The 71894-nt window shown below is 42.8% G+C and overlaps 5 protein-coding genes across 6 annotated transcripts in view; all 5 read right to left on the bottom strand.

Moving 5' to 3' along the window:
- Positions 1 to 7898, bottom strand: part of LOC139418911 (uncharacterized) — a 12648-nt gene extending 4750 nt beyond the window's left edge. Inside the window, exons 1-4 of one of the 2 annotated variants that reach the window (XM_071168696.1) lie at positions 7400 to 7898; positions 6779 to 6909; positions 6422 to 6583; positions 2932 to 3096 (exon numbers count right to left, since the gene is read on the bottom strand). In XM_071168696.1, the coding sequence (XP_071024797.1) occupies positions 2932 to 3096; positions 6422 to 6583; positions 6779 to 6909; positions 7400 to 7655 (714 nt within the window). In that variant the 5' untranslated portion in view covers positions 7656 to 7898. Of the gene's footprint in view, positions 1 to 2931; positions 3097 to 3478; positions 6584 to 6778; positions 6910 to 7399 lie in introns of those variants that run through there. The other variant, XM_071168695.1, reaches the window with a different exon arrangement.
- Positions 7899 to 17874: 9976 nt separating this feature from the next.
- On the bottom strand, positions 17875 to 31383 carry LOC139418906 (uncharacterized). Its single transcript, XM_071168687.1, has 3 exons — positions 30901 to 31383; positions 30378 to 30508; positions 17875 to 21283 (listed from the first exon to the last, which is right to left on the bottom strand). Exons 1-3 carry the CDS (start codon positions 31175 to 31177, stop codon positions 20000 to 20002), a joined length of 1692 nt encoding a protein of 563 aa, XP_071024788.1. The 5' UTR covers positions 31178 to 31383; the 3' UTR covers positions 17875 to 19999.
- Positions 31384 to 33711: 2328 nt separating this feature from the next.
- Positions 33712 to 46813, bottom strand: LOC139418900 (transcriptional repressor RHIT-like). Its single transcript, XM_071168682.1, has 7 exons — positions 46278 to 46813; positions 42322 to 42452; positions 41953 to 42120; positions 38126 to 38290; positions 36462 to 36573; positions 36110 to 36237; positions 33712 to 35036 (listed from the first exon to the last, which is right to left on the bottom strand). The coding sequence occupies exons 1-7, from the start codon at positions 46552 to 46554 to the stop codon at positions 34107 to 34109; spliced, it is 1911 nt and encodes a 636-aa protein (XP_071024783.1). The 5' UTR covers positions 46555 to 46813; the 3' UTR covers positions 33712 to 34106.
- Positions 46814 to 56549: 9736 nt separating this feature from the next.
- Positions 56550 to 57218, bottom strand: LOC139419307 (gastrula zinc finger protein XlCGF49.1-like). The gene has a single exon (XM_071169252.1). The coding sequence runs from the start codon at positions 57216 to 57218 to the stop codon at positions 56550 to 56552; it is 669 nt and encodes a 222-aa protein (XP_071025353.1).
- Positions 57219 to 70566: 13348 nt separating this feature from the next.
- LOC139418901 (uncharacterized) overlaps positions 70567 to 71894 on the bottom strand; it is a 21856-nt gene continuing 20528 nt past the window's right edge. The window contains exon 6 of the mRNA XM_071168683.1: positions 70567 to 71809. Within this exon, the coding sequence (XP_071024784.1) occupies positions 70857 to 71809 (953 nt within the window). The 3' untranslated portion in view covers positions 70567 to 70856. The remainder of the gene's footprint in view (positions 71810 to 71894) is intronic.

Below are 71894 nucleotides of genomic sequence, written 5' to 3'. Positions count from 1 at the left end.
TGATAGATGGGTATAAATTTAAAAAAAGCAAACATTGAATATCCCTTTGAGCATGGGGAAGTTATTAATTACACTTTAGACGGTGTATCAATACACCCAGTCACTACAAGATACATATGTTCTTCCTAACTCAGTTGCCGGAGAAGAAGGAAACGACTCAGGTATGTAACCACGAGGCCAATGGTGACTTTAAAACAACATTGTAGTTACTCCACAATACTAACTTAAATGACAGAGTGAAAAGAAAGAAGCATGTACAGAATAAAAAATATTCCAAAACATGCATCCTGTTTGAAACAAAGCACTAAATAAATACTCTTAGAGACTTATCCAGAAAGACGCACAGCTATAATCTCTGCCAAAAGTGCTTCTACAAAGTATTGACTCAGGGGTGTGAATAGTTCTGTAAATGAGTTATTTCCGTATTTCATCTTCAATACATTTGCAAAAAATGTCTAAAAACATGTTTTCTTTTTGTCATTATGGGAGAGTGTGTGTACATGGGTGAGAAAAAAAAATATTTAATCCATTTTGAATTCAGGGTGTAACAACAAAATGTGGAATAGGTCAATAGGTATTAATACTGTCTGGAGGCACTGTAATTAATATGGGCTATCCTTAGCCCTTTCCTGGGTAGCTTAGCTGAGATGGACATAATATGGAGAGAAAAATAATAACATTGTTTAACTAAGAGTCAGTCAATCAGGCACTTGTGAGTGACAGTTGGTGTGGGCGTGTGTGTGTGATGTGGGGCTGAAGCTACTGACCCGGAAGCTTGGCTCTCACTGTGGACAATGAGCTTCTCGTAGCAGATGTAAGCAATGTCCCCACGCTATCTTGCAGCTTTCATAGCTGGGATAAGTTATTTCTGCCTCTGGCGCACAGTCCTCATTGAGGAAGATGTTGGTTCCTCTCAAGTTCCTGGCTCTCTCCAGAACAGCCATCTTGTCCTTGAACCTTAGGAACTTGACCACTATCAACCTGGGTCTGTCACCTAGGCTGGTTACAGGTTTTCCAGAACTGTGGGCGTGGCTCCACATCAATCTTCTTTTGATCCATCTGCAGATTTTCAGTGATCATTTTCTCACTTTGTGTACACTCTGGTATGCCAGCCACAACAATGTTATTCCTCCTGGATTGTCCCTCTAGATAGTCGGTTTCCCAGTCATCTGTAATAGTGATTCACAAACACTTTTGATGTCATCTCGAGTGGACTTACAGTCTGTTATTATCTTGCTGAGAATCTCTTCCATAACATTCACCTCTCCCTGGTCAGATCGCTCATTCTTCTGTTAGTGGAGTCCACCAGTATTAGGACAAATCTCTTGAAGCCATTTTTCTGTTGCTGTAACAATTGCTTGTAGACATTTTTGTTGATTTACACTGTTTACAACCGTCTTTGACTTTGGGCGACATAATAGTAGCAACGTAGGCTAACGCTGTTAACTTACTCCACACAATTCCAGCCAGCACAGCTCGCATGGCCGATGGAAACAGCAGAGATTTAAACAGCCACAAGTCCAGGACTATCCGAGGTCCCAGCCACAGGGGCTAACTGCGTTGCAGGCTGTGTTCCTGTCAAAGAAACCTGGCTAGCTTGGTAGCTAGCAGCTAGGTTAGCTGCGTCGCCAAGCAGCAGCTCTTCAGACTTGAGGGTTTGGCAGTGTCCCGGGACAGATAGTAGCGGCCCCCAGCACGTCGCAAGATCCAAATTAAAGAGGTAGGCTAGTAAAAAAAAGTCAAAAGTTAAACTTTAGCACAAACTTTAAAAAATAAAAATTAGCGCTCTCTCGTTCCGCATGCGTTGCACACTGATGACGTCACTCTGCAAGCACTCAGGGGTGTGCCATTGCCACAACTGTTGAGCAGGCTGTTAGAGCTGCAATCTGACCTTGATGCTTACAGAGAGACCTGGTTGATTTAAAATGTGTAATTAATTGTGGGCAAGACTAAATACATGTTCTCTAATTCTCACAATTTTTCAGATGGACTACATTTCATTGGGTTCCCGCCTATAAATATCTGGGCATTTTGATTGACAGAGATTGAACGTTTAAAGAAAGTTATAGATGAGCTAGTTAAAAAGATAAGATTGAAAGTGGGATTCTTTTTTAGAAATAGATCTTTCCTTTCCCTAAATAGCAGAAAGCAGATTGCACAGTCAACTTTCCTGACAGTTCTTGACTTTGGTGCCACCATTTAAAAGATTGCAGCAGCCACTAGTTTTAAACCTTCAGATGCTGTCTACGTTGCGTTATGGTAATGAGCTTGAGGCTATGATTACGCTCCCGGATACGGGTTTGGAGTGACAAGAAGTTAAAAAGATAAGATTGAAAGTGGGATTCTTTTTTAGAAATAGATATTTCCTTTCCCTAAATAGCAGAAACCAGATTGCACAGTCAACTTTCCTGACAGTTCTTGACTTTGGTGCCACCATTTACAAGATTGCAGCAGCCACTAGTTTTAAACCTTCAGATGCTGTCTACTATAGCTCCATTCGTTTTATCACAGGTGACAGTTTTAATATACACCTCTGCATCCTGTATCAAATTGGCTGGTCCTCATTAAAGTCTCATGGATCACTTCATGACTCATTTTTGTTTACAAAGCTCAACTACACAAACTCCCACCTTAACTAACTTTGTTGTTAAAGTATAAAAACATGAGATAACCAACCCTGTGAATGGGTTTGAGTAACTCTTGAGGTTCCTTTGGTCTCCCTCGAACTAGGTAAATCCACTTTTTGTTTTAAGGAAACTTGAACCAACTACAAAATATATTACAATTGGATGTTCTGGTGCCGCTCTGTCTACATAGCTTTATTCATTATAATCTAAAAGGCTAAACTGATCCTAGCTATCCTGCTCTGAGGGGCTTTGTGGATACGAGCCATGACATAAACATGCAGACAGTAGTTTACAGAGGGCTCACCTCAGTGAGACTGTGTGTGGTCCTGTGCTGCTCAGCTGGTTCCTCTGTGGGTTCAGGAAGAGGTGTAGTCTGGTTGTCCTCCATGACCATGGTCCCCTCAGGGTTCCCCAGACTCTCCTCACACCCCTCCTCCGTCACCAGCAGCACCTCTGGACCCTCCTCCTCCTGGAAGAGACAGGTGATACAGATTACTACACAGACATACACTCCCTCAGTTATGCACACACAGATAAAACACACTTTCAACATGAAGTGTTCACCCATCCCCTCTACGTTTGAGTCCTATACTGTAGTTACAGAATTACTTAATTATTGTTAAAACCATCATGGTGGACATAAATATGTTGTGGGTAAAAATAAGTCAGCTATAAGTCAAAAGTAGCCAACAGACAAACCTGACTAAACTATTTTGACGTGTACAGTAGATGTTAGTGTGTAGGTATATTTAGTAAGTGTATAAGGGTTATAAAGAGCTGTCAGTGTATGCAGAATAGAGTGAGATCAGATGTGATTTATACTAAAGAGAGTCTCAATGAAAGTCTGCATGAAAAGTCCCATTTTGTGTTTATTAAAACACACAAGTTTTAAATACACCATATGAAAACCACACATACAAACGTCTCAACTAGAAATCTGCATGATAAACTCCATTCATTTCCTAATTAAAAGTGTCTTGGGAAAGAAATTAAGTAGTTGAATGGAAGTAATGAAATAGGCATTTGTGAACACACAGTACAAACACAATTACATTACATACTTTTTAGGCTTATATATGCCTAGGGCTGGGCAATATGGCTTAAAAATCCGCTCGAATCTTTCAAACTTTTGGTTCATTGATCTCAATTTTCTAAAGTTCTCTTTAAATAAGCTTTGTTGCACAATTCAAGTTAAATACAATTCATTTCAAACAGTCAAATAAATCCGGGCTTGTAAAATTATACCTACTGTAGGCTAAATACATGCCTTCCACAACTATAAGACCCACTAATAATGTAATTATTTTATCAAAATAGTTTAAACTGCTTTTTTTGTTGTTGCAATAATCACTGATCTAGCTTTCAAGTCCATGAAAATGCAATTTCAATAATGACTAGCCTCTTGTACCAGGCATTATAGAAAATGAACACAGGTCTCATAAACAATCTCTCAAGCACAAGCCCACGTGCTAGTGAGTAGCCAGCTAATATTTAGATTTAAAGTCTAGCCAACTTCAAATCCAAGTTTATTGGTTAACTTGGATCTATTTGCTTGCTACCAAGGTTGAACTGTTGTGATGGCACCCTCCTGTCCATCTCCAACTGTTTGAACAACAGCCTGTTCACTTTGATTAGATGTTGAAATCAAGTGGGTTACCTGCATAAGAAGATGCTTATTTCTCAGAATGAGAACAAATTGCCAATTCCTTTTTTAATGCTCATTGCACATTTATAAAACACACTGTGGCTAAAATACTGCTAGCGGTAGGAACACAATGCCGAGCACACGACAGAACTGAATTTTCCACAATCATGTTCATTGATACTCTCATTTTAGTAGGATCTGCTCTGTCTACAATTTTGAGAGAAAAAAATGGGTAGTCAGAAAGGTTAAGTTATCTATCATCGTTGTTGTGAGTGGCATCGGAGGGGCTTGGTGTCTGTGTAGGAGTGGGAAGGTGCACAGTGCACACAGCCAGAAGGAGCGAAGGACACGAGACTAAAAAGACAGTGCCTTCACACCGCTTGACTTTTTCCACATTTTGTTGTGTTACAGCCTGAACGTTAAGACTGTGTGTCACTGGCCTACACACAATACCCCATAATGTCAAAGTGAAATTGTTTTTAGAAATGTTTACAAATGTATTAAAAATGAATAGCTGAAATGTCTTGAGTCAATAAGCATTCAACCTCTTTGTTATGGCAAGCCTAAATAAGCTCAGGAGTAAAAATGTGCTTAACAAGTAATGTTGTAAATTTGATATCTGTATTTGCAAAAATTTCTAAAAACATGTTTTCACTTTTTCATTATGGGGTGTTGTGTAGATGGTCGAGATTTATTATTTTAATTCAGGCTGTAACAAAATATGGAATAAGTTAATGGGATTGAATACTTTCTGAAGGCACTGTAGAACGCACAAAATATCTAAAAATAAAAAATAAATTTTTGCGATACATGCATTTGAAACATTGCATTAAAACATGAATTTGAATCTCCCAGCCCTATATATGCCTTATATATCACACAATGTCTGGATGCAATATTCTACACTGAAATCTGTAACTCTCGTAATACCAAATGCGTCTGTGGATATTTTTCGTGATGACAACAATGACAGTTCATCTTTGTCTTTAATGCAGGGTTTGATACAACCGTCAGAAGCTATTGAGTGGAATGGTTGCTTTCTATGTTATAGAGTGGAATGTTTTTTCTGCTGGTGTATCCTGAGGTAGCTCCTCCTGGAGAACCTCTCCCCGCAGTGAGTACAGGCGAATGGCCTTTCTCCCATGTGGACCTTCAGGTGCATCTTCAGCTGGCGTAAGAATCTCTTCTGACAACGGGGTCAGCTGTATTATTTCTCCCCTGTGTGGACCCTCTGGTGTCTCTTCAGGTGACCAGCCTGAGCAAAGGCCATGTGACACTGGGTACAGCTGAAGGGTTTCTCCCCCGTGTGGACCCTCTGGTGCCTCTTCAGGTCACCAGCTTGAGCGAAGGCCATGGGGCACTGGGTACAGCTGAAGGGTTTCACCCCTGTGTGGACCCGCTGGTGAATCTCCACCTTCTGGGGGCAGCTGAAGCCTTTGTTACAGAACATGCAGAGGAAACGTTTCTCTTTACTTTTGCCTGATGCTGCTCCCCCACCCCGAGCCTGGTCTCTAGCTCTGTAATTTGAGTTCAATCCCTTATCGAAAAGGACGAGGCGGTGTGGATCAGTAGGCCCCATCGATCTGGACACTGGGTTGCAATCCCTGAACGTATGTAAAGGGGAGTGGGTAGCGACATTTGGACTTGTCTCTAAGCTTTCCCTGTAATCTAAGAAATCTCTCTCCTGTGTGAGTCCATCTCCTAGGTGACTATCTGCATTCCATGTGGGAGGAACGTCGCCCTCCACTTTCACAGTCACTTCATCTACCACTATAACCTCCCCTTTCTCATCTAGGCAACCTTCAGAGTATACACTACTACTGTACCGGTTCCAGTCCCCTCTAGACAGATTAGTCTGTCTCTCTAAATCCAAGGGCATGTTGCTAGGGTCCATCTCTGTAGCGTAAGAACAAGACGGACCATCACCTCCAGTGTCTAACGAGTCACCATCACCATGGGAATGAACAGTCCTCTGGCTCTGGTGAAATACAGGTAAATACTCTGAGTCAGGAGGACAGCCCAGTCTCCCCAGGCCCAGTCTCTCTGGGTCTGATCTGTGGTCAGATCCTCTGTGTAATTGCATTTGTGTTACAGTTAAAGTCTCGGTTTCTGTCTCTGACTTGAGGACGTCGCTCGGCATTCCACTGACCTCCGTGATGCTGTGTTGGGTCCTGGGCTGCGTAGTGGTGGGGTTTTCTGTGGCTACAGGGGGCGCTCCAGCCACTCCATTCTGGATGTCTCTACTGTGCCATGGGTCCTGCTTTCCTTCAGACCTCTCCTGCTTGACCCCAGGACCTGCAGCCTCTGTAGACTGACACCAGAAGATTGGAGGTTAAAAACGGTACATGAGTTAAGTTGGATAACAATGTCGTAAGTCTCACAAGCTCCCCTATGGCAGATAAATGAGGATGTACATGTAAGCAAGTGAATAGATGAGGGGAGCCTTTCTGGAATAAACTGGTCACATATGATGCACTGTAATTTAATGTAACACTATTACACTAACCTCTATCACGATAACATGCTGGGTTGAGGTTCCACTCCCCTCATCAACAGTGATTGGTTGGTCATCTCTGCATGTATTGTGTCCCGCTGGCTTCATTAAGCTCTTGTGGCCTCCAGTGAGATGTCTTTCACCTGAGAGAATGATTGGGGGAAAAGAGGTGGTTAGGTTAGCAGTATATCGTACACTATTGAAGCTGTCTACAATTGGCAAGGATGTAAGGTATCCCTTATTGATATAATATTTATTGATCGGTGTATTATATTCCATGCATAACATTGTTTTCATTGAGTAAATAGAAAACGCAGTAAATCAAGAATCTGTTTAGAATATGATATTATGTCTTTGCACAAGATAGTTTACTAATCAGGGGAATTATTTCACACCATCCAACAACTGACCAAGACCCAATTCTGGATAATACATCTGAACACAGAGCGGAATGGGGCGACAGTCACTGAGCTATTTATGAACTGCAACAGTCAATGAGCTATATATGAACAGCGACAGTCAATGAGCTATTTATGAACTGCGACAGTCAATGAGCTATATATTAACAGCGACAGTCACTGAGCTATATGAACCGCGACAGGCTGCTCAGCTTCGGCCTTCTGCAAAATGTACCTCTTGCCATTCTTCTGTGTCGGTCAAGGATCTTGACACTACTGGGACTAGCAACGGCGCGCTCCCGTGCCACCTTCAGTTCCAGTAGTTGTAGTTTCCTTTGCAATGACCTGTTTTCTTTCTGGCTTTGAGTCATTTCCAAACGAAACACTGCATAGTCGTCATCTACGAGTTTGCAGATCTCTACCACAGCAGCGTTCGCTAGCACCTCCATGATGGATGCTATTTGTGTGTGAAAAACCATACAGTTAGCCATTGTTAGCTAGCGTAACGTTACTTAGCAACTAGTTAGCGTTACATAGATAGCATCCATCAACCAAGTCCTGTCTTCAACGCAAATTAAACACTAGATGGGGTACGTATGTGATGCTGTGTAGTTAAATTAGTGATATTTTGGGTTCCATGATGTTAATAAACGTATTCATAACAACAATAAAACCTCTAACGTGTAAATTGTTCATGGTCACTGTTCACTTCCGTTTACTTCTTCTTCTCTGGTATAGTGCCAGTCGGTTTTAAATGGAACGTTGTGGGCACCGCCCGCCTATGGTGAAAACAACCTGTGGTTACCTTGGTTACCTAAATGTCTCACAGCAAAAACTTAACATTTTTCATACGGAATTTTGTTGTCTGCTTGTTTTAGTCCATTACAAAACTAAATTTAAGAAAACTACAACATGTCTAAAGATTACATTGCCAGCTCCCAAGCATTCTCACTATTTAAAAAAACGTAATATTGTTCTTCACTCAAGCCCCTTTTCATGAAGGCGCTAACGTTAGCCACGGGAGTGCTAGCTAGTTACCAACCTTAACATTAAACTAGCCAAGACCAACAACACACTATAAAGCTACAAGTAATGTGTGGAGTTACAAACGGACTATCCAAAAACGAGTTAAATGTCTTACCCGTGATTACATTTTTTCCACACACATAGCTAAGTTCCTATTCTAATTTCCTTAATTTTGTCACTAGAGTAAAATACTTTCCGTGGCACACATCAGAGTCATATACTTTCTATAGAACAAACTCCACACCAGGATAGGCAGCGGAAATTAATAATTGATGTATGTGTGTTATATTCAACATAGAGGAAGGAGTAAAATGTAGGCAAGCAATAAACATTTCAGAACAACTACTAGTCGAATAAAACATGGGAGAGATGACGAATTTTGGCAGAGATTTATTCATAGAAGAATACACTTGAAACAAATAGCCAAACTGAAAACTGCAGACATTACTAGTGCCTCCCCCGCGAGTAAACCGCCATAAAAATAAAATAAATTAATTAAACGCAGCCTGACATGATCATTGATAGCTGCCTTGAAGGACACAAGTAAAAATTGCTTTCTGCTACTAAGATCAGTGAAATGTAGGCTAAACTGACAACGGAGTGAATAGCAGAAATTTCAACTAGCAAGCAAGTCGCAGCAATGAATTATTGAGTGTGGGGTGGGGGGGATTCTGTCATTGGGAGATTTTCGGCACAACACCGGCCCGCTCATTAGGCAGCTGCCTAGAGCGGCAGTTTAAAGGCCGCATTTTCAGTGCTAAACTGACCAAGACGCAACTCCAACAACACATAACACCTCACATTATTCCGCCCCAAAACAGTGATAACTTCTCTCAACCAGTGGCATGCGAACTATTTAGGTGAGCGCTGATGCCGCCCCATGATAAGCAGTGCCCACTTTGCCAAAGGCAGGGGTGCAAAATATTATTTAGCTTGTCAATGCCCAGCACGCCTCTCCACCAACGCCCCATCAAATGAATTGAACATAAATGATGTAGCCTACGGTTGAAAGAGTAGTAGCCTATGTGGTTTTTCTGTAGCCTATACAATAGCATGGATATCAAATGTATTACAATGTCATGAGAAAGACACTTTTAAATCATTAACTTATTAACCAGGAGAGAGTGCAGGAGAAAGTCAACTAAAATGGCACAGGGGCAGACAGACAGCTTTGGAATGGCTAAGGCATCATGAAAAAGAAGTGGACAACCATTGGTGCTGAAAGTAATTCATTTCAACAATTATCTTCATTTTGATTCGATTTCACCAACTACAAGAAGGCTTTGTTGGTGCCCATTTCTTAGGTGGGCCTACCTGTATGAAAGATGCAATTATGATATCCATAGATTTGTCAGTATAGCCAAATCCTCCAATACTCCTTAATAAATACCTCCGTGTTTATTATTATTTTTATTTAACCTTTATTTAACTAGGCAAGTCAGTTAAGAACAAATTCTTATTTACAATGACACCTATCAAAAGGCCTCCTGCGGTGATGGGAATGGGATTAAAAATAAATATAGTACACAACACACATCACGACAAGAGAGACTCCACACACTACATAAAGAGAGACATAAGACAACAACACAGCATGGTAGCAACAGAACATGGCAGCAGCACAACATAATAGCAGCACAAAACATGGTACAAACATTAATGGGCACAGACAAAAGCACAAAGGGCAATAAGTTAGAGACAACAACACACAAAAAGCAGCCACAACTGTCAGTAAGAGTGTCCATGATTGAGTCTTTGAATGAAGAGATGGAGATAAAACGGTCCAGTTTGAGTGTTTGTTGCAGCTCATTCCAGTCGCTAGCTGCAGCAAACTGAAAAGAGAAGCGACCCAGGGATGTGTGTGCTTTGGGGACCTTTAATAGAATGTGACTGGCAGAACGGGTGTTGTATGTGGAGGATGAGGGCTGCTGTAGGTATCTCAGATAGGGGGGAGTGAGGCCTAAGAGGGTTTTATAAAAAAGCATCAACCAGTAGGTCTTGCAATGGGTATACAGAGATGAACAGTTTACAGAGTAGTATAGAGTACAGTGATGTGTCCAATAAGGAGCATTGGTGGCAAATCTGATGGCAAAATGTACCTGCCAATCTATAAATTACGTCTCCGAAGTCTAGCATGGATAGGATGGTCATCTGAATCAGGGTTAGTTTGGCAGCTGGGGTGAAAGAGGAGCAATTACGATAGAGGAAACTAAGTCTAGATTTAACCTTAGCCTGCAGCTTTGATATATGCTGAGAGAAGGACAGTGTACCATCTAGCCATACTTCCAAGTACTTGTATGAGGTGACTACCTCAAGCTCTAAACCCTCAGAGGTAGTAATCACACCGGTGGGGAGAGGGGCATTGTTCTTACCAAACCACATGACCTTTGTTTTGGAGGTGTTCAGAACAAGGTTAAGGGTAGAGAGTATAAGACTGTATCATCTGCATATAAACGGATGAGAGAGCTTCCTACTGCTTGAGCAATGTTGTTAATGTAAATTGAGAAGGGCGTGGCACCTACGATCGAGCCTTAGGGTACTCCCTTGGTGACAGGCAGTGGCTGAGACAGCAGATGTTATGACTTTATACACTGCACTCTTTGAGAGAGGTAGTGTTGTGGAATATTGACTCAGAAATATACCACTTTTCCTAGAACCTGTGAATTCAAAATAGACTTTAATTTCAATGAAACAAAGCCGAGCCCTTCCATGGAAAGACTCCATTACATAACTAACCAAGCCGAGCCCCTCCATGGAAAGACTCCATTACATACGTAACCAAGCCGAGCCCCTCCATGAAAAGACTCCATTACATAACTAACCAAGCCGAGCCCCTCCATGGAAAGACTCCATTACATACGTAACCAAGCCGAGCCCCTCCATGAAAAGACTCCATTACATACGTAACCAAGCCGAGCCCCTCCATGAAAAGACTCCATTACATACGTAACCAAGCCGAGCCCCTCCATGAAAAGACTCCATTACATACGTAACCAAGCCGAGCCCCTCCATGAAAAGACTCCATTACATATGTAACCAAGCCGAGCCCCTCCATGAAAATACTACATTCTCATATTATAGAGTCCTGCCTTTATAGGATTCTGTCTTTGCATAACATATAGAGTCCCCTCCCTCTATATGAAAATAGCTTTCCTTGATCTTTCTTCATTATTATCTTCTCATCTCAGTTCTTGCTTGTTAACGCCCACATCTGACAGCTGTATATATGTTCCATTCCTTATATAGCCTTTCTGTCTTAGCTCTTCAAACTGGACAGTCTAAATATTGCCTAAGTTCTGCCTGCTAATATTGGAGTCCTGCACTAGATGACATAATTTCTACATGCCAATGTAATTATTGGCTTGATGTTCTCTCAGCATAGCAACTGCACCAAGTTACATAGTTTGTAATTGACAAAAATAAGCAGACACAACAAGAAAATTGCATTTGACAAAGGGTAATGTTTTTTTTTTAATTATTAAATTGATTTAGTTTCTCACTCATCTACACACAATATCCCATAATGACTGTATCTTATTTACATAAGTATTCACACCTCTTTGCTATGACATTCCAGAGACAGAGACAGTAAACAAGATTTTTTTGTAGTAGATTCCATCAATGTAATTGTCTGCATCATTTCCAATCACCCATATATTTGTGTGTGTGTATATATATATATATATATGTAGACAAAAAATATATTTATACACAGTACCCATCAAAAGTTTGGACACGCCTACACATTCTAGGGTTTTTCTTTATTTTTTTAAACTATTTTCTACATTGTAGAATAATAGTGAAGACATAAAAACTATTAAATAACACATATGGAATCCTGTAGTAACCAGAAAGGTGTTACACAAATCAAAATCTATTTTATATTTGAGATTCTTCAAAGTAGCCACCCTTTGCCTTGATGACAGCTTTGCTTTGCATTAAAAATAATAATAAAAGACAAATAAAAAACCTAGAACGCTAGCTAGCTAGTAACAGGCAGCATATTGCTTTACAAGCATCATTTAACATTGACTAGCTTTGGTAATTAAATCATATCTAACTCATGACATATAAACTCAGAACTTTAAAATCGACAACAATTCTTACCTTTGTCAGTCACAGTGCACATTGTGGTAGCAAGGTAAAGTAGGAGCTGGCTCGCCAGGTGAAAAATATTTTAAATCAATGTTATGAATATAAAATCAAATGAAATGCCATTATCCATGAGGAAAATTATTGGAGTCAGCCATATGGACATCACCTGAAGAAAATTCAAAATTGCAATGGCTCTGTCAGTTGAAGGCTTGACAGTGTTTCTTTTCAAAATAAACATAACTCATTTGACCATGTTTCATAAGTGGCAGGTAGGCTATACATCAATAGCTGCATCATTTATTTTCAACAACTCAATGATCTAACTTTTGCATGCAAACCCCACTTTGGGAACCTAATGCTAAGGTACCAGAGGTCAATAGACAACATTATCATCAGGATGAATGATTACATTTGTATGTTAACAAGGAATTTGTGTAGTGTGGTTGAAAAATTAGTTTTAACGACTCCAATCTAAGTGTATGTAAACTTCCGACTTCAACTGTACCTTAAATGAAATAAACATCCCATTTTCAGTCTCTCGGTCCCAGCTTTGATGCACCTGTACTGACCTCGCCTTCTGGATGATAGCGGGGTGAACAGGCAGTGGCTCGGGTGGTTGTTGTCCTTGATGATCTTTATGGCCTTCCCGTGACATCAGGTGGTGTAGGTGTCCTGGAGGGCAGGTAGTTTGCCCCCGGTGATGCGTTGTGCAGACCTCACTACCCTCTGGAGAGCCTTACGGTTGTGGGCGGAGCAGTTGCCGTACCAGGCGGTGATACAGCCCGACAGGATGCTCTCGATTGTGCATCTGTAGAAGTTTGTGAGTGCTTTTGGTGACAAGCCGAATTTCTTCAGCCTCCTGAGGTTGAAGAGGCGCTGCTGCGCCTTCTTCACGATGCTGTCTGTGTGGGTGGACCAATTCAGTTTGTCTGTGATGTGTACGCCGAGGAACTTAAAACTTACTACCCTCTCCACTACTGTTCCTTCGATGTGGATAGGGGGGTGTTCCCTCTGCTGTTTCCTGAAGTCCACAATCATCTCCTTAGTTTTGTTGACGTTGAGTGTGAGGTTATTTTCCTGACACCACACTCTGAGGGCCCTCACCTCCTCCCTGTAGGCCGTCTCGTCGTTGTTGGTAATCAAGCCTACCACTGTTGTGTCGTCCGCAAACTTGATGATTGAGTTGGAGGCGTGCGTGGCCACGCAGTCGTGGGTGAACAGGGAGTACAGGAGAGGGCTCAGAACGCACCCTTGTGGGGCCCCAGTGTTGAGGATCAGCGGGGTGGAAATGTTGTTGCTTATCCTCACCACCTGGGGGCGGCCCGTCAGGAAGTCCAGTACCCAGTTGCACAGGGCGGGGTCGAGACCCAGGGTCTCGAGCTTGATGACGAGCTTGGAGGGCACTATGGTGTTAAATGCCGAGCTGTAGTCGATGAACAGCATTCTCACATAGGTATTCCTCTTGTCCAGATGGGTTAGGGCAGTGTGCAGTGTGGTTGAGATTGCATCGTCTGTGGACCTATTTGGGCGGTAAGCAAATTGGAGTGGGTCTAGGGTGTCAGGTAGGGTGGAGGTGATATGGTCCTTGACTAGTCTCTCAAAGCACTTCATGATGACAGAAGTGAGTGCTACGGGGCGGTAATCGTTTAGCTCAGTTACCTTAGCTTTCTTGGGAACAGGAACAATGGTGGCCCTCTTGAAGCATGTGGGAACAACAGACTGGGATAGGGATTGATTGAATATGTCCGTAAACACACCAGCCAGCTGGTCTGCGCATGCTCTGAGGGCGCGGCTGGGGATGCCGTCTGGGCCTGCAGCCTTGCGAGGGTTGACACGTTTAAATGTTTTCCTCACGTCGGCTGCAGTGAAGGAGAGTCCGCATGTTTTAGTTGCGGGCCGTGTCAGTGGCACTGTATTGTCCTCAAAGCGGGCAAAAAAGTTATTTAGTCTGCCTGGGAGCAAGACATCCTGGTCCGTGACTGGGCTGGTTTTCTTTTTGTAATCCGTGATTGACTGTAGACCCTGCCACATACCTCTTGTGTCTGAGCCGTTGAATTGAGATTCTACTTTGTCTCTATACTGACGCTTAGCTTGTTTGATTGCCTTGCGGAGGGAATAGTTACACTGTTTGTATTCGGTCATGTTTCCGGTCCCCTTGCCCTGATTAAAAGCAGTGGTTGTTCGCTAGCCCAGTGGTCTCAAATTTTTTAAACCACGACCCCCCCAAAAAATTCTGGCAATGTCCCTGCTTACCCTACCTGTATGCAGCAGAGGTTGCAGGAGACTGATGGAAAGCATGGTCTGTCTGCACCGCGAGCTATCACTTTGGTGGGCTTCCTGCAGGAGTGCATGTTGACTACTGGGTAGCCCCTTTCTTCCTCACAAATATCTTAATAAATTCAAGAGAATGTTACATTTTCATCACACAATATTTAAGGCAGTGCAAAGTTACAGCTATCTTCAGACATATAACCAGTAGCCACCCAAACTAGGACTATCTGAACACCATGCGGCTTTACCCTATTGTTCTGACAAAGATGCGTCCGTAGCATGTTAATAGATTGCTAAACTGTATATATATGCATAACTTTTATATGGATAATATAAACATAGGTCTGGCCTACTCTGTTTTTGCCATGCAAAACCGGAGAAAATTAAACAAGTGCTCTCTTGAGACTAATCTGGATATGCTGCCTGCCTTTGAGCGCTAATGCTGATGACTGGTCATTGGACAACAATCAAGCCATGCAACATTTTGGTTCTGAAGCATTGATTAGCATTGAGGCTCTGCATCTGTCCTCGTACTCGTAGACCTTAGTGCTGCTTTTGATACCATCGATCACCACATTCTTTTGGAAACCCAAATTGGTCTACACAGACAAGTTCTGGCCTGGTTTAGATCTGTCGGAAAGATATCAGTTTGTCTCTGTGGATGGTTTGTCCTCTGACAAATCAACTGTAAATTTCGGTGTTCTCCAAGGTTCCGTTTTAGGACCACTATTGTTTTCACTATATATTTTACCTCTTGGTGGTGTCATTCGGAAACATAATGTTAACATTCACTGCTATGCGGATGACACACAGCTGTACATTTCAATGAAACATGGTGAAGCCCCAAAATTGCCCTCGCTGGAAGCCTGTGTTTCAGACACAAGGAAGTGGAGGGCTGCAAATTTTCAACTTTTAAACTCAGACAAAACATAGATGCTTGTTCTAGGTCCCAAGAAACAAAGAGATCTTCTGTTGAATCTGATAATTAACCTTGGAGGTTGTACAGTCGTCTCAAATAAAACTGTGAAGGACCTCGGCGTTACACTGGACCCTGATCTCTCTTTTGGCGAACATATCAAGACTGTTTCAAGGACAGCTTTTTTCCATCTACGTACCATTGCAAAAATCTGAAACTTTCTGTCCAAAAATGATGCAGAATAAGTAATCCATGCTTTTGTCACTTATAGGTTAGACTACTGCAATGCTCTACTTTCCGGTTACCCGTATAAAGCACAAAATAAACTTCAGGTAGTGCTAAACATGGCTGCTAGAATCTTGACTAGAACCAAAAAATTTGATCATATTACTCCAGTGCTAGCCTCTCTACACTGGCTTCCTGTTAAGGCAAGGGCTGATTTCAAGGTTTTACTGCTAACCTACAAAGCATTACATGGGCTTGCTCCTACCTATCTCTCTGATTTGGTCCTGCCGTACATGCCTACACGTATGCTATGGTCACAAGACGCAGGCCTCCTAATTGTCCCTAGAATTTCTAAGCAAACAGCTAGAGGCAGGGCTTTCTCCTATAGAGCTCCATTTTTTATGGAATGGTCTGCCTACCCATGTGAGAGACGCAGACTCGGTCTCAACCTTAGTCTTTATTGAAGACTCATCTCTTCAGTAAGTCCTATGATTGAGTGTAGTCTGGCCCAGGAGTGTGAAGGTAAACGGAAAGGCACTGGAGCAACGATCCACCCTTGCTGTCTCTGCCTGGCCGGTTCCCCTCTCTTCACTGGGATTCTCTGTCTGTAACCCTATTACAGGGGCTGAGTCACTGGCTTACTGGTGCTCTTCCATGCCATCCCTAGGAGGGGTGTGTCACTTGAGTGGGTTGAGTCACTGACGTGATCTTCCTGTCTGGGTTGGCGCCCCCACTTGGGTTGTGCCGTGGCGAAGATCTTTGTGGGCTATACTCGGCCTTGTCTCTGGATGGTAAGTTGGTGGTTGAAGCTTTCCCTCAAGTGGTGTGGGGGCCTGTCCAAGGGTATGGGGTATTGTCGGATGGGGCCACAGTGTCTCCCAACCCCTCCTGTCTCAGCCTCCATTATTTATGCTGCAGTAGTTTGTGTCGGGGGTCTAGGGTCAGTCTGTTATATCTGGAGTATTTCTCCTGTCTTATCCAGGGTCCTGTGTGAATTTAAGTATGCTCTCGCTAATTCTCTCCCTTTCTTTCTTTCTCTCTCTCTCACTCAGGGGACCTGAGCCCTAGGACCATGCCTCAGGACTACCTGGCCTAATGACTCCTTGCTGTCCCCAGTCCACTTGGCCGTGCTGCTGCTCCAGTTTCAACTGTTCTGCCTCCGGCTATGGAACCCTGACCTGTTTACCGGACGTGCTACATGTCCCAGACCTGCTGTTTTCAACTCTCTAGAGACAGCAGGAGTGGTAGAGATGCTATGAAAAGCCAACTGACATTTACTTCTGAGGTGCTGACCTGTTGCACTCTCGACAACCACTGTGATTATTATTATTTGACCCTGCTGGTCATCTATGAACATTTGAACATCTTGGCCATGTTCTGTTATAATCTCCACCCGGCACAGCCAGAAGAGGAATGGCCACCCCTCATAGCCTGGTTCCTCTCTAGGTTTCTTTCTAGGTTCTGGCCTTTCTAGGGAGTTTTTCCTAGCCACCATGCCTCTTCACCTGCATTGCTTGCTGTTTGGGGTTTTAGGCTGGGTTTCTGTACAGCACTTTTATATATCAGCTGATGTAAGAAGGGCTTTATAAATACATTTAATTTAATCTGATTAGATTTCTTTGACAATAATTTGGTGGCCTACTGTATGTTAGAAACCAGAGAGAATAGGCAAAGTTATACATATAAAATACGAATGTTATGTATATGTTGCCAATTAAAATATTTATTAAGAATTTTGCTTTCTGTCTCATTGTAGTGACTGGGTGTATTGATACACCATCAAAAGTGTAATTAATAACTTCCCCATGCTGAAAGGGATATTCAATGTCTGCTTTTTAAATGTTTTACCCATCTACCAATAGGTTCCCTTCTTTCAGAGGCATTGGAAAACCTCCCTAATCTTTGTGGTTTAATCTGTGTTTGAAATTCACTGCCCGACTGAGGGACATTACAGATAACTGTATGTGTTGGGTGTAGAGAGGTACTAATTCAAAAATCATGTTAAACGCTATTATTGCATAGAGTGAGTCCATGCAACTTATGTGACTTGTTAAGCAAATGTTTACTCCTGAACTTATTTTGGCTTGCCATAACAAAGGGGTTGAATACTAATTGACTCAAGACTTTTCATTTTTTAAACATTTCTAAAAACAAAATTCCACTTTGACATCATGCGGTATTGTGTGTAGGCCAGTGACCAGAAAACTCCATTTAATCCATTTTAAATTCAGCCTTTAACACAACAAAATATGGAAAAAGTAAAAGGGGTCTGAATACTTACTGAAGGCGCTGTAAAGATGATGTTGTGGATAAAAATAAGTCAGCTATGATAAGTCAAAAGTCACCATCAGACAAACCTGACTGAACTATTTTGAAGTGAAGCGTAGGTGTTTGTTAGTGTGTATGTGTGTGTAGGTATATTTAGTAAGTCTATAATGGTTATAAAGCGCTGTTGGGTGTAAGTCCGAATGACCAAACATTACACATCAACAAGTCTTAAATGCACCACACCAACATGCTTTGAACAAAAAATCTGCATGAACTTGATGAATTGCATTAATTTTCTTATTAAAAGTGTCAAAACAATAGTTGAATGGAAGTAATGAAACAGGCATTTGTGAACATCATATAGCTTATAGTACAAACACAATATGCAACATACCTTTTAGGCTTACAGTGCCTTCGGAAAGTATTCAGACCCCTTGACCCCAAAATGACAAAGCGAAAACAGTTAACATTTTTGCTAATTTATAAAAAATAAAAACTGAAATATCACATTTACATAAGTCTTCAGACCCTTTACTCAGTACTTTGTTGAAGCATTTTTGGCACCAATTACAGCCTAGAGTCTTCTTGGGTATGCCACTACAAGCATGGCACACAGTATTTGGGGATTTTCTCCCATTCTTCTCTGCAGATCCTCTCAAGCTCTGTCAGGTTGGATGGGGAGTGTTGCTGCACAGCTATTTTCAGGTTTCTACATAGATGATCGATCGGGTTCAAGTCCGGGCTCTGGCTGGGCCACTCAAGGACATTGAGACTTGTCCCTATGCCACTCCTGCGTTGTCTTGGCTGTGTGCTTAGGGTCGTTGACCTGTTGGAAGGTGAACCTTCGCCCCAATCTGAGGTCCTGAGCACTCTGGAGTAGGTTTTCATCAAGGATCTCTCTGTACTTTGCTCCAGTCATCTTTGCCTCGATCCTTACTAGTCTCCCAGTTCCTGCCGCTGAAAAACACCCCCAAAGCATGCTGCCACCACCATGCTTCACTGTACGGATGGTGCCAGGTTTCCTCCAGACGTAACACTTGGCATTCAGGCCAAAGAGTTCAATTTTAATTTCATCAGACCAGATAATCTGGTCTTTAGGTGCCTTTTGGCAAACTCCAAGCGGGCTTTCATGTGCCTTTTACTGAAGAGTGGTTTCCGATGGCCATTCTACCATAAAGGCCTGATTGGTGGAGTGCTGCAGAGATGGTTGTCCTTCTGGAAGGTTCTCCCATCTCCACAAAGGAACTCTATAGCTCTGTCAGTGACCATCGCGTTTTTGGTCATATCCCAGACCAAGGCCCTTCTCCTCAGGTTGGCCAGGCAGCCAGCACCAGGAAGAGTCTTGGTGGTTCTAAACTTCTTAATTTATTAAGAAGGATGGAGGCCACTGTGTTCTTGGAGACCTTCAATGCTGCAGAAATGTTTTGGTACCCTTCCCCAGATCTGCGCCTCGACATAATCCTGTCTTGGAGCTCTACAGACAAATCCTTCGACCTCATGGCTTGGTTTTGCTCTGACATGCTCTGTCAACTGTGTGACCTTATACAGACAGGTGTGTGCCTTGCCAAATCATGTCCAATCAATTTACTTTACCATAGGTGGACTCCAATCAAGTTGTAGAACTTGATGATTAATTGAAACATGATGCACCTGAGCTCAATTTCCCATAGCAAAGGGTCTGAATACTTATGTAAATAAGGTATTTCTGTTTTCGCATTATGGGGTATTGTTTGTAGATTGCTGAGGATTTTTTATTTATTTAATCCATTATAGAATAAGGCTGTAATGAAACAAAATGTGGAAAAAGTCAAGGGGTCTGAATACTTTCCAAAAGCAGTGTATATGCCTTATATATCACACAATATCTGGACGCAATATTCTACTCAGGAATATTCAACAGTGAAATCTGTAACTCTCATATATCAAATGCACCTGTGGGTCTTTTCGGTTGACAACAATGAATTCATCTTTGTCTTTAATGCAGAGTTTGACATAAACTTCAGAATCTATCGAGTAGAACGGTTACTTTCTACGTTATAGAGTGGAATGTTTTTTCTGCTGGTGTATTCTGAGGTAACTCCTCTCTGAGAAACTTTTCCCGCAATGCGTACAGGCAAACGACCTCTCTCCCGTGTGGACCTTCAGGTGCATCTTCAAATGGTGCTGGTGGGAGAACCTTTTCTCACACTGGGGGCAGCTGTAAGGTTTCTCCCCTGTGTGGACCCTCTGGTGCCTTTTCAGGCTGGAGGAGTGGGAGAAACTAGCCCGGCACAGGTGGCAGCCAAATGGTTTCTCCCCTGTGTGGACCCTCTGATGCCTCTTCAGGTCACCAGTCTGGGCAAAGCGCATATGACACTGGGTACAGCTGAAAGGTTTCTCCCCTGTGTGGACCCTCTGGTGGATCTCCACCTTCTGGAGGCAGCTGAAGCCTTTGTTACAGAACATGCAGAGGAACCGTTTCTCTTTACTATTTTCTGATGCGGCTTCCTCTCCCTGAGCCTGGACTCTAGCCCTGTCGTTTAAGTTCAATTTCTGATCAAAAAGAACACGGCTGTGTGAATCGGAAGGCCCCATCGACGTGGACACTAGGTCGCGATCCCTGAATGCTTGTAAAGTGGAGTGGGTCGCGACAAGTGCATTTGTCTCCAAGCTTTCCCTGTAATCTAAGAAATCTCTGCCCTGTGAGTGTCCGTCTCCAAGGTGACCATCTCCAATCCATGTGGGAGGAACGTCGCCCTCCACTTTCACAGTCAATTCATCTACGACCAGACCCTCCCCTTTCTTATCTAGGCCCCCTTCAGAGTATACACTACTACTGTACTGATTCCAGTGTCCTCTAGACAAATCAGTCTGTGTCTCTAAACCCAAGAGCATGTTGTCAGGGTCCATCTCTGTAGCGTAAGAACAAGACGGATCATCACTGCTATTGTCTAACGTGTCACGATCACCATCTCCACACGAATGATCCTTCCTCTGGCTCTGATGAAATACTGGTAAGTACTCTGAGCCAGGAGCCGGAGGACAGCCCAGTGGCCCCAGCCTCTCTGGGTCTGACCTGTGGTCAGATCCTGTGTGTAAAAGGCTTTTTGTTACAGTTAAAGTCTCTTTGTCTGTCTCTGACTTGAGGACGGCGTTCGGCGTTCCACTGAACTCCGTGATGCTGCGTCTGGTCCTGGGCTGGGGCATGGGGTTGTTGGATTGGTCCCCCGTGGCTCCAGTCTGGATGTCTCTGCTGTGCCGTGGGTCCTCTTCTCCTTCAGTCCTCTCCTGCTTGACCAGAGACGATCCTCCAGGACCTGCAGCCTCTCCATCTGCAGACTGACACAAGAAGAGAGGAGGTTATTACCGGTGCATGAGTTGAATTGGATAATTATCTCAGGTGATGAGATAATGGGCATAATACCAACCCAGAGATGGTGCTAGTGGGGCACCTATTTAGGATAGATAAAACGGGTGCATTATGAGGGTCTGATTAAGATGTGGTGAGCTGTAACGTTGAGGACAGTGCCAGTGGTGTCTCTACAAAAAGAGACCAACAAGCAGTTGTTACAACAACAAGAAAATAGCTTCAAGTGTTTTGTCCAAATACTGGTGGATTCTACTTATAAAAGAATGGACGACCTGACCAGAGGTCCAGGACCTGAAGAACAGTTTGCAGTTCTCCCAGGATCAGCTCGACGAGTTGAAACATGAGAACGGCAAGATGACATGAATCTGTAAGTCATTGAGAGAGGACATCAGTTCTGTGTGTAAATCCATGATAACAATGACAGATAAATCAGACTATTTCGAGAAATGCTTCTGGGGGAGGTGTTGCTGTATATATTCAGAGCCATATCCCTGTAATGCTTAGAGAAGATATTATTTCAAGTGTTATTGAAGTGTTGTGGTTGCAGGTTCACTTGGCACATCTAAAGCCTTTTCTTTTGGGGTGTTGCTATAGGCATCCAAGTGCTAAGTCAGTATCTAAATAATACATGTGAAATGCTTGATAGTGTATGTGATGTAAACAAAGAGGTCTACTTTCTTGGGGACCTGAATATTGACTGGTTTTCATCAAGCTGTCCACTCAAGAGGAAGCTTCTTACTGTAACCAGTGCCTGTAATCTGGTTCAGGATATTAAATCAACCTACCCGGGTGTTTACAACCACTACATGAACAAGATGTGGGGCAGGTAGCCTAGTGGTTATTGCGTTAGAATAGTAACCGAAAGGTTGCAAGATCGAATCCCCGAGCTGACAAGGTAAAAACCTGTCGTTCTGCACCTGAACAAGGCAGTTAACCCACTGTTCCTAGGCCCTCATTGAAAACAAGAATCTGTTCTTAACTGACTTGCCTAGTTAAATAAAAGGTAAAATAAAAAAATCCACATGTATCAATAACATTTTTATTAATGCTGTAGAACTTTGTTCTAATTGGATGCAGTGATCCCATTGGATGCAGTGATCACAATATAGTGTCTATATCCAGGAAAGACAAAGTTCCAACAGCTGGTCATACAATAGATTTTCCTGTGACTCTTATGTGGATGATGTTAAAAATATTTGTTGGTCTGATGTGATTAATGAGGAGCTTCCAGATGCGGCACTTGATGAATTCATGAAACTGCTTCTTCCAATTATTGATAAACATGCACCTGTTAACTTCTTATGGCATAGGGGACGCTTGCGTCCCACTTGGCCAAAAGCCAGGGAAAATGCAGCGCGGCAAATTCAAATAAAATGATATAAAAATCTAACTTTCATTAAATCACACATGTAAGATACTGAATGAAAGCTACACTCGTTGTGAATCCAGCCAACATGTCAGATTTCAAAAAGGCTTTTTGGTGAAAGCATAAGAAGCTATTATCTGATGATAGCACAACAGTAAACAAAATTCCGTCCATATATATCCAAAATGTCTATTTATTTGGCGCGTTTGATCCAGAAAAAAAACAGCTTCCAAATTGCGCAACGTCACTACAAAATATCTCAAAAGTTGCCTGTAAACATTTCAAACTACTTTTGTAATACAACTTTAGGTATTTTTAAACGTTAATAATCGATCAAATTGAAGACGTGTCTATCTGTTTTCAATAGAGGACGAGAGGAAACTAACGCTACTTTTCAAGTCTTGCGCAACTCTCAACAGTGTTACCCATTTCCTAGATGGCTGTACTTCTTCATTGCACAAAGGAATAACCTCAACCAAATTCCAAAAACTGGTGACATCCAGTGGAAGCGGTAGGAACTGAAAACAAGTGCCTAAGACATATTGTTTCAAAATGAGAACTCACTGAACAGACAGAGACCTAAAAAAAAAAAATCTGAACTGTTAGTCGTCGGGGTTTTGCCTGCTACATATGTTCTTTTATACTCACAGACACGATTCAAACAGTTTTAGAAACGTCAGAGTGTTTTCTATCCAAATCTACTAATAATATGCATATCTTATATTCTTGGCATGAGTAGCAGGAAGTTGAAATTGGACACGCTATTTATCCAAAAGTGAAAATGCTGCCCCCTATACCTTAAGAAGTTAACTTCATAGGGCTCAATTCCCGTTAACGGGATCGATTTGACAACAGCCATTGAATTGCAGGGCACCAAATTCAAACAGAAATCTCATAATTAAAATTCCTCAAACATACAAGTATTATACACCATTTTAAAGATAAACTTCTTGTTAATTCAACCACAGTGTCCAATTTCAAAAAGGCTTTACGACAAAAGCATACCATGCGATTATGTTAGGTCAGCGCCTAGTCACAAAAAACATACAGCCATTTTCCAGCCAAAGAGAGGAGTCACAAAAAGCAGAAATAGACCTAAAATGAATCACTAACCTTTGATGATCTTTATCTGATGGCACTCATAGGACTTCATGTTACACAATACATGTATATTTTGTTCGATAAAGTCCATATTTATATCCAAAAATCTGTTTACATTGGTGTGTTATGTTCAGTAATGTTTTGCCTCAAACATCCGGTGAATTTGCAGAGAGCCACATAATTTACAGAAATACTCATCATAAACTTTGATGAAAGATACAAGTGTTTTACATAGGATTAAAGATAAACTTCTCCTTAATGCAACCGCTGTGTCAGATTTCAAAAAAGCTTTATGCGATAATCTGCAATAATCTGAGTACAGCGCTCAGCCACCAAAACCAGCCATACAGATACCCGTCAAGTTGTGGAGTCAACAAAAGTCAGAAATAGCATTATAAATATTCACTTACCTTTGATGATCTTCATCGGAATGCACGCCCAGGAATCCCAGTTCCACAATAAATGTTTGTTTTTCTCTATAAAGTTCATCTTTATGTCCAAATACCTCCTTTTTGTTCGCGCGTTTAGTTCACTAATCCAAATGCACAAAGCGCGGGCACTAAGTCCAGATGAAAAGTCAAAAAAGTTCCATTACAGTTCGTACAAACATGTCAAACGATGTATATAATCAATCTTTAGGATGTTTTTATCATAAATCTTCAATAATATTCCAACCGGACAATTCCGTTGTCATTTGAAAGGAAAGGGAAGGGAACGGAGCTCGCGCTCACGGCCACGCACGATAAAACACTAACCCTCTTTCAGCTGAGTCACCTGCTTTGAGTGGTCTTATTCTCTCCCCTTTCACAATAGAAGCCCGAAACAACTTTCTAAAGACTGTTGACATCTACTGGAAGCCTTAGGAAGTACAATCTGACCCCATTTACACTGGATATTGGATAGGCAATCACTTGAAAAACTACAAACCTCAGATTTCCCACTTCCTCGTCAGATTTTTCTCAGGTTTTTGCCTGCCATTTGAGTTCTGTTATATTCAGACATTATTTTAACAGTTTTGGAAACTTTAGAGTGTTTTCTATACAAATCTACTAATTATATGCATATTCTAGCTTCTGGGCTTGAGTAACAGGCAGTTTACTCTGGGCACCTTATTAATCCAAGCTACTCAATACTGCCCCCCATTCCCAAAGAAGTTAGCAAAGAGTTGCAGTCTGTTTTGGAATGGGTGGCCAGTAAAAACTGGTCCTGAACATCTCAAAATTAAGAGCACTGTATTTGGTACAAATCATTCCCTAAGTGCTAGACCTCAGCTGAATCTGGTAATGAATGGTATGGCTGTTGAACAAGTTGAGGAGACTAAATTACTTGGCGTTACCTTAGATTGTAAACTGTCATGGTCAAAACATATAGATTCAATGGTTTCAAAGATGGGGAGAGGTCTGCCCGCAATAAAGAGACGCTCTGCTTTTTTGACACCGAACTCCAAAAAGCAGGTTCTGCTTGAAACAACGTGTTGAAAATCCCAAACTGTTTGCATAGTCAACTTACACACTGCTCTGACACACACACTTATCCCACCAGAGATGTCACAAGGGGTCTTTTCATAGTCCCCAAATCCAAAACAAATTCAAGAAAATGTACAGTATTATATAGAGCCATTATCTCATATTGCTCAACCAAACAGCAAACCTGGTTTCAAAAAACAGATAAAGCAACACCTGGCGGCACAAATCCTCTCCCCTATTTGACCTAGATAGTGCCTTTTGAAAAATGTATGTAGTTCTGTCCTGGAGATGTTCTTGTCTAATGATGTTCTGTCATTCTGTATTATGTTTCATGTTTTTTTTGGGGGACCCCAGGAAGAGTAGCTGCTGTTTTTGCAACAGCGAATGGAGATCCTAATAAAACAACAAATACCAAAAGGATTATGCTTGGACCTTATCTAACATAGATGTTAACACAGTGTCAGAGAAATGAACCCAAAGCCAAGCCCTACGGAAAACATAAGGTATGTGGACGATGTAATCACTGTCGGATAAACGCAAACAAGTGGAACAGATGAGCGAGGAAAAAGAGCCTGCAATATCTCTCAGTCAAATTCCCGGTGCCTAGCGCCATGGACACGAAAGGCGATTTGTATCGAAACTGTCTGTTTTTCCGTGATCAGTGGGAGATTTATGAAATCGCTACGGGCTTAGATAAATAAATAAAAAGACCTGCATGTGCGAGTGGCAACACTGCCCAGTATTAATGGAAGACAGTGTCATATACTTCAGCGTCACCTAGGTCTGTGGGAAGAGGATTGGAACAATTCAAAGAAAATCCTTGACGTTTTACAAAGTTGAGAGTTGTCGGGTCAATATGTTGTGAGGCTGCATCAATTGTCTGATTCATGTGATTTCAGTGCAATGAGAGACGAAATGATCAGAGACAGACTTGTGACTGGCTGTAACGATAACAGGGTAAGAGAAAGTATGCTGCGCAAACTTACACTGACTAAAGCCATAGGTCTATGCAAAGCAAGCGAACAGACACCGATCCAATTAAAAAAGATGAACACTGCCCCTGAACAGGCTGGAATCTGTCAATTATGCCACTCAGAACAAATACAGAAACCATGTCGATGAAAAATGGAAACAAAATTTTGTCGGACAGTGACGCAAGGCGGAAAAATACTAAAGATGGCTGCATGTACTGTGGATCAACACAGACAAGAGCCAAATGTCCAAATTCGGTGGAATTGTTTTTACAATTTTGCTAAAGTGTGCAGACAAAGTAAGCCTGTCAATCTGCTCAAGCAGGATATGTGCAGTGATCATCATGATGATGAAGAAGCTGACATGCGACACATGACAGGTGTCAATTATGTAAAGCTTTCCCCACTAACAACTGTGAATAGGATCCAAGCAGCATGATCAAATGCCAGCTAGACAGTGGCTCCACTGTTAATATACTCGGCTAAAAAGACTTTATGCAAGTAATGCAGGATGGAGATGAAAAGCCACAACCAAGCAAGGCGACGGCTGTACGATGGCTCGGTTATGACACCAGCAGGGGAGTGTGAACTACAAGACAATCATGATGGGGAAACAAATGTGCTAAAGTTCCAAGTGGTGAAAACCTTGCAGCAGCAGCCTCTCCTTTCAGCAGCAACGTGTGAAAAGGTGCTACAGCTCAACCACCAACATGTCGTTAATCATGTCAGCACTAAAGAAAAACTAAAAGGTCCCATCAGACTTGAACACCTTCGCGGGCAAAACTGAAACAGTTTGAGGATGTTTTTGAAAGGGCCCATGGGGGCTCTGCTAGGTGAGCTCCACCTGGTGGGGGATGAAGCTGTTAGACCAGTTCAACAGCTTCCCAGCCGAATCCCCATCCCACTGAAAGAAAAGATACTAAAAGGCTGTTGATTCAATGGAGGAACAGGGTGTCATTACAAAGGTCACCAAACCCTAAAAGGGGGTAATTAACATGGTTGTGATGGAAAAGCCTGGCAAAATAAGAGTCTGCCTCGATCCATGTACCCTGAGCATTACCGAATACCTACCATTGAAGAGGTACAGCCAAGCCTGGCAAAAGCAAAAATCTTTTCGGTTATGGATGCAAAAAATGGGTACTGGCAGGTACATTTGGATGAAGAGAGTAGTTACCTCACCACATTTTGGACCCTCAATGGTAGATACCGGTGGACAAGGTTACCTTTAGGAGAGTGAAACCAGCTGCAGAGGAATATCAGCGAAGTCAAACGGATGCACTTCAGGGACTGACAGGAATAAGCGTCACAGCTGATGACATCCTGGCACACGGCTGTGGTGTCACAATGGAAGAAGCAGTGCAGGACCATGACCACAACCTGACTCAGCTCTTACAAAGAGAAAGGGAGATGAATCTATAGCTGAATAAAGACCAACGTTAAGCTCAGGCTCACAAGTATTACATTCATAGGACATCTTTTGACAGCTGAAGGCCTGAAGCCAGACTAAGAAGGCGGAGGCAGTACAGCAAATGCCGCCACCTACCGACGCAAAAGCAATGCAGCGACTGGTTGGTTTTGAAAATGACTTAGCCAAATTCTTACCTCATCTGTCTGACACTTGTGAGCCATTGCGTCGGCTGACCAATAAAGATGTGCTGTGGGCTTGGCGTCCTCAACATGATGCTGCATTAGCGCAAATCAAGAAATTGGTAAGCAACCAACCAATACTGAGGTATTATGACCTCTCTGAGGAAGTGACCCTACAATGTGTGGCAAGTGACAAAGGCCTAGGGGCAGCGCTCCTGCAGAAGGGGCAGCCCATTACATTTGCTTCGAGGACATTGGCACCCACAGTGAAAGGATATGCTCAAATTGAAAAGGAGTCCCTGGCCATATTGTTCGCCTGTGACCAGTACCTTCATGATGGGGACTTTATCACGTTGCACACTGATCCCAAGCCGTTTGAGGTCATCTTCAAAAAACCTCTTCTGTCTGCCCCGTAGCAACTACAAAGGATGACGCTAAAGCTTCAGTGTTATCAACTCCAGGTAGTATACAAGAAAGGAGTAGAGCTTCACATTGCAGCTTTCTTGTCTTGAGCAGCACTACCAACAGCTAGTCACAGGCAATAACGGACAAATGAGACTGTACATGCTCTACAGGCTGAGGTTGAAGATGTGAACCATGCTACTGATCACAACATCTCCCCGTAGACATGGGATGCTATCCAAAGCTCATTCAGCAGAGGACAAGACTTCTCGAACGCTTCAGTCTTCTATCCTAAGAGGCTGGCCGGACATAAGAAAGAGTACGCCCATCCTAGTAAGGGACTGCTGGACATACAGAGACAAACTCACAATGCAGGAAGAGGTCGTAGACAAAAGGCGACAGGGTGGTAGTGCCAGAAACTCTTCGCCCGATGATTCTCTCTCGTATCCAAGCAGGGCACTCAGGGATCAAAGCCAGTCTCAGGAAAGCCAGAGACTCAGTATTCTAAATTAAAACATTTTGTGGCTGTGTGCGGCATATGGAATGATAATCGACCTAAGCAGCAAAAGGAAACCCTGCAGCCACATGATATACCAAAAGTTTTACCTAAAGTGGGAATGGATCTGTTCACAGTAAGAGTGTTCCTTTCCTGATTATAGTGGACTACTATTACCATTTCTGGGAGGTGGAGAAAGTGATTGACACAACAGCCGCTTGCATCATCGATGGTTGTAAGCAGGAGTTTATCAGATATGGCATAGCAGATAAGGTGTAGTTACGGATAATAAGCCCCAGTTCACGAGTCACGACTTTGCTTTGTTTGCAAAAGCCTGGGAGATCCATCATGTGTCCTCCTCATCCTACCACAGTCAGAGTAATGGTAAGGCTGAGTCAGCAGTGAAAATAGCAAAGACTCATCACAAAGGCTATACAGAAAGGCAGAGATGTGTGGCAAGCCATTTAGGCGTGGAGAAATACTCCCACAGAGGTCTTCGGGCAGCAGTCCTGTACGTCGCTTAATGTCTAGACGCACTCGCTCTCTGCTGCCAACAGCTCCCAAGCTCCTCACACCTAAGGTCATTAGGGATGTTCAGGCACACACGCGTGCACGTCAGGACAAGTCAAAACATTACTATGACCAGCATGCAAAAAAATCTGCCTGTAATAAAACAAGGCCAAACTGTCAGAGTACTCCTGTCACCTCAAGCCAGAGATGCCATATGGAGTCTTGGCACATGCATAGGGCACATCAGCGCAAGGTCATATGAGGTGGAAGTAAAGTGCCGAAAGAATCGAAGGAACTGGAGGGGCATACGCCCAGTTCAGGAGAGCATAGGGCACAGGAGGGCCACATGGGAAGACTGTGAATATCCCCTGGATGGTGTGGGCAGGACACATAATGAGGAGATGGGGAATAACCCACCAGGGCAGTTATCTCTGCCGACCGTTCCTCCACAATTTCAGGAGGATGTGGAAGATGAAGAAGAGGCCCTGAGGCTCCCAGAAGTGCCCAATATGCTACCAGTGCGCCACACTAGGACAAGAAAATTCAAAAGGTGTTGACAATGTAAATAGGTATTTTCACTGTGGTATTAAAATGGTATGAAGTGCTTGAGCAAATTCTATATGAAAAGGAAGATGTTAAGACAATGGGCATTAATACCAACCCAGAGATGGCGCTAGGATAGATAAATCACATTTTATTGGTCACATACACATGGTTAGCATATGTTATTGCGGATTGTGGCGAAATGCTTGTGCTTCTAGTTCCGACAGTCCAGCAATATCTAACAAGTAATATCTAACAATTCCACAACAAATACCAAATACACACAAATCTAAGTAAGGATTGGAATAAGAATATATAAATATGAATGAGCAATGTCACAGCGGCATAGGCTCAGATGGATAGTATTGAACACAGTACACACATATGAGATGAGTAATGCAAGATAGAATGTCGTGACCTGTAACATGTAATACCTGAGTAAAGGATTATTCTTGCATCTTATCTCACTCGCCGGCGTGAGTTATTCACACACACATATTAACCGTAGGCAAGTCTCACAAGTATACAAGTGAAAAGCTGAGGGGAGCCTTTCTGAAATAAACAGGCCACATTTGAGTTACAAAGCAACTGTAATTGTTGGTGTAACTCTATAACACTAACCTTTATCACGATAACATGCTGGGTTGAGGTTCCACTCCCCTCATCAACAGTGAATGGTTGGTCATCTCTCCATGTATTGTGTCCCGCTGGCTTCACAAAGCTCCTGTGGCCTCCAGTGAGATGTCCTTCACCTGAGAGAGTGATTGGAGGAAAAGAGGTGGTTAGGTTAGCAGTATATTGTACACTATTGACACTGTCTACAATTGGCAAGGGTGTAAGGTAACACTAATTATAACTTATTGATATACTATTTATTGTTTGATGTATTATGTTCCATGCATCACATTGTTTTCAATTAGTAAATAATAGGAAAAGCAGTAAATCAATCATCTGGTTACAATATGATATTGTGTCTTTGTGCAAGATAGCCAATTAATCAAGGAAATTATTGCATTCTATCCAAACACTGACCAAGATCCAATTATGGGTAACACATTTGAACACACGTGCAGAAGGGAACGGGCGACAGGCACTGAACTATATATGAACGGCGACCTTCTCCGCAGCCTTCTGCAAAAAGTACCTCTTGCAATTCCTCTGTATCGGTCGAGGATCTTGACACTTCTGGGACGACTGGCGAGGACGCGCTCTCGCATTGTCCTCTCTGCGCGCTCCCGTGACACCTTCATTTCCAGTAGTTTCCTCCGTAATACCCTGTTTTCTTTCCGGCTTTGAGTTATTTCCAAACGAAATACTGCATAGTCGTCGTCTACGACTTTACAGATCTCTGCCACGGCCGCATTCGCTAGCACCTCCATGATGGAGGCTATTTGAGTGTGAAAAACCATACAGTTAGCCATTGTTAGCAGCTAGCGTAACCTATATAATATCTACCAACCAAGTCCTGTCTCTAACACGAATTAAATAATACATTGGGTATGTGATGCTCTGCAGTTAAATTAGCCATATTTTGAGTTCCATGGTGTTTATAAATGTCTAAATAACAATAATGAAAAAACGCTAATGTGTAAATTGTTCTTGGTCATTGTTTACTTCCGTATACACTGAAGAGAAAGGGCGTTATTAGTTGGCGTCAAAGCTAGGGTGTCTTCTTCGTGTAGCTTTCCAGCAGACTAGAGGCTGTGTTGCTTATTGCTGCCCTTTGCAGGTTGGAGTGCGGATAGAACCTTTTTGGTAAAAGAAAAAGGAATGGGAAAATCATAAAAGTTACCGTTGGTTCTACATTGATAAAGTTTTACCGTAAAGTTATTGGTCCCCTCTCCATGTCAAACAGTTGGATTCATTATTAAGGGGGTAAGGTGAAATCACCTTAACTCATGATATTCTCTTACCTAATTTAAATAAGTGTCAACATCGGAAAAGGCTAGTTTGCAGAGGGACGTGGTTTATATAGCTTGATTGCTACTCTACTGGTGCCAAAATTTAACAGGGTGTCAGCAAATATAATTAAAAGTTTACACCATTCATCTACGGCAAAGATACTTCTATGTTTCCCTTTTTGGCTGTGCCTGGTGTTAGCGAGTTACTGGCTAGCTAGGTCTTCAGCCAGCATGGACCAAAAGGGTCGTTCAAAACTCCAACGCAGTTGTCAGGTCAACACACCCGTCAGTGCTGCTGTGAACTGCATCACAAGAGACATGTCAAACGGAAGATTTATATATATATTTTTTAATTAGCTTAGCTTGAGATGATTTTACTGCAACTGCATCCAAGTTGCTTGATATAGGCATTTCAAAGAGCTGCCAGTCAAGGCAAGCTAAGCTGTCCACACACCCAACCTGTCTTTTCTAACTTCCTGGTAGTTAGTCATGAGAAAAAAAGTATGTTTCAGAATGACTGTTCAGGACCTCTAAATTACACCACCATTTAACCCTGCACCTATACACTATCCCCAAAGCCCCACCACCCCATCCCACTACTTTGGCCTTAAGAGATCCTACATCACGCCATCAGCATTGGAGGATGGTACCCCTTCTCTCAAAACTCCCTGTACATTTTCTGCACTAAAATCTCTCACATCCAAATATTTCTGCTGCTGCAACTACCACATCTATCTTCTGTGATTTCTGCTCCATCAGTGCAGTGCGGTTGATCACCATGGCTATAAAAGCAATAAATCCAACCTGACAAAATCTAATTTTCTCTGGTTCTCTCTCTTCAGGCCTACTCACTAGGGGGCTCCCAGTCAAATCACTCACCCTCTACTCTCTTCCCTGCCTCAGCATAGGAAACGTTCCTCCCTAATCGAACTCTGGCAATCTCAATTTGTCTCTGAGGGCACTTCGGATCCCCAGCTGCATGGGCACAGTTGACAAACAATGCTTTATCTATCACAACTGTACACTCCCTTTGACTATTCCCTCCTACACATTTCTCACATTGTGGGATCTCCCTTCTACACCTAGCTGCAACATGTCTGAATCTTGAGCACCTAAAGCACAGTAGCGGGCTCGGAACATAGGCCCTCACAGAATAGCAAATATAACCTAACCTGACCTTATCAGGTAGAAACTGTGTCAAAGGCTCAACAAGACAGACAGGGTATTCTCAGTCTTACCATTGCCACCGGGTCTACAGTACGTCTCACCAAACAGCAGGCGTCACAAACACCAGGAATATTATTTTTAATTTGATCCACCTCTACACTCAACACTGCCCCACTGATCACCCCTTTGAGCGGTGCCCTGTTCCAGAGAGCAAAGCATGGCACAGGTTGAGCCCCGAGCAGCGAAGCACCTGCTTCCTCTGGGCGGAGGATGCATAAAAAAATAAAAACAATTACACTTCTTGCAACTTTCACAGACGTAACCGTTCCAGTTTGTCCTTTACCCAGCTTGACACAACGTATGGGTCGGACTAAAAGCAGGAATCCACTCTTTCCAAAAATCTCACTCCCACTGGTCCAAAATCTTTTCCGGTAGAATTCACAGGGCAAATATTGGAAGTCTCTACCACACCTGTCACCGCAGGTAGGCCCACTTCATCCTGGTCTACATCACCACTGCCCACCGATTCCATGTTGAGATCCTCAAGAGAGCAAGAAGACCTAAAGACAAGATTGTGTACTCCGGAGATTGTCTGAACTTAGCTCCATTCTTAAGCTTTCGCGTCATCACACCTCCCATGCTGTTCTTTGAAATATGATTCTGCCTATTACATTACACATCAGACTTTCTATTCATGATCGTGATCTTTCAAGCTCAGAGAAGACTTTAGAAAAATTACCCTAAATTACCTAAAGAATAATGGCTAACTAGATCCCAAATCTGTGGAAAGGACGGAAACCTATAGGTTCTAACTTCAAAGGAAGCCAATGAAACTAAGACCACTTTAATTGTAAATGATAAACAAGAAAACAAAAAGTCAACATATCAAAAGGACAACATTAATTTTTATTTATTAACAGATTTGATCACCTATTTATAGTACATAAAGGAACAGGTACCACCTGATTATGTCAAATGTTTTGGGGGAGTGGGTGTTATAAAGAAGGACATTATGTTTGTTATGAATAGAACATAGACAAAGAGAAATTCATAGGGGGATTATAGTTACACTTCAATGACAGTATTTTGGCTATGCCAGCACACCAAACAACAAGTCTATCATCTGAGAATGTGAGCACACCCAGATGCTCAACTGAGGGATTCAGTCATCACCAAAAAACCCTCTTATCCAGATCACTTCACATGACAACTATAATATGTCAGCTAAAGAATGGTTCCCAGATATCCCCTGTGCACATCTCAAGCCACACTGCTACGATTTCTACCCGTTGTGAATACTCCGATGTCTGATGAGGTTACTCAGGAAGGAGAAGCTCTTGTAACATAGTTTGCACTTGAAGGGCCTCTCCTTGGTGTGAACGGTCTGGTGCCTCTTCACATAAGTCGCCTCAGTGAAGCGCTTCCCACACGTGGGGCAGGCATACGGCTTGTCGGAGTCCGTCCTAATGCTCGACTTCCCATGTTGTGACCCAATGACGTCAGAGGAGGTAGAAGCAGGAGTCACCACCTTCAGGTGGTTAGTCTTTGAGCTCCCTCCTTGACCTCTAGTCATTGTTTGGGTGTTGTTGGGATTGTGTGTTGTGTTATAGGCTAAGTACCTCTTGTGGTGAATGCCCATCCTGACCGTGTCTGTATTGGTGGGGTAACCATGAGGTAACTGAGGAAGGCTAGACCCAGGAACGGGTCTTCTATGAACCCATTCACCGGGCATTAGATGAGATTCTGAAGGAGAAGACATACTTCCTGAAAGACTACCACCAGGGGGGTCTCCCACCACTCTCCATGAAGGCTGAATCCCAGGGTAACCTGCTCTGTTCATCATGGATACTATGGTGTTTGTATCATAGGAACAGGAGGGTCTATCTCTATCACCCCCAGGCCCTGCTTCATCCCTGCACTGAGACTGTGAAGAGAAGGGTCTGGGCTGCAGACTGGATCCCTGACTGGAGCCTCTGTCTCTCTGATGACCACCAGGGCTGAGGTTGTTCAGTCCACCTGTCCACTGGTTGTGTTCTGTGTGGTGGAGTCTCTGTCCCTCGTGGTTCAGTCCTGGTTCCGACTTGGGAAGGAAGCGCGACGGCTCCTGATCCAGGGTCCTGATCAGGGGCCAGGGTTTGTGACCAGCTGCTTCAGAGGTCAAGTCTCTCCCACCAGCAACACCGGATAACAGCAGGTCCTCATGGACTGCAGGCTGTAAGCAAAAATTGAAGAGAAAAGCATAAAGTTTCAAATACGAACGTTTTTGCTGTACACAATATTATAAAATGTTAACCACAGTCAAGCCCATCTCTAACACTGTGATTTAAGTACCTAACAATATGGAGCCATTGGAGTTTATTCTAAAAATTGTCTCTGTGTGTTGATTCAAGAATTAAGTATAATGTTTTGGTTCGATTGAGATAAGGGAAACTCAGTAACCTGCAATGATACATACAAAAATAACCAAGTCAGTCAGCACAGAGTCAATGTTGTATTTAATTTTAACAAAATGTTCATACACTCACATAACGTGAAATACAGTAGTTTTATTGCACAAAACGACACGTGACAAGTAGAATAACTCATTATGGTAACATTATGGTTTACCTTTTTGTGTAAATCTGGTACCATTGCATTATACACATCTTCATGTCAAGTAGACATGAATTAAAGCACTATAATTTCCTAATTAAAACACCTGCATCAAACAACAGGACAAGGTTCTCAATTTTCGTCAGTGAAGCATTTTTACATCATCACTCCAACCGTCACCATATAACCTACTCTGCCTTATCATACTCATTCTTTCCTCAGTTGACCTTAACCAGTTCCCTAATACATCTAAAACACTGGCAGAGTAGATGAAGCACAGACAATGCACTAGCATTGTCTGAGGTCTGGTTTATTATGAGTGTGTGGAGGATAAAAGTCAGGAAGTGACTGTGTTGTCGCAGGGTCCATGTTCCAGTTGATAGATCCTATAGAAGGCAGGCTGAAGGCAGCATCTGTTAGGGGGTTAACCTGAGGCATCATCAGTCTCTCTGAATCACAACTATAGGAGCAGGACGGAGCATCGCTAGCCGAGTCTGTGTCTGTTCTCTCCCGCGGCATACTGGCACCTCCCCGTCCCCGCGGTCGAAATCTACACCTTGCCCTGCTCTCAGCCAGTCTGTTGTCATGTAGACTAAGTTCAGTTGTTCTTTTGTGTTCGACTGTATGTTTCTAGTTGTGGTTAACAGTATTGTTCCCCAGCCCAGAGTTGAGGACGCTGTCCCATCCACTGACCTCCACTATGTTGCCTCTGGTCCTGCCCTGCTCAGTGATGTCATCCCCTGGGCCCTTGGCTGCACCCATCTGGGTCTGGGAATCCAAGATGGCCGCCCAGTCTCCTCTGTTAGCCTCCAGCCAACCACCTGCAGGAAGAGGTTACAAAATACTTTACAAACATGGCAGAGAGAATTCTACATATAGAGTTCTACATTTTTTTGGTAAATTACCTGGTCAAGTTCATACATTCTTTTTTTAAATGTAAACATAAGTTGTATTGATTTCATTTTATGAATGAATAAAATTAAGAAATAAATTATATCCAGGAAGATATATTACTGTATGTAGGCTATATGTATTTCTCTCTTACCTTGCTCCCCCATCTTTAGTCCATTCAGCAGATCAATGCTCTCTGGTCCGTCTTCTATTGTCTCCTCTTTGACCAGCATCAGATCAGGCTTCCCATCCTCCATGTCTTCTGACTGTAAGAGATACAGAGTGAGAGGATGTTGGATTAAGAAATCTGGTATGAGCACCCTGCTATGGAGCATCTTCTGATTGGGCAATGAGGGATTGCTATGACTACTATGAAAACATGTTAGTTGAGTTGACACTGCAAACGTGTTAGATTATTTGATGACTTAACACTCTAATGGTTTGATAATTGAAAGACATGGTCCCACACTTAAGACAGAATTGATCAAGACCAGGGGCAGTATCCACAAAGAGTCTCAGAGTAGAAGTGGTGATTGAGGATCAGGTCCCACCTGTCTACATCAGTGGAGGCTAATTTGAGGATGAAGGGGAGGACCATCCTGCTCAGTGAATTTCATAAAAATAAAAATGGTAAAACATTTAAAAAGTTATCCTTTTTAGATAAAACACTAAATATATTCACGTCACCAAATAATTCATTAAAACACACTGTTTTGCAATGAAGGTCTACAGTAGCCTCAGCAGCACTCTGTAGGGTAGCACCATGATGTAGCCGGAGGACAGCTAGCGTCGGTCCTCCTCTTGGTACATTGACTTCAATACAAAACTTAGGAGGCCCTTGGTTCCCACCCGCTTCCATAGACTTACACAGTAATTAGGCCAACTTCCGGAGGACGTCCTCCAACCTATCAGAGCTCTTGCAGCATGAACTAACATGTTATCCACCCATTCAAATGATCAGAGAATCTAGAACTGAAAGCATAAGCTACTGCTAGCTAGCACTGCAGTGCATAAAATGTGGTGAATAGTTGACTCAAAGAGAGCGAAAGACAATAGTGTAATGATTTTCGACAAATTCATTTCTTCAAAAATTAAGGAGAAGCAAGAGAGAGAGTCATTTTTTTCACTTTTAGTTTCACTTACTTAGCAAATGCAGCTGGCTATTTTAGCCAACAAACACCCGGCTCAAACAGAGGGATACTATGTTAGCTAGCTGGCTATGACTATCTAACACAACACTGGAACTTTTCCAAGTCTAGGTAAGTTTTTGGTTTTATTAATCCATTGCCACCGGGATCTCTGGTGTAACTGCTAAACTGCTTACTGACTATACACTAATGTTACTACATGATTGTAGCGTGTTTACTAATGCATTAGTTCTATTAGCTATGTTGACTAGGATGTTACTTTAGCTAATATGGGGACAACGATGTAGGCTGTGTGTAGCGGTTATGACATGGTTTGGAAAGTTTTCTTTGTCTGGTCACATACAGGTAATGTGTTGTGAATCGAAGTCCACAAACTAAAACAAAAGGTGAGAGGAGGAGAGTTTGAAAGTGAACTGTGTTTACGCGTCGTCAGGGGTGCATTCATTTCACAGATTTCTGTTGAAAAAAGTTTCTTACACGAAAGCAAGCGAAACGGGGGGGGGGGGGGGGGGGGGGGGGGGGGACGGCACTGACCGCCACTGGTCTACATAGTCTTATTCATTATGATCTAAAAGGCAAAACTGATCCTAGACCAGCACTCCTCTGAGAGGCTTTGTGGATACGGGCCCTGACCTAATACCATACAGACAGCAGTTTACAGTTGGCTCACCTCAGTGAGACTGTGTGTGGTCCTGTGCTGCTCAGCTGGTTCCTCTGTGGGTTCAGGAGGAGGTGTAGTCTGGTTGTCCTCCATGACCATGGTCCCATCAGCGTTCCCCAGACCCTCCTCACACCCCTCCTCCTTCACCAACAGCAACTCTGGACCCTCCTCCTCCTGGAACAGATTACACAGGCATACACTCCCTCAGGTACATACATACACATAGATAATAAAACACACTTTAAAAATATTTTATTTTATCCCTTTTTTCTCTCCAATTTTGTGGTATCCAATTGGTAGTTACAGTCTTGTCTCATCGCTGCAACTCACGTACGGACTCGGCAGAGGCGAAGGTCGAGAGCCGTGCGTCCTCTGAAACACAACCCAACCAAGCCGCACTGCTTCTTGACACAATGCCCACTTAACCCGGAAGCCAGCCGCACCAATGTATCGGAGGAAACACAGTACACCTCAAATCAAATCAGATTTTAGCAGACGTTAATGCGAGTGTAGCGAAATGCTTGTGCTTCTAGTTTCGACAGTGCAGTAATATCTAACAAGTAATCTAACAATTCCCCAACAAGTATCTAATACACACAAATCTAAAGGGGTGAATGAGAATATATAAGTATATGGATTAGCGATGGCCGAGCGGCATAGGCAAGATGCAGTAGATGGTATAAAATACAGAATATACATGTGATATGAGTAATGTACGATATGTAATAAATATTAAACTGGCATAATTTAATAAAGTGCCATTGTTTAATGTGACTAGTGATCCATTTATTCAAGTGTCCAGTGATAGGTTCTCAATGTAGGCAGCAGCCTCTCTGAGTTAGTGATCGTTGTTTAGCAGTCTCACAGCCTTGAGTTAGAAGCTGTTTTTCAATCTCTCGGTCCCAGCTTTGATGCACCTGTACAGACCTCGCCTTCTGGATGATAGCGGTGTGACCAGGCAGTGGCTCAGGTGGTTATTGTCCTTAATGATCTTTTTGGCCATCCTGTGACATCGGGTGCTATAGGTGTCATGGAGGGCAGGTAGTTTGCCCCTGATGATGCGTTGTGCAGACGGCACCACACTCTGGAGAGCCTTGCGGTTTAGGGCGGTGCAGTTGCCGTACCAGGCTGTGATACAGCCCGACAGGATGCTCTCGATTGTGTATCTGTAAAAGTGTATCAGGGTTTTGGGTGACAAGCCAAATTTCTTTGACTCCTGAGGTTAAAGTAGCGCTGTTGCGCCTTCTTCACCACACTGTCGACCGTGTCAGTGTGCACTGCGCCCGGCCTGCCACAGGAGTCGCTAGTGCACGATGGGACAAGGACATCCCTGCCGGCCAAATCCTCCCCTAACACAGACGGCGCTGGGCCAACTGTGCGCCGCCCCATGGGTCTCCTGGTCGCGGCCGACTGCGACAGAGCCTGGAATCGAACCCAGAATCTCTAGTGACACAGGTAGACCACTGTGCCACCCGGAAGGCCCTTAAAACATGGAGTGTTTACCCATCCCCACTCAGTTTGAATCCTATACTATAGTTACATTATGACTTCATTGTTGTTAAACCCATCATGGTGGACATAAATATGCTGTCGTGGGCAAAAACAAGTCAGCTATGATAAGTCAACAGTCCTCATCAGACAAACCTGACTAAATTATTTTGTACAGTATGTGTTTGTTAGTGTGTGGGTATGTGTAGGTGTATTTACTAAATGTTTATTGTTGATAAGGGTCATTCTATGAAATGAGTGCCTTTGGCATCCCTTTTAAGTAGAAATTGTGCACAAATATTACATTTTAAAAGGCCATTATATTAAATGAAGTGCCTTTTAAAATAGACCACATGGGTTTGTTACATTAAATTAAGTGCCCTTCAGTAGACCACATTAGACCACATGCAAAATTCTATAAATCAGATGTTTAATATGAATAAAGACTTCTTGGAAGATTTTAACCCACTTAACCCCAACACTTCTTCAAGTTTTCACCATCATTTTAAAGCCATAGTTATATTGTTGCTTTCACCAAGTCATTTCTGAAGATTTTTATTTATTTAATGTTATTAGTGATTCATTTTAAACCTGTTAAACTCTGAGCGATTGTTTTGGGGCCTGTACAGGGCCCGGTGAGTGTGGGGGTCAAACGTATTTTTATCTGAAAATAGAAAGTGACATATCATTTGAAAGCTACAGGCCTTGTCTGTTTTGAAATCTAACTCAAATCTTACTGCTGGCAATAGCATAAGAATCTCCCCCCATAAAGTCCATAAATCATGGGCTATGGACATATTAATAGAGTATGCAGTGTAGCTCAAGTTACCAAAAGTGTAAACATTTAGTATGAATGGAAAGGGTACACCCTGATGGTCATTGTAAAGCAATGCATTTCCTTCACCATCTACATTACCTTGTATGCATCCTCCACATGCTCCGTTTAGCTTGCTCATCGTTTACATAAGTATTCAGACCCTTTGCTAAGAGACTCGAAATTGAGCTCAGGTGCATCGTGTTTCCATTGAACATCTTTTATGTTTCTACAACTTGATTGGAGTCCACCTGTGGTAAATTCAATTGATTGGACATGATTTGGAAAGGCACACACTTGTCTATATCAGGTCCCACAGTTGACAGTGCATGTCAGAGCAAAAACCAAGCCATGAGGTCAAAGGAATTGTCTGTAGAGCTCCGAGACAGGATTGTGTTGAAGCACAGATCAGATCGGAAGCCACTCCTCAGTAAAAAGGCACAAACCAATATTAAACTATTTGGCCTGAATGCCAATCATCATGTCTGGAGGCACCATCCCTATGGTGAAGCCTGGTGGTGGCAACATCATGCTGTGGGGATATTTTTCAGCGGCAGAGACTGGGAGACTAGTCAGGATCGAGGCAAAGATGAACTGAGCAAAGTATAGAGAGTGGCCAAGCCAAAGCCCAGACTTGAACCCGATCTAACATTTCTAGAGAGACCTGAAAATAGCTGTGCAGTGACGTTCCCCATCCAACCTGACAGCGCTTGAGAGGATCTGCAGAGAAGAATGGGAGAAACTCCCCAAATACAGGTGTGCCAAGCTTGTAGCGTCAAACCCAAGAAGACTCGGGGCTGTAATCGCTGCCAAAGGTGCTCCAGCAAAGTACTGAGTAAAGAGCCTGAATACTTATGTAAATGTGATATCAATTTCAATGATTTGTTTATTTTTTGAAAACATTTCTAACAACCTGTTTTTGTTTTGTCATCATGGGGTATTGTGTGTAGATTGATGAAGGGGGAAAAAACTATTTAATACATTTTATAAAAAGGCTGTAACGTAACAAAATGTATAAAAAGTTAAGGGGTCTGAATATTTTCCGAATGCACTGTATATCATTCTTGTAAGACGAGAAATTAAGGTATGACATTTTGCGCACGCCATTCACTTTCAAAATGGCTGTGTTCCAATGGGAATTTGCGAATGTTTAGTGCACCAGCATTAGGTAAAAGATCAGATTTAAAAATAAATAAAAAATTGGTGTAAATTTCAGTTTTTGTGGTCTGCTGTATCTTGGACTCTGTAGTAGTCCTATTGTTTCTGACACCTTGATCTTAATCCCACAGTTCTTACCTTTCTATCTCTGCAGTGAAAGAACAAGACAGATCATCAATGCCAGTGTCTAACGCATCACCATCACCAAAATAATAAACTGTCCTCTGGCTCTGGTGAAATACCGGTAAATACTCTGAGCTGGGAGCAGGAGGACAGCCCAGTCTCCCCAGACCTAGTTTCTCAGTGTGTAAGATCCTTTGTGTTACAATTAAATTCTGTCTCTGACTTGAGGACAGCGTTCGGCGTTCCCACTGACCTCTGTGATGCTGTGTTGGGTCCTGGGGAGGGGTGCGGCGGAGATTAGGTCCTCCATGGCTTCAGGGGGCGCTCCAGCCTCTCCAGTTTGGACGTCTCTTCTGTGTCTTGGGTCCTCCTCTCCTTCCGGCCTCTCCTGCAGAACAACAGGACCTGCAGCCCCTGCAGACTGACACAAGAAGAAAGGAGGTTATTCCGGTACATAAATAGAATTGGATAACAATGTTGTAATGAAGTCTTACAAGCTCCCCTATGGATGATAACTTAGGATGTACATGTAAGCTAATGAATAGCTGAGGGGAGACTTCCTGAAATAAATTAGACACATTTGTTGTACTGTAATTTTTTTATGTTACACTATGACACTAACCTCTATCACGATAACATGCTGGGTTGAGGTTCCACTCCTCTCATCTATTGTTATGGGTTGGTCATCTCTCCACGTATTTTGTCCTGCTGGCTTTGCAAAGGTCCTGTGGCCTCCTGTGAGATGTCCTTCACCTAAGAGAGTGATTGGGGGGAAAAGGGGTGGTTAAGTTAGGTACTGTCAATGCTCATCTCTATATTATACACTATCGACATTAACCACGTTTCCATCCACAATTTTCATACAAGTAAAGCAAGGTTCCACAACTGGTGGCTAGTGGGCCAAATTTGGCTTTGGTTTTGTGGCCCTTAAAGTTTTCTGAGCAAAATGTTTCTATTTTTTCCATTGTTGGACATAAGACTAAAAACACAAGGAAATCAGTTCCAATTTATTTTAATTTAAGAAATCTGTTCCCATGTATTCCCATGAAGAATATAGAGACAGGTGATCGTATACGTAAGCCAGGTTTAAAATGATTATGTTTTAGTCAAACATTATATCTGTTTGTGCTTCTTGCGGTTCATTTGCAGTCTACAAATTATTTGTAATTATTTTCTGGTCCCCTGACCACCCGCTCAATGAAAAAAATAAAAAAAATCAGGCTGCGGCTGAATCTAGTTGATGATCCCTGTCATCCCATATAAAAATAAATCACGACAGCTGTGATGAAAACAGGAAGTTTCGGTACAATTTTTAAAATGCTGATAGATCATTTGTTTGCTCGACATGGTGGGATCTTTGTGTGTTGGTAAAATTAATTAGGCAAGAAATGGTGGGGGAAATATTGATATAACCAGTCACGTGATTATATGGTGTGTGGCCCTCCCACTATGACTCGGGAAACCATGCAGTTTATTAGGCTACAGATGAAATAAATTATGATGAACTTCATAGGGTGGTGAAAGTGGACGGTGATCTTGATGCTCATTTCCAATAAATATCGAGGGTCTTATTCTGGTGACATGATGATCGATGCTGGACTGCCGTTTGACAAATAAAATTATTCCCGCTCTTATCCATAATAATCTCATTATGTAGACCAGCCTACCCTCACTGTATCTGAGAGCTGTTGGATAGAGCACACGTACCAAGACCAGAGTAGGTACATTTGCTATTTAACGCAACAGTTGTGACAAAACTACCCGTGGAGTTGAAAATGTGATGGAAACACATTAACCTTTTATTCGGTTCATAAAAACTTAAACTAGAAAGTAAATTGTGTGCGCACTAAGTCATCACGCACTGATTCTTATCCACGAGTCAAATTTCGTAATAGTCGCATGAAAAACAGTCGCCAATTGGATGGAAACCTAGCTAGTAAAATGTATTATGCTAGCAGTGGTGGAGAAAGTACTCAATTGTTATACTTGAGTAAAAGTAAAGATAACTTAATGGAAAATGACTCAAGTAAAAGTCACCCAGTGAAATACTAAGTCTAAAAGTATCTGGTTTTGGTACACTCGCCAAAAATATAAATGCAACATGTAAAGAGTTGGTCCCATGTTTCATGGGCTGACATAAAAAATCCCAGAAATGCTTCATATGCACAAAAAAAGTATTTCTCTCAAATTTGTTGATTAGCTAAAATTGTCTGTGGTGATATTCGTACTCGCAACCTTTACGTTGCAAGACATTTGCATTATACACCCACCCTACTTTTGTTTTTGCCTTAAGTAACCATCTGTCTTATGTAACAGATCATACTGTATTGAACAAAAACAAATGCAACATGTAAAGTGTCGCTCCCATGTTTAAAACGCTGAAATAAAGGATCCTAGAAATGTTCCATATGCAAAAAAAGCTTATTTCTCCATTTTTGCACACACATTTATTTACATCCCTGTTAGTGAGCATTTCTCCTTTGCCAAGATAATCCATGCAATTGACAGGTGTGGCATATCAAGAAGCTGATTAAACAGCATGATTACACAGTTGCACATAATGCTGGGGACATTAAAAGGCCACTAAAATATGCAGTTTTGTCACAACACAATGCCACAGATGTCTCAAGTTTTCAGGCAGTGTGCAAGTTGTATGCTTACTGCAGGAATGTCCACCAGAGCTGTTGCCAGAGAATTGAATGTTAATTTCTCTACCATAAGCTGTCCTCCAATGACATTTTAGAGAATTTGGAAGTATGTCCAACCGGCCTCACAACCGAAGACCATGTGTAACCACGCCAGCACAGGACCAGGTCTGGCTTCTTCACCTGCGGGATGGTTTTTGCACAAACTGTTAGAAACCATCTCAGGGAAGCTCATATGCGTGCGTGCTCGTCGTCCTCACCAGGGTCTTGACCTGACTGCAGTTAGGCATTGTAACAGACGTCAGTGGGCAAATGCACACCTGCACACTGTAGAAGTGTGCTCCTCAAGGATGAATCCCAGTTTCAACTGAACCGGGCAGATGACTGACAGAATGTATGAGTAGCGAATGTGCCTACTCTTGGCAGGTGCAGCCCAGGGTTTCACAAACTCGGTTCTGGGGCCCTGTGGGTGCATGTTTAGTTTTTTTTTGCCCAAGCGCTAAACAGCTGATTCAAATAGTCAAAGCTTGATGATGAGTTGGGTATTTGAATCAGCTGTGTAGTGCTAGGGGAAAAAAACAAACATGCACCACCATGGGGCACTCTGTTCACAACGTTGACATCAGCAAAGCGCTCGCCCAGAGTGCCCCATGGTGGTGCATGTTTGTTTTTTTCCCTTAGCACTACACAGCTGATTCAAATACCAAACTCATCATCAAGCTTTGACTATTTGAATCAGCTGTTTAGCGCTTGGGCAAAAAAAAACTAAACATGCACCCACAGGGCCCTAGAACCGAGTTTGTGAAACCCTGGGCTGCACCTGCCAAGAGTAGGCACATTTGCTATTTAATGCAAGTACATTTTGTGTGTACCATATCATCACGCACTGATTTTTATCAGCAAGAAGTCCGTTTGGTGGAAACATAACAGTAGCTACATTTCCATCCAATTGGTTTAAGATTTTCATGCAAATATTCTGGAGTCTGCAAAAAGTAAACGCGTATTTTCCCACCAGTGGAATGTTTCCACCAAATGATCTTGTCGTGGATACAAATCTGTGCGTAATAAGTGCACACAATGTACTTTTTCACAAGTTTAAGTTTTCATGTACTGAATAGAAATCTAACGTTAAATATGTTTACATCACATTTTCAACTCTACCAATAGTTTTGTCACAGAAACTTTTGCTTTAAATAGTACATTTGCCTACTCTGGTCTTGGTACGTGCGCTCTAGCCAACACAGATATAGTGCGAGAATATTTGTATTTGTCAAACAGCAGGCAAGCATCGATCATCACGTCACCAGAATAAGACCCTCGATATTTATTGTAAAGCAGCATCAAGCTCATCACCGTGCACTTTCACCACCCAGTGAAATTATTTCATCTGTGGCCTAATAAACTGCATGGTTTCCTGAGTTCTAGTGGGAGAACCACACCATATCATTGCGTGACTCCAAGTTTACTTGGATTTGATGGTATATTATGATTTTATTATATATTATTATATCAATATCTGCGCATAATTAACTTTACCGACACAAAAAGATCCCACCATGCCAAACGAACAAATTATCTGTTGGCATTTATATAATTGTTCCGACACTTCATGTTTCCATCACAGAAGTCATTGTTTTTTATTTTTAATATATGGTAGACCTATGACTTTACTCTCATAAAAACTGGATGCAAACAATATCGTGTTGGAAAAATGCGCATATTTTCTTTATGTCTATTTTTGAATATTTGCATGAAAATCTGTCGCTAATTGGATGGAAACCTTGTCTACAATTGACAAGGATGTAAGGTATCACTTATAAATTATTGGTATACTATTTATTCATTGATTATGTTCCATGCATCGCATTATTTAAAGTGAGTGTGATTATTGGAATTTCAGGGGAACGGGGAGACCGCTCCCTGCAAAATGTACCTCTTGCCATTCCTCTGTATCGGTCGAGGACACTACTGGGACGACTGGCGAGCACGCGCTCCTGCGTTGTCTTCTCTGCGCGCTCCCGTGCCACATTCATTTCCAGTATATGTAGTTTCCTCTGCAATGCCCTGTTTTCTTTCTGGCTTTGAGTTATTTCCAAACGAAAAACCGCATAGTCGTCGTCTATGAGTTTACATATATCTGCCACGGCTGAATTCGCTAGCATCTCCATGATGGAGGCTATTTGAGTGTGAAAAACCATAAAGTTAGCCATTGTTAGCTAACGTTAGCAGCTAGCTAGTGTATAACGTGTATCAGTCCTGTCTCCAACGCGAATTAAAAACTACATGGGGTAAGCATGTGAAGCTGTGCAGTTAAATTAATCATATCTTCAGTTCCATGGTGTTTAATAAAGGTCTAAAGAACAACAATAAAACCGCTAACATGGGAAATTGTTCTTGGTCATTATTTACTACCGTTAATACTGAAGAGAAAGGATGTTATTGGGTGGCGTCATAGCTCAGAGGGCGTGACTAAATAAGACGTATGTGCGCTGTTCTTATCTCGGGTTCAACACAACTGGGATCTCAAAAAAATACGAGGTCAAATCATGACGTCAGTGATTTTCATGTAGGAAAGTTGGAGCCATAGAAAGTGGGCCGAGTTCACGAGTTGGATGACCGTTTCAACCGATTTTTCCCAGTCGAGTTTTTTCGAATGGGCCAGTTGTTTTGAACGCGCTAAAATCGGGGTTCCCAGTTTTGAACGCGGCATAAGAAACACTGTACTGCTTATTTCATTCAGAGAGGACGAGGCGAAGCGAGAGGTTTTACTCCACCCAAGATCTGTCCACGAAAATAAGCCAATGAAGTGAGGAATTTTTGTATGGTGGTCAATCAGTCGAACTTGGTCAACAACAATGTAATTTCTAATGTGCTACATGAGACTTATTTGATCTATCTGATTGAATAGAAGTAATGTTTAGGACAGTTAGGTTGTTATGAATGCACTGATATAAGTAGACGCACATGGCATTTAGGCAACTTTGAAAGAAAAAAAACTATATCAGAGTTGTGGCTGTTGTCATAGAGATAGAGGACTCATGGATATAACCGGTTTTACCATGAACATTGCCATTGAGGGCTTTCACTATTTTAAAGTAATCAACTGGGTTGGGAGCAATCAGCTAATAAAGACATTTACTACTTTAAAATGGAGATAGCGCTGGTCAGGCTGTCACAGATACAAGGAGGAGTATCTATCTCCTACCCTATCTAGCTCTATGGCATGTTGTTCACAAGCCCATCTTTCCTCTCATTGGCTGGAATAGTCCCACCGGATCTCGCCTCCTCCTGGCTGCCTTCCACCTTTGAGGACATGTATTTCTATTGTTAAAGTGGTCACTTGCCTATCTTGTCAATATAATAGATAATCTTTAAATTACACCAGAGATGGAAGAGAAAGCAGACATCCGACTCAGTCATGCCTAGGTGGGATACAGCTAACCGTTTTCCTAAACGTAACCTAATTCTTCTAACCTGCTATGTTAATTATCCTAACTTTCTGCATAAGTTCTCCTAAACCTGCTACGAAAAGTACATTTTGACAAAAGCTGTGCCCCTTCTAGACAACCATCCCACTCCCTCATTGTCAATGTAAGTCAATGAAGTAGGCCAGACCCAGATGCTATCGCATTGGTGTCTATGGGAGCCACCCCATTAAGTAGACATTAGCAACCATTTTCTTCAATGTCAAACTGCCTGAGTGAGTTTGTCAAGCATCTTTGATTACACCTCAACCTATTCATGATCAGTATCTTTCAGGCTTAGAAAAAGTACAACAAATGGCATAAAATAATGGGTTATTAAGGTGTTAAAGAAGAGGGACATTCTATTTGTTATGAGTAGAACATAGGCAAAACCAGGGGGGAATATAGTGTTACTCATCAATGACAGTGTTTCAGCTATGCCAGCACTCCAAACAACATGTGAGAATGTGAGCATATCCAGATGCTCAACTGAGGGATTTAGTAATCACAAAAACCCTCTTAATCCAAGACACTTCACATGATAACTATAAAACTAAAGAATGGTTCCCAGATATCCCCTGCGTAAAACTTAAGCCACACTGCTACGATTTCTCCCCTTTGTGGACTCCTATGCCTGATAAGGTTACTCAGGTGGAAGGATAAACTCTTGTAATAGTTTTCACTTGAAGGGCCTCTTCTTGGTGTGACCGGTCTGATGCTGCTTCACATATTTCACTTTAGCAAAGCACTTCCCACACGTGGGCAGGTGTACACCTTGTCAGCGTCCTTGCTAATACTTGGCCTCCCACGTTGTGACCCAATGACCCCAGAGGAGGCAGAAGCAGGAGCCACCTGAGTCTTTGAGCTCCCTCCTTGAACTCTCGCCGTTGTTGTGATTGTGTGCTGTGTTATAGGCCAGGTAACTCCCATCCTGACCCTGTCTGTATTCGTGGGGTAACCATGAGGTAGCTGAGGAAGGCTAGACCCAGGTCCAGGCCTTCTATGAACAAAGTCACCAGGCATTAGATGAGATCCTGAAGGAGAAGACAAACTTGCTGATAGACTACCGCCAGGAGGGATCTCCTACCTCGCTCTGTGAAGGCTGAAGCCCAGGGTGACCTGCTCTGTTCATTATGGATACTGTGGTGTTTGTATCATAGGAACAGAAGGGTCTATCTCTTTCAGGCCCTGCTTCATCTCTGCACTGAGACTGTGAAGAGAAGGGTCTGGGTTGCAGACTGGATCCCTGACTAGAGCCTCGGTCAGGGAGGTGTTTCTTACAGAAGAAATATGAAAATGTGCATAAGCATGAAAGCAATTAAAAGGGGAACAGTTAGGAGCTCATAGGAACATTCTCAGACCAAAGTTGAGGACACAACATTCCACGTGACACAATACTGAATCCAAAAATTACACTGTTTTGACATTTACTACACTTTTCACCGCATTTGTTGATAACGACGTCTGAAAATACTATGGATGCGTTCATTAACATGACAATAATATTCCTGGGAAATGTGGGGTAGGTGCAACATAAGACCAAAAAATGACAAGGTTTTAAGTGAGAGGACTAACTGGTGACTCCAAACTGCCACACACCTCTCCAAAGTGTGCACTATTCCTAAGTCATTTCAATGCACTTTTATGACACAAAGTCTTCAACTATAAGGTGCTGTTTCAAGCTCTCCCAGTTGTGCCGTTGAGGAACTAGAGCAGAAGACTTGTGGTTGTTTTGTTTGGAACACAGCCCTGCATCCCTGACATCACACAATTACTGTTGTTTATGCTGGATTAGGTGGGCATCATTTGAAAGCTTATTCTATTGCTAACATGACTAGCTAATTTATAAGATGCGATCTTAGTGTTAAGGTTTCACAGGGCAATTTAGAGAAACAGACTGTAATTGTATAGAAATAGAAAGGAGTCATGTGTGCAGTCAGGTGCGTGTTTTGTGGCAAATTTTCTTCACAAAAAAAAAGTTTGAAAAGTGCAGTAAATGTAAAAACAGTGTAATTTTTGGATTCAGTATTGTGTCACGTGGAATATTGTGTCCTCAACTTTGGTCTGAGAATGTTTCTATGAGGGAGAAAAAAAATGGGTAAACAACAACAACAAAAAAGATAAGCAAAGGCTGTACAGTAAAATGCTGTAAATGACATCAGAGCTTAGGCTCAGCGCTTCACAGCTCTGGATGGGTTTTGACTGACAGCCGTTCTGAACTTGAGCACCACCCGCGACAAGAAGTTGCCCCCATCCCTCCCGCTAATTTGGGCAACTTTTACAGATGTTTGGTTTTCTGACGGGAGTGGTGTGAATTAAGAGGACTCGATGTATTCTGAACGATGAGACGTTGAGGATTATAAAATACCGCTTTGATGTCATACTATCAAGTCAAAAACCTGTGAGTCCAAAGGTGCAATTCACATTTCCATATCAAAATCATGTCATAAACACAGTCAACATTCATGATCACTATGTTTGATGTACATTTACTAGATGACATGGCATCATACCCTGGGTTGTTCTGAACAGAATGAGTCTTTTCGCTGGGACAATTGTGCGCCGCCCTAAGGGATTCCCAGTCAAAGTCGGTTGTGACACAGCCTGGGATCGAAATCCAGGTCTGTAGTGACGCCTCAAGCACTGCGATGCAGTGCCTTAGACAGCTGCACCACTCAGGAGGCCCCCAAAATCTGCCATTTTCAACCCATATACGGGTACAAGATTTAAGGGTTATGGCACTAACATAAACCTAAAAGGGACATAGTTGTCACTCTTCATCAGTGAAGCATTTTTACAGACACCATCACACCAACCATCACCATATCATCTACTCTGTCTCATCATACTCATTCTTTCCTGTTCACCTCATCCAGTTCCTTATACATCCAAACCAACAGCACTAACTACAAACAAACTAACTAGTAATACATTACATGTTTAGTTTATTAGGATCCCCATCAGCTACTCTTCCTGGGGTCCACATAAAACGTAAAAAAATACATGACAATGTACAGAACAGTAATAGACAAGAACAACATAAGATATTAATTCAATTCTAAATAAAGAGTGTCTTCAGGAAGTTTTCCCCTTGCCTTTTTCCACATTGTTACGTTACAGCCTTATTCTGAAATTGATTAAAATGTTTTTTTTTTCTCTCATCAATCTACACACAATAACCCATAATAACAAAGCAAAAATAGTGTTGACATTTTTGTTAATTTATAAAAAAATAAAAAAATGAAATCATATTTATATAAGTATTCAGACACTTTACTGAGTACTTTGTTGAAGCACCTTTGGCAGCGATTACAGCATTGAGTTATCTTGGGTATGACGCTACAATATTGGCACACCTGTATTTGGGGAGTTTCTCCCATTCTTCTCTGCAGATCCTCTCAAGCTCTGTCAGGTTGGATGGGGAGCGTTGCTGCTAAGCTATTTTCAGGTGTCTCCAGAGATGTTCGATCAGGTTCAAGTCCGGGCTCTGGCTGGACCACTCAAGGACATTCAGAGACTTGTCCTGAAGCCAGTCCTAACGTTGTCTTGACTGTGTGCTTTGGGTTTAAATTATATATATATTTTTTCTCACTTTTATTTTACCCCAGTAGGCTAGTTGAGAACAAGTTCTCATTTGCAACTGCGACCTGGCAAAGATAAAGCAAAGCAATTCGACACATACAACAACACAGAGTTATACATGGAATAAACAAACATACAATCAATAACACAGTAGAAAATTCTATATACAGCATGTGCAAATGAGGTAGGATATGAGAGGTAAGGCAATAAATAGGCCATTGTGGCAAAGTAATTACGCAATTAAACACTGGAATGGTAGGGTGTGCAGAAGATGCATGTGCAAGTAGAGATACTGGGGTGCAAAGGAGCAAGATAAATAAATAAATACAGTATGGGGATGAGGTAGATGGGATGGGCAATTTCCAGATGAGCTATGTACAGGTCCAGTGATCTGTGAGCTGCTTTGACAGCTGGTGCTTATAGCTAGTGAGGGAGACATGAGTCTCCAGCTTCAGAGATTTTTGCAGTTCGTTCCAGTCATTGGCAGCAGAGAACTGGAAGGAGTGGTGGCCAAAGGAAGAATTGGCTTTGGGGGTGCTGGAGCACGTGCTACGGGTGGGTGCTGCTATGGTGACCAGTGAGCTGAGATAAGGCAGGGCTTTACCTAGCAGAGACTTGTAGATGACCTGGAGCCAGTGGGTTTGGCGACAAGTATGAAGCGAGGGCCTGCCAACGAGAGCATACAGCATACCCAGTGGTGGGTAGTATATGGGGCTTTGGTGACAAAACGGATGGCACTGTGATAGACTGCATCCAATTTGTTGAGTAGAGTGTTGGGGGCTATTTTGTAAATGACATCGCCGAAGTCGAGGATCGGTAGGATGGTCAGTTTTACGAGGGTATGTTTGGAAGCATGACTGAAGGATGCTTTGTTGCGAAATAGGAAGCCGATTCTAGATTTCATTTTGGATTGGAGATGTTTAATGTGAGTCTGGAAGGAGAGTTTGAAGTCTAACCAAACACCTAGGTATTTGTAGTTGTCCACATGTTCTAAGTCAGAACCGTCCTGTCACGACTTCTGCTGAAGTCGAAGCCTCTCCTTGTTCCGGCGGTGCTCTGCCTTTGACGTCACCGGTCTTCTAGCCGTCATTGATCCATTTTTCATTCTCCATTGGTTTTGTCTTCCTACACACCTGGTTTCAATCCCATTCATTACCTGTTGTGTATTTAACCCTCTGTTTCCCCTCATGTCTTTGTCAGAGATGGTTTGTTATTCAGTGTTGTGTTGGTGCGCGACGGGTCCTCGTACCCACTTTGTTTATTGTTACATTTAGTGTTTGGAGTATGTTTCGTTTATTGTTATTAAATAACTCCATTACACTCAGTTGGATTCTCCTGCGCCTGACTTACCTGCCACCTATACACACACGACTCTGACACGTCCAGAGTAGTGGTGATGGACGGGTGGGCATGTGTGGGCAGCAAACGGTGGAAGAGCATGCATTTAGTTTTACTTGCATTTAAGAGCAGTTGGAGGCCATGGAAGGAGGGTTGTTGTCCTGTTGGAAGGTGAACCTTCACCCCAGTCTGATGTCCTGATCGCTCTGGAGCAGATTTTCATCAAGGATCTCTTTGTACTTTGCGCCACACTTGTAAGACAAGTGGCAAATCATTTGTAAAAATAGAGAATAATAACGGCCCAGGGGAACTGCCTTGAGGGACACCGCACTGTACATATCTGATTTTAGAGAAGCTTCCGTTGAGTTCAATTGGATAAGTAACTCTCCAACCATGTGATGGCAGGTGATGTAAAGCCATAACAAGTTTGTTTTTTCAATAACAAATTATTATCAATAACATCAAATGCTGCACTGAAATCTAATACAACACCAACTACCATCTTATTATCCATTTATTTTAGCCAATCCTCAGTAATCTGAGTCACTGCAGTACAAGTTGAGTGCCCTTCCCTAAACGCATGCTGAAAGTCACTAGTTAACTTGTTCTTTAAAGAATATACTGAACAAAAATATAAACGCAACATGTTAAGTGTTGGTCCCATTTCTCATGAGCTGGAAAAAAAGACCCCAGAAATGTTCCATACGCAGAAAAAGCTTATTTCTCTCAAATTTTGTGCAAAAATTGGATTACATCTCTGTTAGTGCGCATGTCTTCTTTTCCAAGATAATCAATCCACCTGACAGGTGTGGCATATCAAGAAGCTGATTAAACATCATTATCATTACACAGGTGCACCTTGTGCTGGGGATAATAGGACACTCACACAACACAATGCCACCAATGTCTCAAGTTTTACAGGAAGCGTGCAATTGACATGCTGACTGCAGGAATGTCCACCAGAGCTGTTTCCAGAGAATTTAATGTTTGTTTCTCTACCATAAACCACCTCCGTCGTTTTTAAAGAATTTTGCAGTACGTCCAACTTGCCTCACAACCGCAGACCACGTGTAACCACACGAGCCCAGGACCTCCACATCTGGCTTCTTCACCTGCGGGTTGGTCTGAGACCAGCCACGTGGACAGATGATTAAACTGTGAGTTTGCACAACTGAAGAATTTCTGCACTAATTGTCAGAAACCATCTCAGGGAAGCTCATCTGCATGCTTGTTGACCTGACTGCAGTTCGGCCTCGTAACCGACTTCAGTGGGCAAATGCTCACCTCCGCGATTGGTCACTGGCACCCAAGAGAAGAGTGCTCTTTACGGATTAATCCTGGTTTCAACTGTACCGGGCAGATAGCGTGTATGGCGTCATGTGGGCGAGCGGTTAGCTGATGTCTCCAATTAGGGTGTAATCAGCCAACAATGTCTCTGGATTTTCCCTCAGCAGATTTAGTTTGTGATGTTGTTTATAATGTTCAGAGTTTTTTTTCTGCTGGTAGATCAAATGGAATATGCCAAGCTCCTGCTACTGTTGCCATGGCTATTTTTAGAATTTGAGTATTGATGCATGTCAGTGGAGGCTGGTGAGAGGAGCTATATGAGGACAGGCTCATTGTAATGGCTGGAATGGAATGAAAGGAACGAGTCAAACGTGGTTTTCATATGTTTGATACCGTTCCATGAATGCTATTCCAGCCATTACAATGAGCCTGTCCTGATATTTATTTATTTGATTTTTTATTATTTGACCTTTATTTAACCAGGTAGGCCAGTTGAAGACAAGTTCTCATTTACAACTACGACCTGGCTAAGGTAAAGCAAAGCATTGTGACAAAAACAACAACACAGAGCTACACATGGGATAAACAAACGTATAGTCAATAACACAAAACAATCTATGTACAGTGTGTGCAAATGTAGTGAGATTTTAGCATTAATACTGGAGCGATAGATGTGCAAGTAGGGATAATGGGGTGCAAAATAGCTAAATTAATTAGTAACAATATGGGGATGAGGTAGTTGGGTGTGTTATTTACAGATGGGCTGTGTAAAGGTACAGTGATCAGTAAGCTTCTCTGACAGCTGATGCTTACAGTTGGGAGTTGGAGATATAAGTTTCCAGCTTCAATGATTTTTGCAATTCGTTCCAGTCATTGACAGCAGAGAACTTGAAAGAAAGGGTGCCAAAGAGGTGTTGGCTTTGGGGATGAGCAGTGAAATTTACCTGCTGGAGCACGTGCTATGGGTGGGTGTTGCTATGGTGATCAGTGAGATGATATAAGGCAGGGCTTTACCTAGCAAAGACTTATAGATGACCTGGAGCCAGTAGGTTTGGCAACGAATATGTAGCGAGGTTCAGCCAACAAGAGCATACAGGTCACAGTGGTGGGTAGTATATGGGGCTATGGTGACAAAACGGATGGCACTGTGATAGACTACATCCAATTTGCTGAGTAAAGTGTTGAAGGCTACAGAGAAGGTATGTTGGGATTCGAAATGGTCGGTGATCTGTTTGTTAACTTGTCTTACGAAGACTTTAGAAGGCATTCCAGTATGAATATAGGTCTATAACAGTTTTGGCCTAGAGTATCTCAACCCTTTGAAGAGGGTGATGACCGCGGCAGCTTTCCAATCTTTAGGGATCTCAGACGATATGAAAGAGGTTAGACAGGCTAGTAATAGGGATTGCAACAATTTTGGCGGATAATTTTAGAAAGAGAGGGTCCAGATTGTCTAGCCCAGCTGATTTGCAGGGATCCAGATTTTGCAGGTCTTTCAGAACATCAGCTGTCTGGATTTGGGTGAAGGAGAAGCGGGGGGAACTTGGGCAAGTTTCTGCGGGGGTGCAGCGTAGTTGGCCAGGGTAGGGGTAGCCAGTTGGAAAGCATGGCCAGCCGTAGAGAAATGCTTATTGAAATGATCGATTATCGTAGATTTATCGGTGGTGACAGTGTTTGCTAGCCTCAGTGCAGTGGGCCGCTGGGAGGAGGTGCTTTTATTCTCCATGGACTTTACAGTGTCCCAAAACTTTTTGGAATTAGTGCTACAGGATGCACATTTCTGTTTGAAAAAGCTAGCCTTAGCTTACCTTATTCCCTGAAAAGTTGCATACCGCGGGGGCTATTCAATGCTAATGCAGTACGCCTTAGGATGTTTTTGTGCTGGTCAAGGGCAGTCAAGTATGGGGTGAACCAAGGGCTATATCTGTTCTTAGTTCTACATTTTTTGAATGGGGCATGCTCATTTAAGATCGTGAGGAAAGCACTTTAAAGAGCAACCAGGCATCCTCTACTGACGGGATGAGGTCAATATCCTTCCAGGATACCCGGGCCTAGATCGATTAGAAAGGTCTGCTCACTGAAGTGTTTTAGGGATATCTATGATATCCTACCTCTCCTTTGTGTGTGTTTTTGTTTGTTTGTTGACTTTCCAATGCCTTGTACCGTCTTTCCTTTAGAAATCCTCCAGAAATCCTCCAAATCAATTCCTTTTTTCTGTTGGTTTTATCCTCTATTTCTCCTCATCGTTCTTCTCGTTGCCCTGATGCCCTAGTCCCTCAATCCTGCCCTTATTGCTTCTTGCCAGATGATCAAGATAACTTAGTAGACTAGCTAGCCTTTAGAGCCAGGTTGATCAATCTCTCTCAAAATCAAACAATGTTCTCAAAGGAAAAACATCTACTAATATCTCCAGATGTGGAGAACACAGCACTACATTTAAACAAAATACAAAATAATTGAACAAAAATAATACAATTGTATGAATAGCTCTCCCTAACGGCTGCTGCTCAGTTAGATGGTGATGTCACTATACTCTATACATGGGCCGTGTGCATTTTCTGCTGGTGCATCATGAGGCAGCTCCTCTCTGAGAACCTCTTCCCGCACTGCGTACAGGCAAACGGACTCTCTCCTGTGTGGACCTTCAGGTGCATCTTCAGCCGGTGCTGGTGGGAGAACCTCTTCTCACACTGGGGGCAGCTGTACGGTTTCTCCCCTGTGTGGACCCTTTGGTGCCTCTTCAGGTTGAATGAGTGGGAAAAACTGGCCCGGCACAGGTGGCAGCCAAATGGTTTCTCCCCGGTGTGCATCCTCTGGTGCCTCTTCAGACTGGATGAGTGTGAAAAACTGGCCTGGCAAAGGTGGCAGCTGAATGGTTTCTCACCCGTGTGCATCCTCTGGTGGATCTCCACCTGTTTGGGGAAACTGAAGGCTTTCCCACAGAATAAACATGGGAAGCGCTTCTCTTCGCCACTGGATCTACTGATAGCGTTACTACTACTACTGTCATTTGTTACCGGGCTTGTGTATCCATTTAGTGTTGAGGCACTGGCATTGTCTGAGGTCTGATTTAACATTAGGGGAGTGTGAGGATGAAGGCCAGGGAGTGTCTGTGTTCTCCCAGGGTCCATGTTCCAGTTGATAGATCCTATAGAAGGCAGGCTGAAGGCAGCACCTGTTAGGGGGTTAATCTGAGACGCCATCAGTCTCTCTGAATCACAACTATAGGAGCAGGACGGAGCTTCGCTAGCAGAGTCTGTGTCTGTTCTCTCCTGCCGCATACGGACACCTCCCCGTCCCCGCAGACCAAATCTAAACCTCGTCCTGGTCTCAGCCAGTCTGTTGTCATGGAGACTAAATTTGGATGTTGTTTTGTTTTTGACTGTCTGTTTCTGGTTGTGGTTAACAGTGTTGTTCCCCAGCCCAGAGATGAGGACGCTGTCCCATCCACTGACCTCCGCTTGGCTATTGGCTGCACCCTTCTGGGTCTGGGAATCCAAGATGGCCACCCAGTCTCCTCTGTTATCCTCCAGCCAACCACCTGCAGGAAGAGGTTAGAAAGTAGACATTCGTTTTTTTAAAGTGAATTACCTGGTCAAGTTCATTTATTATGTGTGCCTTTGTATTTAAACATAAATTGTACTGATTTCATTTTATGAATGAAGAAAAAACCATTGCCGGTTGTATCACTATTCCTATTGAAGATCTATTACTGTATGTAGGCTACATGCATTGCCTTACGTCAGATAGTGAGATGATTTCGGCTGCGCTAATGAGGGATGAGCGTTGCGTAGAAGTGATGCCACCTCTCAGAAGACAATCGGCTATATGTATTTGTCCTTTACCTTGCTCCCCCATCTTTAGTCCACTCAGCTGATCAATGCTCTCTGATTCATCTTCTATGGTCTCCTCTTTGACCAGCAGCAGATCCGGCTTCCCATCCTCCATGTCTACTGACTGTAAGAGATACAGGGTGAGAGGATGTTGGATCAAGAAATCTGATATGAGCACCCTGCTATGGAGCATCTTCTGATTGGGCAATGAGGGATTGATATGAGTATTGTGTAAATATGTTAGTTGATTTGTTACTTGACACTCTTTAATGGTTTGATCATTCAAAGGCATGGTCCCCACACTTGATAACCCCTTACATTTGTTGAAATTGGCCTATATGGTTAAAAAAAAAGCATATGTGCATTACCATGGTAGCAATTGAAAGAGAACACTTTGGAGATTATATGGAAATTATAAAACCAAACGTAAGGACATAACAGTTCACCTGACACAAGATTGAATCCAAACATGACACTGTTGATTTTATGTTCATTTTACATTTACTTACTTTTCACAGCATTTGTCAATAAGAAATCTGAAAATACTCTGGATACATTCAGTAACATAATAAGAATATTCATTGAAACGTTGGAGTAGGTGCAAGATAAGAAAACACTATTAAACTAGGGTTTTAGTGAGAGATCTAACTGGTGTCTCCAAGTGGACACACACCTCTCCAAACTGTGCACAGTTCGTAAGTCATTTCAATGCATTTTTATTACTCAAGGAAAAAGCCTTCAACTACACTACATGGTCAAAAGGATGTGGACAACCTTTCAAATTAGTGGACTCGGCTATTTCAGCCACACCCATTGTTGTCAGGTGTATAAAATCGAGCACACAGACATGCAATCTCCATAGACAAACATTGGCAGTAGAATGGCACCATCATAGGATGCCACCTTTACAACAAGCAAGTTTGTAAAATGTCTGCCCTGCTAGAGCTTCCCCGGTCAACTGTAAGTGCGTTTTTTAAAATGTATTTTTAAAACTAAGTTGAGGGAGTAGATCAAAGTTTTAGAACACCTGCTCATTCAAAGGTTTTTCTTTATTTTTACTATTTTCTACTTGTAGAATAGTAGTGAAGACATCAAAAGTATGAAATAACACACATGGACTCATGTACTTACCACAAAAGTGTTTTAAACAAATCAAAATACATTTTAAATTTGAGATTCTTCAAATAGCCACCCCTTGCCTTGATGACAGCTTTGCACACTCTTGGCATTCTCTCAAACAGCTTCATGAGGTAGCCACCTGGAAACATTTCAATTAACAGGTGTGCCTTGTTACACCTTAATTTGAGGAAATTATTTATTTCTTAATGTGTATGAGCCAATCAGTTCTGTTGTGACAAGGTAGGGGTGTTATACAGATATTAGACCTATTTGGTAAACGACCAAGTTCAAATTATGGCAAGAACAGCTCAAACAAGCAAAGAGAAACGACAGTCCATCATTACTTTAGGACATGACGGTCAGTCAATATGGAACATTTCAAGAACTTTTAAAGTTTCTTCAAGTGCAGTCGCAAAAACCATCAAGCGCTATGATGAAACTGTCTCTCACGAGGACCTCTACAGGAAAGGAAGACCCAGAGTTACCTCTGCTGGAAGACCCAGAGTTACCTCTGCTGCAGAGGATAAGTTCATTAGAGTTACCAGCCTCAGAAATTGCAGCCAAATAAATGCTTCACAGAGTTCAAGTAACAGACACATCAACTGTTCAGAGGAGACTGCATGAATCAGGCCTTCATAGTCAAATTGCTGCAAAGAAACCACTACTAAAGGACACCAAGAAGAAGAAGAGACTTGCTTGGGCCAAGAAACAAGAGCAATGGACATTAGACCGGTGGAAATCTGTCCTTTGGTCTGATGAGTCCAAATTTGGGATTTTTGATTCCAACCACAGTGCCTTTGTGAAATGCAGAGTAGGTCAACGGATGATCTCCGCATGTGTGGTTCCCACTGTGAAGAATGGAAGAGGAGGTGTGATGGTGCTTTGCTGGTGACATCGTCTGATTTATTTAGATTTCAAGGCACACTTAACCAGCATTGCTACCACAGCATTCTCCAGAGATATGCCATCACATCTGGTTTGCGCTTAGTGGGACTATCATTTGTTTTTCAAAAGGACACTGACTCAACACACCTCCAAGCTGTGTAATGGCTATTTGACCAAGAAGGAGAGTGATGGAGTGCTGCATCAGATGACCTGGCCTCCACAATCACTAGACCTCAACTGAATTGAGATGGTTAGGGATGATGGTTAGGGACCACAGAGTGAAGGAAAAGCAGCCAACTAGTGCTCAGCATATGTGGGAACTCCTCTAAGACTGTTGAAAAAACATTCCAGGTGAAGCTGGTTGAGAGAATGCCAAGAGTGTGCAAAGCTGTCATCAAGGCAAAGGGTGGCTACTTTGAAGAATATAAAATATTTTTGGGTTACTACATTATTCCATATTGTTAATTCATAGTTTGCCTTTACTCTTAAAAATAAAGACAAACCCTTGAATTAGTAGGTGTGTCAAAACTTTTGACTGGTGCTGTAAATACAGTTGAAGTCCGAAGTTTACATACACCTTAGGCAAATACATTTAAACTCAGTTTGTCACAATACCTGACATTTTATCCTAGTAAAAATTCCCTGGATCACCACTTTATTTTAAGAATGTGAAATGTCAGAATAATAGTAGAGAGAATTGCTCAGCTTTTAATTCTTTCATCACATTCCCAGTGGGTCAGAAGTTTACATACACTTGATTAGTATTTGGTAGCATTGCCTTTAAATTGGGTCAAACGTTTCAGGCAGCCATCCACAAGCTTCTCACGGTAAGTTGGGTGAATTTTGGCACATTCCTCCTGACAGAGCTGGTGTAACCGAGTCAGGTTTGTAGGCCTCCTTGCTCGCACACGCTTTATCAGTTCTGCACACACATTTTCTATAGGATTGAGGTCAGGGCTTTGTGATGGCCACTCTAATACCTTGACTTTGTTGTCCTTAAGCCATTTTACCACAACTTTGGAAGTATGGTTGGGGTCATTGTCCATTTGGAAGACCCATTTGCGACCAAGCTTTAACTGATGTCTTAAGATGTTGCTTCAATATATCCACATAATTTTCCTGCCTCATGATGCCATCTATTTTGTGAAGTGCACCAGTCCCTCCTGCAGCAAAGCACCCCACAACATGATGCTGCCACCTCGTGCTTCTCGGTTGGGATGGTGTTCTTCAGCTTGCAAGCCTCCTCCTTTTTCCTCTAAACATAATGATGGTCATTATGGCCAAACAGTTCTATTTTTGTTTCATCAAAACAGAGGACATTTCTCCATAAAGTACGATCTTTGTCCCCATGTGCAGTTGCAAACCTTAGTCTACCTACCTGTTTCCTACAGCATCTTCACAGGGTCCTTTGCTGTTGTTCTGGGAATGATTTGCACTTTTCGCACCATAGTACGTTCATCTCTAGGAGACAGAACGCGTCTCTGAGTGGTATGACGGCTGCGTGGTTTGTAAACAATTGTTGGAAAAATTACGTGACATGCACAAAGTAGATGTCCTAACCGACTTGCCAAAACTATAGTTTTTTCCACATTTTGTTACGTTACAGCCTTATTCTAGAATGTATGAAATTATTTTTTAGCCTAATCAATCTACACACAATACTCCAAAGTGACAAAGCGAAAACAGGTTTCAGACATTTTGCTATGAGACTCGAAATTGAGCTCAGGTACATCCTATTTCCAATGATCATCCTTGAGATGTTTCTACAACTTGATTGGAGTGCACTTGTGGTAAATTAAATTGATTGGACATGATTTGGAAAGGCACACACCTGTCTATATAAAAGGTCCCACAGTTGACAGTGTATTTCAGCGCAAAAACCAAATCATGAGGTCGAAGGAATTGTCCGTAGAGCTCAGAAACAGGATTGTGTCAAGGCCAGACCTGGGGAAGGGTACCAAAAAATATCTGCAGCATTGAAGGTCCCAAAAACACAGTGGCCTCCATCATTATTTTTTTACCCCTTTTTTCTCCCCAGCTTTTGTGGTATCCAATTGATAGTTACAGTCTTGTCTCATCGCTGAAACTCCCGTAAGGACTCGGGAGAGGCAAAGGCCGAGAGCCGTGCATCCTCCGAAACACAACCCAGCCAAGCCAACAATGCCCACTTAACAACAATGCCCACTTAACAACAATGCCCACTTAACCCAGAAGCCAGCCTCGCCAACGTGTTCGGAGGAAACGCTGTACATCTGGCGACTGTGTCAGTGTGCCCGGCACGCCACAGGAGTCGCTAATGTGCGATGGGACAAGGACATCCCGGACGGCCAAACCCTCCCCTAACCCGGACGGTGCTGGGCCAATTGTGCGCTGCTCCATGGGTCTCCCGGTCGCGGCCGGCTGCAAGAGAGCCTGGACACAAACCCAGAATCTCTAGTGGCACAGCTAGCACTCCGATGTAGCGCCTTAGACCACTGCGCCACTCAGGAGGCCCGGCCTCCATCATTCTTAAATGGAAGAAGTTTGGAACCACCAAGAATCGTCCTAAAGCTAGCCGCCCAGCCAAACTGAGCAATCAGGGGAGAAGGGCCTTGGTCAGGGAGGTGACCAAGAACCCAACGTTCACTCTGACAGAGCTCCAGAGAACCTCTGTGGAGATGGGAGAACCTTCCAGAAGAACAACCATCTCTGCAGCACTCCACCAATCAGACCTTTATGGTAGAGTGGCCAGACTGAATCCACTCCCCAGTAAAAGGCACATGACAGCCCGCTTAGAGTTTGGAAACCTGGCACCATCCCTACAGTGAAGCATGGTGGTAGCAGCATCATGCTGTGGGGATGTTTTTCAGTGGTGGGGACTGGGAGACTAACCAGGATCGAGGGAAAGATGAACGGAGCAGAGTACAGAGAGATCCTTGTTGAAAACCTGCTCCAGAGCGCACTGGACCTCAGACTGAGGTGAAGGTTCACCTTCCAACAGGACAACAAATAAAATAAAATTTTATTTGTCACAAATGCGCCGAATACCACAGGTGAGACCTTACAGTGAAATGCTTACTGACAAGCCCTTAGCCCTTAACCAACAACGCTGTAAGAAGTTAAGAAAATAAAAAAGTAAAGTAAAAAAAATAGATAAGTAAAACATTTAAAATAAAAGTAACAAATAATTAAACAGCAGCAGTAAAATAACAATAGTGAGTTTGTATTTTGATTTATTTTGATTTCACCAGGTAGGCAAGTTGAGAACAAGTTCTTATTTACAATTGCGACCTGGCCAAGATAAAGCAAAGCAGATCGACACATAGAACAACACAGAGTTACACATGGAGTAAAACAAACATACAGTCAATAATACAGTAGAAAAATAAGTCTATATACAATGTGAGCAAATGAGGTGAGATAAGGGAGGTAAAGGCAAAAAAAAGGCCATGGTGGCGAGGTAAATACAATATTGTAAAACACTGGAATGGTAGATTTGCAGTGGAAGAATGTGCAAAGTAGAAATAGAAATAATGGGGGGCAAAGGAGCAAAATGAATAAATAAACAAATAAATACAGTAGGGGAATTGGTAGTTGTTTAGACTAAATTATAGATGGGCTATGTACAGGTGCAGTAATCTGTGAGCTGCTCTGACAGATGGTGCTTAAAGCTAGTGAGGGAGATAAGTGTTTCCAGTTTCAGAGATTTGTGTAGTTCGTTCCAGTCATTGGCAGCAGAGAACTGGAAGGAGAGGCGGCCAAAGGAGGAATTGGCTTTGGGGGTGACCAGAGAGATATACCTGCTGGAGCGCGTTCTACAGGTGGGTGCTGCTATGGTGACCAGCGAGCTGAGATAAGGGGGGACTTTACCTAGCAGGGTCTTGTAGATGACCTGGAGCCAGTTGGTTTGGCGACGAGTATGAAGCGAGGGCAGGTCGCAGTGGTGGGTAGTATATGGGGCTTTGGTGACAAAACGGATGGCACTGTGATAGACTGCATCCAATTTATTGAGTAGGGTATTGGAAGCTATTTTGTAAATGACATCGCCGAAGTCGAGGATCGGTAGGATGGTCAGTTTTACGAGGGTATGTTTGACAGCATGAGTGAAGGATGCTTTGTTGTGAAATAGGAAGCCAATTCTAGATGTAACTTTGGATTGGAGATGTTTGATGTGAGTCTAGAAGGAGAGTTTACAGTCTAACCAGACACCTAGGTATTTGTAGTTGTCCACATATTCTAAGTCAGAAGCGTCCAGAGTAGTGATGCTGGACGGGCGGGCAGTGCAGGCAGCGATCGGTTGAAGAGCATGCATTTGGTTCTACTTGTATTTAAGTGCAGTTGGAGGCCACGGAAGAATAGTTGTATGGCATTGAAGCTCGTCTGGAGGGTTGTTAACACAGTGTCCAAAGAAGGGCCAAAAGTATACAGAATGGTGTCGTCTGCGTAGAGGTGGATCAGACACTCACCAGCAGCAAGAGCGACATCATTGATGTATACAGAGAAGAGAGTCTGCCCAAGAATTGAACCCTGTGGCACCCCCATAGAGACTGCCAGAGGCCCGGACCTCAGGCCCTCCGATTTGACACACTGAACTCTATCAGAGAAGTAGTTGGTGAACCAGGCGAGGCAATCATTTGAGAAACCAAGGCTATTGAGTCTGCCAATGAGGATGTGGTGATTGACAGAGTTGAAAACCTTGGCCAGGTCAATGAATACGGATGCACAGTATTGTTTCTTATCGATGGCGGTTAAGATATCGTTTAGGACCTTGAGCTTGGCTGAGGTGCACCCATGACCAGCTCTGAAACCAGATTGCATAGCAGAGAAGTTGCGGTGGGATTTGAAATGGTCGGTAATCTGTTTGTTGACTTGGCTTTCGAAGACCTTAGAAAGGCAGGGTAGGATAGATATGTCTGTAGCAGTTTGGGTCAAGAGTGTCCCCCCCTTTGAAGAGGGGGATGACCGCATTTGCTTTCCAATCTTTGGGAATCTCAGACGACACGAAAGAGAGGTTGAACAGGCTATTAATAGGGGTGGCAACTATTTAGACAGAATTTTTTTTAGAAAGAAAGGGTCCAGATTGTCTAGCCCGGCTGAGTTGTAGGGGTCCAGATTTTGCAGCTCTTTCAGAACATCAGCTGACTGGATTTGGGAGAAGGAGAAATGGGGAAGGCTTGGGCAAGTTGCTGTGGGAGGTGCAGTGCTGTTGACCGGGGTAGGGATAGCCAGGTGGAAAGCATGGCCAGCCGGAGAAAAATGCTTATTGAAATTCTCAATTATAGTAGATTTATCGGTGGTGACAGAGTTTCCTATCCTCAGTGCAGTGGGCAGCTGGGAGGGGGTATACAGGGGTTACTGGTACAGAGTCAATGTGCGGGGGCACCGGTTAGTCAAGGTAATTGAGGTAATATGTACATGTAGATAGAGTTAAAGTGAGTATGCATAGATAATAAACAGAAAGTAGCAGCAGTGTAAAAGAGGGGTCCGGGTAGCCCATTGATTAGCTGTTCAGGAGCCTTTTGGACTTTTGGACCTAGACTTGGTGCTCCGGTACTGCTTGCCATACGTAAGCAGAGAGAACAGTCTATGACTAGAGTGGCTGGAGTCTTTGACAATTTTTAGGGCCTTCCTCTGACACTGCCTGGTATAGAGGTCCTGGATGGTAGGAAACTTGGCCCCAGTGATGTACTGGGCTGTACGCACTACCCTCTGTAGTGCCTTGCGGTCGGAGGCCCAGCAGTTGCCATACCAGGCAGTGATGCAACCAGTCAGGATGCTCTCAATGGTGCAGCTGTAGAACCTTTTGAGGATCTGAGGACCCATTCCAAATATTTTCAGTCTCCTAAGGGGGAATAGGCTTTGTCGTGCCCTCTTCACGACTGTCTTAGTGTGTTTGGAACATGATAATTTGTTGGTGATGTGCACACCAAGGAACTTGAAGCTCTCAACCTGCTCCACTGCTGCCCCATCAATGAGAATGGGGGCGTGCTCTGTCCTCCTTTTCCTGTAGTCCACAATCATCTCCTTTGTCTTGATCACGTTGAGGGAGAGGTTGTTGTCCTGGCACCACACTGCCAGGTCTCTGACCTCCTAGCTATAGGCTGTCTCATCGTTGAGCAACCCTAAGCACACAGCCAAGACAACGCAGGAGTGGCTTCTGGTCAAGTCTCTGAATGACCTTGAGTGGCCCAGCCAGAGCCTGGACTTGAACCCGATCGAACATCTCTGGAGAGACCTGAAAATAGCTGTGCAGCAACGCTCCCAACCTGAAAAAGCTTGAGAGGATCTGCAGAGAAGAATGGGATTAACTCCCCAAATACAGGTGTGCCAAGCTTGTAGCGTCATACCCAAGAAGACTTGAGGCTGTAATCGCTGCCAAAGGTGCTTCAACAAAGTACTGAGTAAAGAGTCTGAATACTTATGTAAATGTGATATTTCAGTTTTGTACTATGTCGAAGCAAAAAAACTGTTTTTGCTTCGACATTATGGGGTACTATGTGTAGATTGATGAGGGAAAAAATAAATGTAATCAATTTCAGAATAAGGCTGTAAACGTAAGAAAATGTGGAAAAAGTCAAGGGGTCTGAATACTTTCCGAATGCCACCACCATGCACACAAATACATACACACACATACAGTCGAAGTTGGAAGTTTACATAAAATTAGGTTGGAGTCATTAAAACTTTCTGTGTAACAAACTATAGTTTTGGCAAGTCAGTTAGGACAACTACTTTGTGCATGAGACAAGTAATTTTTCCAACAATTGTTTACAGACGGATTATTTCACTGTATCACAATTCCAGTGGGTCAGAAGTTTACATACACTAAGTTGACTGTGCCTTTAAACATCTTGGAAAATTCCAGAAAATTGTGTCATGGCTTTAGAAGCTTCTGATAGGATAATTGACATCATTTGAGTCAATTAGAGGAATACCTGTGGATGTATTTCAAGGCCTACCTTCAATCTCAGTGCCTCTTTACTGACATCATCGGAAAATCAAAAGAAATCAGCCAAGACCTCAGAAAAAAAATTGTAGACCTCCACAAGTCTGGTTCATCCTTGGGAGCAATTTCCAAATGACTGAAGGTACCACGTTCATCTTTACAAACAATAGTACGCAAGTATAAACACCATGGGACCATGCAACCGTCATACCACTCAGGAAGGAGACGCATTCTGTCTCCTAGAGATGAACATACTTTGGTGCGAAAAGTGCAAATCAATCCCAAAATAGCAAAGGCCCCTGTGAAGATGCTGGAGGAAACAGGTACAAAGGTTTCTATAGCCACAGTAAAACGAGTCCTATATCGACATAACCTGAAAGGCCGCTCAGCAAGGAAGAAGCCACTGCTCCAAAACTGCCATAAAAAAGCCAGACTACGGGTTGAAACTGCACATGGGTACAAAGATCGTACTTTTTGGAGAAATGTCCTCTGGTCTGATGAAACAAAAATGGAACTGTTTGGCCAAAATGACCATCGTTATGTTTGGAGGAAAAAGGGGGACGCTTGCAAGCCGAAGAACATCATCCCAACCGTGAAGCGCGGGGTTTGCAGCATCATGTTGTGGGGGTGCTTTGCTGCAGGAGGGACTGGTGCACTTCACAAAATTGATGGCATCATGAGGCAGGAAAATTATGTGGATATATTGAAGCAACATCTCAAGACATCAGTCAGGAAGTTCAAGCTTGGTCGCAAATTGGTCTTCCAAATGGACAATGACCCCAACCATACTCCAAAGTTGTGGCAAAATGGCTTAAGGACAACAAAGTCAAGGTATTGGAGTGGCCATCACAGAAAATGTGTGGGCAGAACTGAAAAAGTGTGTACAAGCAAGGAGGCCTACAAACTTGACTCAGTTACACCAGCTCTGTCAGGAGCAATGTGCCAAAATTCACCCAACCTATTGTGGGAAGCTCGTGGAAGGCTACCCAAAACATTTGACCCAAGTTAAACAATTTAAAGGCAATGCTACCAAATGCTAATTGAGTGTATGTAAACTTCTGAGCCACTGGGAATGTGATGAAAGAAATAAAAGCTGAAATAAATAATTCTCTCTACTATTATTCTGACATTTCACATTCTTAAAATAAAGTGGTGATCCTAACTGACCTAAGACAGGGAATTTTTACTAGGATTAAATGTCAGGAATTGTGAAAAACTGATCTTAAATGTAGTTGGCTAAGGTGTATGTAAACTTCGGACTTCAACTGCACATATAAAATACATATACACATCTTTGAAAATGTGTTTTTCTTTATTAATTTCCACTAACCTGACCACCCCTCCCCCAATTGGCGTAAACTATTGAATAACAACATTTTGGCTTCTACTTCCAGTTTATACATACAAAAACTGCAAGAGATACTGTTGCATGTAGGTCTAGATTATTTATGGATTGTTCATTTAGAATAATCAAAACATTATTTTAACCACTTCAAAGACTCCAAAGCAATTGCATGTGGTGCAGGAACCACTGAAATGCTGCTTTTTTTCTATTATCAAGACACCTGCTGGTAACTTTTAGCTGGTTAGGACACCTCATGATGTCTCCTAAATACTCTGTCAACTAGGTATGGCTCTTACCACTAAAGAGGCTTCACACACAGCTTTTATTTTTACCCATCAGAGTAGGAGTAAAAATGTATCTACTCTCAGCACTTATGACAAATGTTCTACTCTTAGAGGCTTTGTGGATACAGGCCCTGATGTATACAAAATTGTCTCAATGAAAGTCTTCGAATGAAAAGTCAAATTTTTGTGTTTATTAAACATAAACTATTTGTAAATACACCATAAGAAAACCACACATACACATCTCAACAAAAAAATCGTCATGAACTTGATAAAGTGCATTCCTTTCTCATTAACCCTTTACACTTGTGGACATTGGCCTATATGGAAAAGGTCATATTGAAATGTTTCCTATAGAAGAAATATAAAAAGTATATGCATTACCATGGTAACAGTTCAAAGGGGACACTTTATTTATTTATTTTATTTGGCCTTTATTTAACTCGGCAAGTCAATTAAGAACAAAATCTTATTTACAATGATGGCCTAGGAACAGTTGGTTAACTGCCTTGCTCAGGGGCTGAATGACAGATTTTTAACTTGTCAGCTCGGGGATTCAAATTAGCAACCTTTTGGTTAATGGCCCAACGCTCTAACCACTAGGATACCTGGCACCCCTCTTGTCTGATCATTTCCCCATAATCTCCAAAGGTGAGGACACAACAGTTCATCTGATAAGACTGAATCCAAACAGAACACTTGATTAGATGTGCATTTGACTTTTACTGGATTTTGCCGCATTTGTTGATAACGAAATCTCAAAGTACTCTGGATGTATTCAGTAACATGAAAATCATTTTATTGGAAAATTACAAGGGTTTGAGTGAGAGGCCTAACTGGTGTCTCCAAGTGGCCACACACCTCTCCAAACTGTGCAGTTCCCACATAATTTCAATGCACTTTTATGATTCAAGGAAAGAGCCTTCAAATATAAGCTGCTTTTTGAGCTCTCCTAGCTTCGAAGTTGAGGAACTGAAGCAAGCAGACTTTATTTTTTAAAATTTTACACAGCCCTGTATTCCCACCATAACACAATTACCATTGTTGTTTAAGCAATGCAAAATGTTCCATTATAAATCTCAATCTGGGTCAGGTGGGCATCCTTTTAAAGCTTATTCTATTTCCAACATGACTAACTAAGTTAGAAAATATGATCTTAGTGTATTCTTCTTTTTTTGGGGGTAGGCACAAAACTACCTCCATACTGCCATTCATTGTTTTAAATCGGCACCGATTACCTGTGATACTTGTGGGTCGCAGAGAAAAACGGAGAACATCGTGAGAGAGCCCCATCTTTCCATAGTAATATTAGTTTTGTACGCCAAACTGTTCGGACGCTACAGACGTTTTTGTGAGATGTACGATTTTCGGGACGAGACGGCCCGACAAAACACCGCTGTAGCTCGGCCACCTTCCGCCGCAGATGCCGAAGGCCGCCATACAGTGACAAGGATGTCATGTGTCACATCCTGAACAGAATGAGCATGTTTGGCGTATTGTGAAGAAAATTAGAAGAGCACCTGAACGCATACGTATATGTATAAAAAAAAATGTACCCCCCTTTTTCTCCCCAATTTTATGGTATCCAATTGTTACTATCTTGTCTCATCGCTACAGGAGGGGAGCTCGGGAGAGACGGGCTCGGGAGAGACGAAGGTCGAAAGCCATGCGTCCTCCGAAACACAACCCAACCAAGCCGCACTGCTTCTTAACACAGCGCGCATCCAACCCAGAAGCCAGCTGCACCAATGTGTCGGAGGAAACACTGTGCACCTGGCGACCTGGTTAGCGTGCACTGCGCCCGGCCCGCCACAGGAGTCGCTGGTGCGAGATGAGACAAGGATGAGACCTGCCAAACTCTCCCTAACCCGGACGACGCTAGGCCAATTGTACGTCGCCCCATGGACCTCCCGGTCGCGGTCGAGCCTGGGCTCGAACCCAGAGTCTCTGGTGGCACAGCTAGCACTGCGATGCAGTGCCTTAGACCACTGCGCCACCCGGGAGGCTATGACTCCATTCTAATGCGATCGGTTTGTCTAAAGTGCGTGGTCAAAGTCTAACACTGTAAGATCGTATTTTAGAACTTAGCAAGTCATGTTGGAAATATAATACGCTTTCAAAGGATGCCCACCTGACCCAGATTGAGATTTATAATGGAACGTTTTTGAATTGCTTAAATGCCTTATATGTCACATTGTCTCGATGCAATATTCTACCCAGAAAAATTCAACACTGAAATCTGTTACTCTCGTTATTCCAAATGCAACTGTGGATCTTTTCTGCTGACAACAATTAAAATGAATTGTCTTTAATGTAGGATTTGATCTAAAAGTCAGAAGCTATCGAGTGGAATGATTACTTTTATGTTAAAGAGTGGAATGTTTTTTCAGCTGGTGTATCCTAAGGTAGCTCCTCTCTGAGAACCTCTTCCTGCAGTGCGTAGGAGGCCTCTATCCCGTGTGGAACTTCAGGTGCATCTTCAGCTGATTCTGGCGGGAGAACTTCTTTTCACACTGGGGGCAGCTGAAGGGTTTCTCCCCTGTGTGGACCCTCTGGTGCCTCTTCATGTGACCAGCCTGGGTGAAGCACATGTGACACTGGGTACAGCTGAAGGGTTTCACCCCTGTGTGGACCCTCTGGTGCCTATTCAGGTTGGAGGAGTGTGAGAAACTAGCCTGGCAAAGGTGGCAGCTGAATGGTTTCTCCCCTGTGTGCATCCTCTGGTGGATCTCCACCTGTTTAGGGAAACTGAAGGCTTTCCCACAGAACGAACATGGGAAGCGCTTCTCTTTGTCACCGGATCTGCTTACAGCATTACTACCACTACTGTCATTTGTCAATGGGCTTGTGTAGCCATTTAGTGTTGAGGCACTGGCATTGTCTGAGGTCTGGTTTAACATTAGGAGAGTGTGAGGAGGATTAAGGCCAGGAAGTGTCTGTGTTGTCACAGGGTCCATGTTCCAGTTGATAGATCCTATAGAAGGCAGGCTGAAGGCAGCACCTGTTGGGGGGTTACACTGAGGCGCCAACAGTCTCTTTGAATCACAACTATAGGAGCAGGAAGGAGCATCGCTAGCAGAGTCTGTGTCTGTTCTGTCCTGCCGCATATGGACACCTCCCCGTCCCTGCAGACCAAATCTAAACCTTGTCCTGGTCTCAGCCAGTCTGTTGTCATGGAGATTAAGTTTGGTTGTTGTTTTGAGTTCGACCGTCTGTTTCTGGTTGTGGTTAACAGTGTTGTTCCCCAGCCCAGAGTTGAGGACGCTGTCCAATCCACTGACCTCCACTATGTCGCCTCTGGTCCTGGCCTGCTCAGTGATGTCGTCCCCTGGGCTCTTGGCTGCACCAGTCTGGGAATCCAAGATGGCCGCCCAATCTCCTCTTTTAGCCCCCAGCCAACCACCTGCAGGAAGAGGTTACAAAATAGACTTTACAAAAATGGCAGAGAACTCTACATATGGAGTTTTGTTTGTCAATTACCTGCTCAA

Source organism: Oncorhynchus clarkii, chromosome 10 (genome assembly GCF_045791955.1).
Source record: "Oncorhynchus clarkii lewisi isolate Uvic-CL-2024 chromosome 10, UVic_Ocla_1.0, whole genome shotgun sequence".
Lineage (NCBI taxonomy): Eukaryota > Metazoa > Chordata > Actinopteri > Salmoniformes > Salmonidae > Oncorhynchus > Oncorhynchus clarkii.
The sequence above is the reverse complement of the archived record's forward strand: the minus strand, read 5'-3'. Positions and strand labels throughout refer to the sequence as shown.

Coding starts and splice junctions, on each gene's coding strand:
- LOC139418906 (XM_071168687.1), bottom strand. CDS start 31,177: ATGGCTAACTGTATGGTTTTTCACACTCAAATAGCCTCCATCATGGAG. Junction 30,509..30,900: donor ATACAGAGGAATTGCAAGAG/GTACTTTTTGCA, acceptor TCACTCTCTCAG/GTGAAGGACATCTCACTGGA. Junction 21,284..30,377: donor AGCATGTTATCGTGATAAAG/GTTAGTGTTATA, acceptor TTCTTGTGTCAG/TCTGCAGATGGAGAGGCTGC.
- LOC139418900 (XM_071168682.1), bottom strand. CDS start 46,554: ATGGCTAACTTTATGGTTTTTCACACTCAAATAGCCTCCATCATGGAG. Junction 38,291..41,952: donor CCCAACACAGCATCACAGAG/GTCAGTGGGAAC, acceptor AATCTGTTCCAG/GAGGAGGAGGGTCCAGAGTT. Junction 36,574..38,125: donor CCACACACAGTCTCACTGAG/GTGAGCCAACTG, acceptor TATCTCTTACAG/TCAGAAGACATGGAGGATGG.
- LOC139419307 (XM_071169252.1), bottom strand. CDS start 57,218: ATGGCGTCTCAGATTAACCCCCTAACAGGTGCTGCCTTCAGCCTGCCT.